The sequence below is a fragment of the Diachasma alloeum genome, unplaced genomic scaffold (assembly GCF_001412515.2).
Source record: "Diachasma alloeum isolate Michigan unplaced genomic scaffold, Dall2.0 Dall_scaffold_78908, whole genome shotgun sequence".
NCBI lineage: Eukaryota > Metazoa > Arthropoda > Insecta > Hymenoptera > Braconidae > Diachasma > Diachasma alloeum.
The window spans coordinates 4,708,071-4,763,692 of NW_021683643.1; the positions used below are offsets into that span (position 1 = coordinate 4,708,071).

General features: G+C 35.6%; 5 protein-coding genes and 1 pseudogene across 5 annotated transcripts; 4 read left to right on the top strand and 2 right to left on the bottom strand.

Moving 5' to 3' along the window:
• Positions 1-4,390: 4,390 nt before the first annotated feature.
• On the top strand, positions 4,391-6,407 carry LOC114841671 (annotated as a pseudogene).
• A 1,076-nt stretch (positions 6,408-7,483) lies between these two features.
• Positions 7,484-22,323, top strand: LOC107047920 (membrane metallo-endopeptidase-like 1; the record flags this gene model as incomplete). The annotated part of the gene is given in 16 exon segments (XM_015270842.1): positions 7,484-7,543; positions 7,646-7,905; positions 8,062-8,145; positions 13,251-13,438; positions 13,492-13,650; positions 13,761-13,865; positions 16,056-16,191; positions 16,991-17,084; positions 17,373-17,463; positions 17,533-17,709; positions 17,794-17,891; positions 19,239-19,297; positions 19,405-19,456; positions 19,590-19,657; positions 20,739-21,025; positions 21,812-22,323. Coding segments are annotated over 16 exon segments (2,082 nt in total). The 3' UTR covers positions 22,013-22,323.
• Positions 22,324-28,928: 6,605 nt separating this feature from the next.
• Positions 28,929-36,054, top strand: LOC107047896 (ufm1-specific protease 2). Its single transcript, XM_015270801.1, has 5 exons — positions 28,929-29,153; positions 31,210-32,134; positions 33,618-33,888; positions 34,868-35,121; positions 35,450-36,054. The coding sequence occupies exons 1-5, from the start codon at positions 29,115-29,117 to the stop codon at positions 35,659-35,661; spliced, it is 1,701 nt and encodes a 566-aa protein (XP_015126287.1). The 5' UTR covers positions 28,929-29,114; the 3' UTR covers positions 35,662-36,054.
• LOC107047899 (mitochondrial import inner membrane translocase subunit Tim8) lies at positions 36,004-38,246 on the bottom strand. The gene is made up of 3 exons (XM_015270804.2): positions 38,141-38,246; positions 37,887-38,032; positions 36,004-36,364 (listed from the first exon to the last, which is right to left on the bottom strand). The coding sequence occupies exons 2-3, from the start codon at positions 38,013-38,015 to the stop codon at positions 36,191-36,193; spliced, it is 303 nt and encodes a 100-aa protein (XP_015126290.1). The 5' UTR covers positions 38,016-38,032; positions 38,141-38,246; the 3' UTR covers positions 36,004-36,190.
• On the top strand, positions 38,203-41,722 carry LOC107047897 (exosome complex component RRP45). The gene is made up of 5 exons (XM_015270802.2): positions 38,203-38,414; positions 39,238-39,773; positions 40,175-40,402; positions 41,101-41,486; positions 41,571-41,722. Exons 1-5 carry the CDS (start codon positions 38,349-38,351, stop codon positions 41,627-41,629), a joined length of 1,275 nt encoding a protein of 424 aa, XP_015126288.1. The 5' UTR covers positions 38,203-38,348; the 3' UTR covers positions 41,630-41,722.
• On the bottom strand, positions 41,506-48,594 carry LOC107047898 (histone deacetylase complex subunit SAP30 homolog). Its single transcript, XM_015270803.2, has 3 exons — positions 47,747-48,594; positions 43,355-43,582; positions 41,506-42,070 (listed from the first exon to the last, which is right to left on the bottom strand). The coding sequence occupies exons 1-3, from the start codon at positions 47,915-47,917 to the stop codon at positions 41,942-41,944; spliced, it is 528 nt and encodes a 175-aa protein (XP_015126289.1). The 5' UTR covers positions 47,918-48,594; the 3' UTR covers positions 41,506-41,941.
• Between the last annotated feature and the right edge of the window lie 7,028 nt (positions 48,595-55,622).

Below are 55,622 nucleotides of genomic sequence, written 5' to 3' on the forward strand. Positions count from 1 at the left end.
ACGGGCGTCCATCGACCGAACTTCATCGGAGAATGTTTTCCTAACACTTCTCCGATAATTCTCGGTGTCTAGACTTCCGTTCGACAGTTTCCGAAAGATTAAAAATCGCAATTGCAATCCCTTGGACACTCCGCGTCCGTGAATCTCTGCCTACGGCCGTCATGACAAAAAATATTGTTCGTCATACGACCAAAAAAAAATTTTTTTTGGGCGTATGACGAACAATTATTTTTTGCCATGACGGCCTTACGGCCGAAATGACAAAATATACTATTTCATCACACTGTCCGTAAAACCTCGTTTAAATTCTCTTATTAAGGCCCGCATGGAGGGATTTTTTTCTCGAGTGGCGATTTTACGCCCCCCCACTTTGCGGTCAAAGCAAGAAGCTTTATCCGAACCATAGCTATGTCGGTAACTGCGGGAATGGCAAGAAACCAGGGTGACATATAAAAGTGGGGCTTGGAAAGGGCCCCGCAATTTTTGTTTCTTATTCTCTTCGTGTTTATTTTTTCCGGTAGATGTTCTCATGTTTCCCATGAAGTTTTCGAGAAATATTTCCGATTTTCGAGAGAATTCTTCGGTTTTTGAGCAAATTCTGGAAAATTCTCCAGTTTTTGAAAAAATTATATGGATATTTAGAGTTTTCAAACCAAATTCGAGGAAATTCTACGGTGTCCGAGCACGTTCGAGAAAATTTTTAGGTTTTCGAGAAAATTCTAGTAAAATTCTTTGGTTTTTGAAAAAATTAGAGGGGTGTGAGGTAATATGGACATTCGGGGTAAAATGGACACTCAAAAAGTTGCGATTTTTTTTTTCAAAATTCAAATTTTTGAAAATCGTTTCATTGGGCATTATAGATACCTGATAAATCTGTATGGGCGGGACTAAAATGAACACTCAAAACATTTTCAAAACAGNATTTTTTTTTTCAAAATTCAAATTTTTGAAAATCGTTTCATTGGGCATTATAGNTTCGAGAAAATTCTAGTAAAATTCTTTGGTTTTTGAAAAAATTAGAGGGGTGTGAGGTAATATGGACATTCGGGGTAAAATGGACACTCAAAAAGTTGCGATTTTTTTTTTCAAAATTCAAATTTTTGAAAATCGTTTCATTGGGCATTATAGATACCTGATAAATCTGTATGGGCGGGACTAAAATGAACACTCAAAACATTTTCAAAACAGAAGAAAATTTTTAAAAGACATTTTCCAACAGAATCGTGTCGGTATCTTTTTATAAAGAAAAATTAGAGTTGGGAAAGATATTAACAAACAAACTTCGACTCTATTAAATTTTACATTGAAGTTTGAAATATAAAGTAGCTTTGAATTTCCTGTTTTACTCTTGAAATAACTTTGAAATTATTAATTCTTTTTCAATTATCAATTGCATGCCCTAAACATCTGACCTTTTGTCCATTTGTGAAACTGTAAGATGACTATAATGAATCAATGAAGTTACGGAAGAGGTCATCATCGGAAAAACAGAGAAATCGATTTTTTATGTCCGCGGACAACGTTACAATTGCTTTTTTCTATTACCACTGCGAAAACATCCATAACTTCGATGTCTGCTATTGTATTTTGATAAAATTATAATCGTGTCATGTTGATTATTTCGATTGCAGCGAGTGAATCACGTATGAAAAAATCGTATAGGAACTTTCTATACGGATTGTGTATAAGAATTCTATAGGATTACCGTATATGATATTCGGATATTTCTATACGAATATTTTCTATACGAATTATTTCTATACATAAATATTTACATAAACTTTTGTTTTCATACAAACGATGTCTAAACGCTCCAGAGAATAACGTAGAGAAATGTCGCAACTCCTAACGAAATGTTTCTATACATGAAGAAGTGGGTCGTATAGGATCAAACCTATAGAAATCGTATAGAAATAATTTGTATAAAAAATATCCGTATAGAAATATCCGAATATCATATACGAAAATCCTATAGAAATTCTATACGCAATCCGTATAGAAAATTTCTATACGATTTTTTCATACGTGATGAAGTGCCGAAGAGATCATCATTGCATGAATCCGTAGAAAACGTTAAAATCGTCAATTTTCTCTCTAATACTACGAAAATACCTACACATTCGATGCCTGTTATTACATTTCGATAAAATTATCATGTCATTTTGGTTATGAGGAATGAATAAAGTGCCGGAAGAGATCATCAGAGGTCATCAGAGGCCGGAAGAAATCGATTTTTCTATGTCCCCGGAAAACTTCAAAATCGTCGATTTTTTTTTTAAAACTGCAAAAATACCCAAAAATTCAATTTTTTCCACTGCAGTTTGATAAAATGGATGTAAAAAATATCAAAGAATGTAAATCGGAGATGGTAACTTTTATGCGATTATATAGAATTAGAGAATAGCCTTGGGGAAGTTTATAGCTTCCGCAAGCCTCATCGCAGTGTCTCCACGTGCCTCACGAACTTCCATTAAATTTTATCAAGTTAGAAGCAAGAAAAAAAATTTATTCTTTAAAAAAACTGTCAGAAGAAAATCGTCAACTCTTGGGTATTTTCATGTTTCTGTACTGAGTTTCACATGCAAAGGAATTTTTTAAAATAAAACGACTGGAAAATGGCTCTTTGAAAACCACCTCTTGAACACCCAGAAAAACTATTCATTTGAATCAAATAAAGTTTATGTAACACTCCGATTCCATTGAAATGTTCAATAGAAAATATTCTATAGAAAAAATCAATAGAATTCCATTTTTCTGTACTATTTGTTGCATTGAGATTTTTTTTGTAGAATGTCCTCGGCTCGAATTTCCTAAGTTGTTTTCATTTGGTTTCCTTTTCTTTCCTTTTCACGAGATCGAAGACGCGCTCCGCGCGTCTGACAATTAATAGATGTTATGTGCTTCATTACGTTATTATTTGAGTGGATTACAATCAACAAGTCCTTTCACGTATACGAATTTTTATAGTATTACTCAGGAGAAATTCGTCGGCAGCGATGAAAACTTCTATTGAAAATCCATGATTTTTTTCTTGTTGCGAATGAATGGAAATTTCCATCGAGAATTAATAGGAAATACAGCGAAAGCTGCGAAAACTTGCATTAGGAAGCGAAGATTTCTGGGATTTGCCATAGAAATCTATCGAAACTTCCACTAAAAAACCTTGAAAAAATCGTTGAAATCCATGAAAACTTCAATTGAGAATCAATACATACTCCGTTGGGAACCACGAACACTAACATTATCACCAAAATCAGTATCATTATCATCACCATGTATGCTATTTCCCTTTCAAACATTTGGGAATAAACGCGTAACATCTCCTTTTTATAGAAGAATGATGAAGAAAATCATACAAAAAAACATAGAAAAATCGAGCCCAAAAAATATACAGAAAGTATCTCAATAGAGCAAATAGTATAGAAAAATTAAATTCTATTGACTTTTTCTACAGAATATTTACTATTTACCATTTCAATAGAATCAGCCAAAAACTGATGAAAATTTTAACAGAAATCCAATAGAATCTAATAGAATTGTCTAGCCAATTCGCTCGGTTTTTCTATTAAATTTTTTGATGCGTGAATTCTCAATGATGTGGCTTTGAACACCATTCAGGGAGAAATTATTTGTGAAATAAATAAAAATTTGTGAAATAAATTGATATTGGGTAGATATTTCGGGATTCTGATTATTGAACGCTTAAGAGCAGTAGCTGAATGCGGAGATGAAGGGTTTGAATGTCTTATGCTTCGAAAAATATTCCACGTTCACGTTTCTCGGTTTTATTGGATGAGTCTTTGAATATAATAAAGGGATTTTTATTCTCTATTGAGAACATTCTACATTCTACATTGTTGGAAAATTACTCTTGAAATTTCAAGTAAAAAATCGTAAAATTGTTAACAACAAACAATTTACATGGAATTTCCATTGATCCTGTTATTGATAAATCAGTCAATGTTCTTGAATATTCAATGAAATTTGATTTCTCAGGTTCATACGACAATAAAAATGACTAAAAATCAAGAAAATTCAGGCAATTTTCCTTCTGAATTTTCAATCTGTTTCTTAATTTTTGCGATAGGTATGAAAATCCAAATTGTCATTGAAAATTCAATGATCATTCATAATGAAAAACTTAATTTTATTGAATTTTCAAGATGAATCAGAAATTCCCTGAGGAATTTAGTCTTTTTTAGCGAATTCGTTACGTTTTTCTGTGAGATATTCTCGTGTTTGTGTTCTTTCTTCTCTTTAGAAAGAATAGAATGAATTCGATTACATCCATGTATCACGATTTTGTATCGCTCGAAATATTAAGAGACGCTGAGCAAAAGTCACCCATGTGTACATGAAGTAAGTTAATTATTCCGAAATTATGAAAAAGATGACATTTCCGCTGGTGTTCCTAGGTGAATACACTCCAAGTAATGAACCCGAGCAGAGTAACCCCCTGGCTTGTAAAATTGGGGACACGTCGAAGACGAACTTGAACTTCTTATTAGTTTTTGGCCGATTCTGTTGGAACATTCTATAAAAAAACGTCAATAGAATTTGATTTTTCTGTAGAACTGATTCTACTGAAATATTTTCCATAGAATTTCTTCGGCTTCAATTTTTCCAGTTTGTTTGTTTGATTTTCTTGATGAGAAGAAAGGAAAAATAGAATGAAAAAAAAAGGAGAAAATTTGAGCCGAGGAAATTTTGTAGAAAAGATCCGAAGAGAATAAGTTACATAGAAAAATCGAAATCTAGATGATTTTTTGCATTGAACATTTTAATAGAATTGGCCAAAAACTTATCACTAATAGACTGTTCAATAGAAATCCAATCAAATTTTCTAACAAATTCGTTGGGTTTTTCTATTGAATTTTTTCGTGCGTGAAATTACCCTCACGTTCATTGAATTTTCCTGGATCAACGGAGAAAAAATTCACTATTCGTCTGGCACTTTCTCCCCCAGATACTGTGAAAAAGTACTCAAAATCGAGTTCAGTTCATAATTACTTGATTTGTTCGGTAATTTTTTTCCCACTTTCTTCTCCGTGTAATAGAATTTCTAATAGAAGTCCAATAGAATTTTATAGCAGATCCGGCTGTTTCTATAAAATTTTCGCGGGCGGGAATCATCTCTCATAGGGCGGCATGTCACTCTTATCTAGCCTCTCTTGGTATTAATAAAGATTTATTTGATCCTCTAGCCAGAAAAAATATTTCTTTTCTCCTTTTTTTGTGTCATCCGATAAAATACACACGATTTCTGAATTTCCATTGCATAAACTGAAGGCCTGCAGTACCTCCACGAAATGGAAATAGTCCACCGCGACATAAAATGTGAAAATGTTTTCCTGACAGCCAATAATAACGTGAAATTAACGGATTTTGGTTTCGCACGTTATATAATCGACTCAAGAGGTAAAAAAGTCTTGAGCGATACATTCTGCGGTTCCCTGATATACGCTGCGCCGGAAATTCTGCGAGGAGCTCCATACAATCCAAAAGCGGCAGATATGTGGTCCCTCGTGGAAGTTCCGGAAGAAAGTGGCTGACAGTTTCAGTGAGCAAGTGAAAAAGTTGGTGACAAATCTTTTGGAGCCAGAAGTTACGAAGCGTCGGACTGCGGATCAGATTATTCACGACAGCTGGATTGCCATGGATCCGAGATTAGTCGTCATCACACCTGCGGAACAAGCAGCTCTCAATAATCCTTGCTAATGCATGCTAATGTTTATTTAAAAAACAGAATATTGTATTATATTTTGAATTAATACTTTGAACATTTCATAGTTGCATAGAGACGATCAGTATCCACAAAAAAAGAGTCGATAGGTGAAGGCTCGAAGGTTGAAGAAGTCACCGTGCTCAGGGATTATAGAAAAACAGTGATATTCGCACATTTACGGGAAAGTCAATCAGTGACTTTGTGTTCGATTTATTTGATTTGGATTTTTTTACTTCGCAGACTCTGAGTGCTTCCGCTATCGATAATAGAAGTCTTCCGCGAACTTCCGACATGAATCACCTGGGGAGTATTATCGGATAGTTGTAATGATTGATAGTATAAGGTTTTGGAAAGAGAAAATATGAAAAAATAAGAGGGAATTATGAAAGAATGTCATGAAGATTGGGATTTTATGAAGCGATATTCTGGGGCTCTGGACAATGCTATTGAGGATCGAAAGAAGAATAAAGAGAAGTTCAGAAGACAATCGGTGGATTATAAACTCTCGTATTTATTCATTCGGAATGCACATTATATTACATTGTGAATTAATACTTTCAATCGCTCATAGTTGTATAGAAATGGTAGGTGAAGGCTTGAAGGTTGAAGACGTCACCACGCTCAGAGATTCTGAAAAAAAAAAGTAATATTTACATGCACGGAGAGAAATGTTCAGTAAAAATTACGGAACTCACAATTCGCTCACCGATTACGGAATTGACTCAGAAAATTTAAGTGATGGTATCGTAATTTTTCACAGGAGATTCAGGTAAAAATTACGGAACGCTTTGGAAAAATTTCGTCAGAATTCCGTAAAATTTCCTAGAACCACATTTCGCTCCGGGATTACGGAAAAGATACGTAATTTTTATTGAATATTTCTCTCCGTGTATTCATTAAGGAGTCAATTCTAATACTATTTTTAATTCCTTCGGGATGACTATTTATTTTGCTTCGCAGACTCACTGTTAGAAAATTACTCTTGAAATTTCAAGTAAAAAAGCTTGAAATTTTTAACAATGACAAAGTTCCATGAAATTTCTGTAGAATTCTTCATTGACGAATAAGTTAATTCCTTGAATATCCAAGTAATTCTCAATTTTCAGGTCCATACAGTACTAAAAAACCATGAAAATTTTGAAAATTCAGGCAATAACTTCTCTGAATTTTCAAACTATTGAAAATTCAAGCTTTCATTGGAAAATCAATGATTCTTTAACATGAAAAACCCAATTTTCTTGAATTTTTAAGATGAATGAGAAATGTAGTGAAGGTTTTCATTTCAAATTTAATTCAAACTTACAACATTGAAAATTCAGATGACATTGTGACTGAAATTTCAAAAAATTTCTAACAGTGCTTGGAGTTCTTCCGAGTTCATAGTTCATCTGTTTGCGGGAGATTCAGCGGATAGTTGAAATGATTTCACGAGATGTATGGTCAGAACATCGGTTTTTCTACTAGTTTTGGAAATAGGAATTATGAAGAATTAGAAGGAACATTATGAAAAAATTATGTGGTGTTTGAAAATGAAAAATCATGAAGAATTCTTTAATTTCCCTTTCAAGATTTTCACGGTCAGACTATATGGACCTATAAAATTGTAACAGCCTCGGTCTAACATTTCAGCGATGATCATAATCCACTTCGAAGTAAAATTTTATTGTTTCATTTTATTATTGCAACATTTACGGGACATTACCAGTGCATTCTACTGAATAAATAGTGTTTTTTTTCACAAATACTCCAGTTACAGCAACTATTGCTTGACGATTGCTTTTATTTAACCCAAAAAATGTCGGCTTTCCCGGAATTATGGTAAGTCTAATTTTTTTTCTCATTATATATGATCCACGGAATTCATATCCGTACTGATTGAAGAATTTCGAATTTTGGGAACTTCTGGTTAATTGCTTTCAGGATAATATTCGCAGTCTTAGCTGTAGCTTTGCCATTGCCTGGGGAATCTGAGCTCATGAAACCACATGTCTGTCTCACAGAGGAATGTCAAGAGATAGCGCAGATGTATGCCGAAACAATGAATGAAACCGTCGACCCATGTGAAAACTTCTACAAGTACAGTTGTGGTGGTTGGGCCAGCAAAAACCTAATTCCAGACTATGTAGCTTTCTGGGATCGTTCCATTTCCACACATCGCGCGCACGAGAAACTTCTGAAAAGTACTAAGACTCTTCTATTCTACTTTATCTTCTTTGCTCACTGAATGTGTGAATGAATGAATGAGAAAAAAAAATTAGCGGAATTAGCGAAGACTTTTAGAATCGAATTCCATCGAATTCTCTACGTTTTTCTATGAACCTTTTTTTTGCGTGCAGGTATGCTGGAGAGCCCGCCGGAAGTCACCGATATTCTTCCGATTCAGCAAGCGAAGACGTTCTATCAGTCATGTATGGACATCGGTCAGTATTCGAAAATTGTGAACTCTACTTACACTTAAGGATTTCCTACTATTTATTTAAGTTTAAGGATATCCAACTACTTTGATTATTTTTTCTCCAGTGAAATGTTTTTCTACTTTTGTAGTCGAACATCAGAGCTTTCATTTGTGCCCCATTTGACTCTAAGTTTTCGGACATTTTACAATTTTATTATTTAGACTGTGCAGGTCTGAATTTGAATCTCGACATTGAACCGTAAACAATCAATTAAGGATAATCGGGCGAGCCCGGAGGGTTAGAAAAAAAGCAACCACTTTTCTCTTTTATTTTTTACGTATTCTTTAAATGATGGAAAAGGCGTGTGCAAAGTTTCAGACTGCTGGGGAACATGGTTAATTTATTATGAATTTTTGGAAAAGTGGTCATTTAACCTGTGATCTTATGGAAATTACAAAAAAAACTGCAAAACTCAAGGAAAACAAGCAGGGGTTCTAGATTTTTTGGCCGAAGCCATCTGACCGTTACTTTATGTGTTATAACTCTTTTTCTTTTTTTCATTTCTACCAATCCAATTGGTAGTAAGCTTCCGAATGGATCTGTAATAATACTATTAAAGAAAGAAAAAAATAGAAACACCAAACCCGCTCAGATTAGATATCAACAATGTCAGTGGAAATAACTGCCTCCTGATGAAAAAACAGACAAACGGAAATATCTCGAAAACTTTGTATGAACGGGTATATATGTTTTGATTGATTCGGATAGAAGGCATCGAAACAAATATTTTGAGAACAAAAAATTGAAATCGGCTGCATAGTTTTTAAGCTATTGCACATAAAAGGTTTCCAGAGAAAGTCGAATATCTCGGAAGCTACCCATGCGATTGAGCTTATTTTCAATAGGAAGGATTGTTATCATGAGAGGAAGATTTTGTCCAAATTTTAAGTTGATATCTCAATTTTTGCACAAGCTAGAGTGATTACAAGGATTTTTATGAAAAAACAGAAAAACGGAAATATCTCGAAAACTTTGTAGGAACGACTGTATATGTTTTGATTGATTCTAATAGAAGGCATCGAAGCAAATATTTTGAAAAAAAAATTGAAATTGGTTGCGTAGTTTTTAAGATATTGCACATGAAAGGTTTTCAGACAAAGTCAAATATCTCGGAAACTACTCATGCGATTGAGCTCATTTTCAATAGGACGGATTATTATCACGAGAGGAAGATTCTGTCCAAATTTCAAGTTAATATCTCAATTTTTGTACAAGCTAGAGTAATTACCAGGATTTTTATGAAAAAACAGAAAAACGGAAATATCTCGAAAACTTGGTATGAACGGGTATATATGTTTTGATTGATTCGGATAGAAGGCATCGAAAGGAATATTTTGACAAAAAAAATTGAAATCGGTTGACTAGCTTCGAAGATATTAGCGAAAAACGATTTAAAAACGAATAGCTTTTTCTCAAAAACTATTTGATTTATCGGGCTGAACTTTTGCATAGAGTTAGTCCTCGTTAAGGTCTATAATTTGACAAAATTTCAGATCTTTTCCAAATTTTCAATTTTCCAAAAATCGACCACCGCAAAGGTGGCAATGGACATTGACACCGACAGACATGGTCGCCAAACTTCGTATTTTTATGTTTCAGACCATTCTACATCATTTCCAATCAAAATTGAAAAATGTGAAAACAGCACCATTACAATACTTCCATTCGGAAGCAAAAAACAAGGCGAATATTTTGAAAAAAAAAAAGTGAAATCGGTCCACTAGTTTTCGAGATATTACACATAATCGACTTTCATAAAAAATAGAATATCTCCGGAACTGCTGGACCGATTCAGCCCAGTTTCAATCCCAACCGTTCTTATCATAAGACGGAGATCCGGTCCAAATTTCAAGTTGATATCTCCATTTTTGCGAAGGCTAGAGAGCGTACAACGATTTTTTGAAAAATACAGATAAGTAGAAATATCTCGAAAATTTTGCAGGTACGGCCATATAGGTTCTGATACTTCTGATTTTTCTCATACAATTCAATTAGCAAATTTAATGATTGAAAATGGTTGGATGTATAGAGTGTGATCTGTACCAAACTGTAAAAGATGCTTGGATATCCTTAACGTATATCCCTATAAAACGTGTTTTTCTTAAAATTGTCCCCATGTTTTTCATAGATAATGTTTCAAATAGTCCGCAGTTATTGAAGAAATGCTAACTAGCTGTACTACACAGTTTAGGAGATGATAAATAATAATGCGGACTCCTAGCGTGCGAGGCCTAGGTCAAACGGTGGTTATGTGTCCCACCGAACTCGATTTTTCCGTTTTATGAGAAAAAAATTCCTACCATGTTCTTGAAAAACTAATCCGTGATAGATCGATAAATTCGGAATACGCTGAATTTTTTGTAAAATTTTGTACTACATAGTTTCTGCAATATTTAACTGTAAAAAATGTAAATTTCGTGCAATTCCTTATTTGATTCAAAAAATTAATTAACAAATAATTTCTTACTTGATTCAAACAGTTATTGTTGCCTGCATCAACAACACATGAGCATAGAAAAACTCAATAGCTTATGAGAATGCAACAAATTAAATTATTTACAAGTTTTTTCGGAATTCCATAGGGACTAACTTTTGGGTCCGATTGTCTTGGGATATATCTTAAGGGGAACAGGAACCCCTATGTCTGTATGAGCTTTTTGAATTGTGTTTTTTCATACAATTATTAATTATACACACAATACTATTATTAATTATATATGAAACGACTGTATCCACTCGACCATTGCTTTATTGAGTCAATGAAGTAGTTTCATAAATAAAAAATACTAATTGCCGGAGAACACACAATTCTATAAGTTCCTATAAACACAGGGATTCCACCTTAAGTGGTTTCGCCTTAAGGGAAAGGTTCTTTTTAACCCTAGACTGGTCACCATGCGAGGGAATTGCCGCAACACGTCGTTTTATTCACCTTGCCATCGACTGTTTGACCGGAAAAATTTGAGAAAAATTGAATTCGTCAATTGAAGTATCTGGAAAATTCTAGTATTTTTTTTTCAATACTGTATCCTTAATTCTGGGAGAAATAAAAATTTCCAACAGGTGAACAATTTTTTCCCGTGTTAAATGAAATTGCCTGTTGGGCGACGTTGCTGGGAACTCGCTAAACGCGCCTGGGAAGTGTAGAGTGGATTCGGCAACGCTGGAGCCTAAATAACACGGCGGCACTCTCCCGCGAAGGTGACTAAAGTCGCATTTTCCCGTCAGGTGACCAGACTAGGGTTAAGGGCAGACTACTATGAGTTTTAAAAGTCGTGGGTTATTGGAGTGAGACTTAATACGTTGAAGATCGATTATATAGATCTGAAAACGAATAATTAGTGCAAAAAACAATTTTTTTATTGTTCGTTTACCCGACAACGCTTAAAATGCCAAAAACAGTCCAGGGCCTCCAATTTTTGAGCTACGAAGGATTTTGTTTTTTCAAAACTTTCGGAAAAATATGTGAAATAACAATTACGACCTAATTTTTTTTAAATTCGCCTCTTACAGGGCTAAATTTGCTTTTTTTGTTTTTTTTACACAAATAGTGAATTTTTTATATAAAAAAAAAACGAAATCAGCTGTGTAGGAGTCGAATTCCAAAAAACCGGCTTGTAATTGTTGTTCCACTCATTTTTTCGAAAATTTTGAAAAAAATTCTTTTATAGCTCAAAAATTGGAGGCCCCGGATTATTTTTAGCATTTTAAGCGTTTTCGAGAAAACGAACAATAAAAAAAAATTTTTTTTTTGCACTAACTATTTCTTTTCAGATCTATATAATGGATCTTCAACGTATGAAAAGTCTCACTCCAATAACCCACGACTTTTAAAACTCATAGTAGTCTCCCCTTAAGGGGTAATACAGAAGTCTTCCATTTCCTCGAAATTTTCAAACAAATTTCATGCTCAAAGTTATTAATATTTTCAACATTCAAAGCGCATAGACCTTCATCATCGCCTCCTGGAGATTAATGTGTTTTTATTTGTAAAAATATCGATAACTTTTAACAGAAAATTTGTTCAAAAACTTCGAAAATTAACGGCATGCTGCTACCCCTTAAACCTAGATTGGTCACCATGCGAAGGGATTGCCGCAACGTGTCGTTTTTTTCGTCTTGTCACCGGCTGGTTGACCGGAAGAATCCGAAAAAATTTGAATTCGTCAATTAAAGTATCTGGAAAATTTTAGTATTGTTTTTTTAATATTACATCCCAAATTCTGGAAGAAAAAAAATTATTTCCAACAGTTGAACAATTTTTTCCTATGTTAAATGAAATTGCCCGTTGCGCGACGTTGCTGGAAACTCGTTAAACGCGCTCGGGCAGTGTAGAATGAATTCGGCAACGCTGGAGCCTAAATAACACGGCGGCAAATCCCCGCGGAGGTGACCAGAGTCGCAAGTTTCCGTCAGGTGACCAAACTAGGGTTAAAGTAGCTCTACCCCTACGGCTGGAGTCATTGAGTCTATTTCACAAAAAATACATTCTAAAAATCAGTATTTCTAGCTCTAAATTATTAAAATAAATCATAGAGGTCATGAGCATAAGCATTATCTTATCTCAATTTTTTTTAAATAAAGTGCACATAAGCAGTTTTTCAATTGACTAGCTTGCAAATAACTGTGACAACGCCGTACGATCATACGGGAAGTTGGAGACGAGCGGAGCGGGCGCCATCACATGGTCATTGTTGTCATGTCTATTCCTGTTGCCAGTATTATTAATAATAAAAAAAACTAAACGATAAATCGTTATCCAACAGGTCCCAATATTTTTTATTATTTTTTTCTCGTTTTTAGGAAAAAAATTAGATTTTAATCTTTGTTTTAACCGGAGTTGTGATAAATTCAGCGTTTTTCACATAAGACCCTGTGTTAAATAATGGATTTTCAACATTTCCTTTTAGAAAAACTTGAACGACAATTAAATGAAAAAAATTACGATTCCGAATCACACCGAGTTGTTAGGCGATTTGTTGTAGTTTTAAAAAATCTTTGAATTGAAATATAACCCCAAAAGGGTAGAGCTACTTTAAAAGAATATACTTTCGCTTCGTTCATTGTAGCTGCTCGTAATGCAAGTATAGTCAATACTATCGCATCATTTCTTGAGAGCAATGGTGGCTGGCCAATGGCCATGAATTTTCATGACTGGAAGGAAGATGACCGTTCATGGCAAGAAGTCGATGCCAATTTCGAAAATTTGACAACTTATTACGCATTCTACAATTTTATTGGCGCAAAAGGGCCCTGGGTGAGTTCATGAAAAGAATCCTAGATTGATTAACGTAATCATCAAACTTCTAGCTGCGCATGCTTCCCCCCATGGACAATGAGATTCTCAATAATTCCAAAATTTTATATCTTGTCGACTTAATCATTCGTCATAATCACGCCAATGTTTCTGCGGCGCAACTAAAGAGTGATATCGACGATCTATTTATTTTTGACCAGAAATTGGGAGAGGTAATGAATTTAAATTGTTATCACGTCTCTTTCAATTTTCCCTAGGCCTTCAGGTAACTGAAGGTGACAAATTTATCTCGGGCCTTTTTAATGGATAAGATCATTTTTAGGCAAGAGAGAATGGAAGCCAGTGGAAGTTGCAGTTGCAGAATCTTACAACATTTATTCTCGAATGGGAAAAGAAAATTCAATCAGAACCTGATCCAAAAACTGTGGTAGAATATTAAATCCTACTAAAACTTTTCTAAAAATGAATGAAGGAGGGAATCCGCATGATTTTCCCTTCTTTTTTTCATTTGACGTTTGGGACCTCAAATAGTTGATTTTTCATCCAAAAACTTTTTATATGAATCCTCATGACATGATCTTCCTAGTGCATAATTATTTGTCAGATGACGCAATTTTTTTTTTATTTCTGCCGTTTTGCTAGCAATATGTTATAATGAATTCGTGCGCAAAGATATTCGGAAGGACTGCTCCATGCAAGTTCCCTGTGTCATATATCCCGTGAGGGCATGACAAGATCACAAATCATTTGAATTCGCATGTGCAGTTTCTTTTCGAGGGACACACCGCAGCGCGTTGTTTTTCTTAAATTACAATTGCCTGCCTAACCGGAAAAATTGAAAATAATTCGACTTTTTCAATTAAAGTATCTAATAAATTATAACAGCTTTTAGGAAAACAATTCCCGAAATTCAGATGGGAAACAAAATATTTCCAATAGATGAATTATTTTTTCTCACGTTAAGGATATCTCAGTACAGTAGAGGCTTCGTATGAGTTACCTTAAAGACAGTAGGAGAGTGGAAACCCGGGAACCCCTGTGCCCCCACTATGCGCGCCCATAGAGAGGAGAAGAATAGGGATCGACGGGTTTCAAATAAGATACCTCGCTCGTTGTGCCCGAATTAAATGAAATTTTCATTTTTACTGAATGAAAATCGATAACTTATCAATTTATATGTGTTTAATGTTTTAAATTTGTATCGCTCGCGTTCCCCTTTCTCTCTAAACATAACCCCGCGTGATAGAAGGGCAGCTGATGTTGGTGGACTCGAGAAGAATCGCAGACGAAAAATTACGATTTTTCGATGGGAAAAATGTAAAAAAAATCGATGTATATTTCCATCACTTGAAAAAAGTGGTGTGACCCCCCTTAAGGTCATTGGACCCTCCTCACTTTGTTCGTCCCTCCCATTTGATTCTTAACCCTTCTGTAGTCGCACGCCTTCGCCGCACGTCGTTGGTCGCGTTGTAAGCGCTGCGCGGTCCGCACATTCTCCAGCGCACTGTTGCCAGAACCATACGACACTATAAACATATCACTGGCCAGCGACTCCCCCCTCCGCATACGTTGCTTGGGACTATCACAAGGGTCGGCAACACCGCTAGCCGCTAACCGCACTTGACAAAAAAATTAATTGAGAAAAAATTGTCAGTGCAAGGCAATCCTACCGTGTTTAATTTCATCAGGATACATCATTTGAGGAACTCGTAAATACGCAAAGCGTAATTCATCACATTTTTAGAGATATCGTGAAAATAACTTAAACGGCGGCGTTCCGACCACAGCGCGACCACTGAAGGGTTAACACCGTTTGATCCTTATAACTACTCTCTCCCCGTTGAAAAATGACCGGGGCCATAAGTATCTTATAAGAAGCCCACGGAATATAAACATGTGGGTATATTTTTAAAAGATAAAACAGCTGAATAATTCTAAACACTTTAATCGAAATAGTTTATGTACAATTGTTTATTTTAAAAAAACACTTTAAGAAAAACGGTTAAATCGTCTAATGCCTCTGACGAGGACTTCGTCTACTTCTACGTCTTCGACTTCGATGTTCGTCTAATAGTTCCCGACAATGAACTGCACTCCCCGTTGCACCCTCATCCCTTAAATGTACACCTTTGTTCCTCCTAGCGTTCCCCCACTACCACGCAATTTCTGGGCCTCACTCGCCATTTCCATATTTGGAAGTTTTCCCGAAACGTGGCAGCGTAGGTCAGCTAGGGGGTCGTGCGTCATCGATGAGGATGCTACAGCGTTATCGTAATAAAACAATAAAACTCTACGTCTAGACTTAATCCTACGTCTCGTCTTAATCCTAACTTAATAAAATACCCTAATAAAATATTTTCCTTAACGCCTGAAATACTTTACAATGTAACTACCATCGCGTAGTTCCTCAACGTATAAAAGTGCCGGGAGTAGGGGTAGGCCTCGACCACTCGGAACGCGAGGTATCTTATAGAGAGGTATCTAATACGAAGCCTCTACTGCACTTCTCTCCACTGGGTAGAGAGAGAAAGTCACAGTTCGAATGCAACTGTAGTAAAACACGGATTCTTTCACTAATTCAGTAATTTCGAAGCTCTGAGATTATTACTCGATACAGGTAAACTGGAAAGAAATGATTCAACGTTGGGCCTTTACCACCCGTGAAATACCCGGTGGTATAACGCTGGAAATCGATAGAAAATATTACTTTTCGTTGCCAGAAATATGGAGGAACACCACTAAACGAACAATTGGTAATCAATTATTCAATCTTCTCCCATCAATATCTGATAATATCCCACGGAGAGAAATATTCAATAAAATTACGTATCTTTTCCGTAATTCCGCTGCGAAATGTGGTTGTAGGAAATTTTACGGAACTGTCACTGAATTTTTCCGGAGCGTTCCGTAATTTTTATTTGAATCTCCTGTGAAAAATTACGACATCGTCCCTTACATTTTCTGAGTCGATTCCGTAATCGGTGAGTGAATTGTGAGTTGCGTAATTTTTTTCGAACATTTCTCTCCGTGTCAACGATACTCGTTGTAAAGAGTGGTAGATCCAGATATGAAGCATATCTACACTGATAGAAAAAATGGAACGATTCAGTTGCACCAAACGAGCCTTCTTAACTGTTCCCGTGATTCGTTAATAGTTAACGAATCGTGGTAATAGTTAAAAAGTCTCGTTTGTTCGACTAAACCGTTCTATCAGTGTATAGGATCGTCCCACTGTCATTATCGGAATCTTTCGTAGGATTTCTTGAGCCCTCAACCGGAAAATTTTGAGAAATTCGGATTTCTCGGAAAATTCTATGAGGCAAAACATTCTGCAAGCATTTTGTAAGATGACCAGGATTTTTATAGAATACTTTCCTACGGAAAATTTTTCTCGAAAGTTTTTCAATGTGAAACCTTAATTCCTGTAAATAAGGCGAATTTTGCAAATTAAGTCGATGATATTATTCTATAAGCAGTTTTCATACCTGATGTAAATGTAATAATAATCTTCTCATATTTTCTATAACAATATAATAGCGAAATTTGTTGCAGTAAATTACATCCACTGGCAATTTGTGAATCGCATTTTTGGTGAGGCCCCCAAAGAAACAGGTGATGAAGATTCCGAGTTGGATAAATTGCTCCGGTTAGTCAGACCAATTACAATTGAGTATAATTTTCAATTACCATAATGAGTTTGAAAATTCAAGCTATCATTCAAGGATCAATAATCGTTTCACATGAGAAACTCAATTCTGTTGAATTTTCAAGGTGAATAAAAGAACTATTAATAATTTGATATTAAATTGCATTCAATTTCACAACGTTAAAATTTCAAATGCAACTGTTGCTAGAATTTCCAAAAATTTTCAACAGTGTAGGGTGTGATATTGTGGGGCCTCATAGGTGATACTTATAACTTCATAAATTCTAGTTGGCTGGATTGTATGAACGCAACGACAATGTACGAGGCGCATGCACATTGGTTTGTCGAACATTACTTCACGGAGACCAACCAAAAAGCAGTAAATATTATTCCGAGAAGATATCAATTTTCATTATCACCAGAAGTTCAATAATCCTGGTGCTTTCAGGTACAAGAAGTCGTGAAGTATATTAAAGAAGGGTTCATATATCAAATTGAAAAATCCAATTTGATGGACAATTCTTCTAAATCGGCCCTAAAGAGGAAACTCGAAAAAATGGAAATTCTCATTGGCCGTCCAGATTGGATTCAAAATAGAACAGAAATTGAAAGCTACTATGAAAATGTATGTAAGAAATCTATGAAACAAGAAATCTATGACAACTTTAATAAAAAAGTATGTGGAATTTAACTTCATTAATATATGTAGCTCAATATTGGTGATGACTATGTGACTAATCGTTTGAATTTTCGGAGATTTGAGAAGAAGTACGGCTCCTTGGCCGCTGAACGCTCCGAATCGTCTAGGTAATGAAATCTTATGCGTTAGTGATATCTGGACGCACAAAAAATCATAGAAAAATTTAACATATTCCCTAGAGAATTTTCCAGGACTGGATTTTAGCCAATCACAGCGCAGTATTCGAGGGCACGATACTCTTTTGTTATCAAATTTTTTCGGAAATTGCACACTAGTTTCTGGAAATTCCATCTGATAATTGCATAGTAGCTTTTCATTTATTTCTAACCAATTGGGTGTTTTGCTGGAAGAAGCCCTCGAATACTGTGCTCCGCTTGGCCAAAATTCAGTCCCGAAAAATTCTCCGCCGAATACCCCTCGACCTTCAAAATTAATCGCAATATTTCCCTCGAACTTCCCTGCAAAGAAACAAAAGTGTCAATTTTGCAGAAAAATAAATTAAAATGAAATGAAAATAAATTTTAGCCTGCAAAACTTGACACATTCATTTGTTTCCAATGAAGCTATCGGGAAATATTCCGATAATTTTGAAGGTCTCGGGGTATTATAACTGAAAATTCTGCTACATTTTTATTGGAGATCTGTTGGAAATTCTATTCATTTTTCGTTGATTCTATTGAGAAATGAAATCCAGCTGTCCTGCGAGCTTTCGCCAATGGAAAAATTTTTACAGTAAAAATGAATAGGTTTCGATCGTCCATTTCTATAAAAAAGTTGCAGTGCTTTTCAATAGAAGATCAATTGAAATCCAATACACTGAGAAAAAAAATATTTTTGCCGAATATCCATTTACTTGGGAGAAGTATTTATTTTAAAATCATTAAAGCATTCTGGGGGTTGGAAACAACCTAAATTATTCAATTGGAAAATGTTCGCGGGCACCCCCTCAACCCCCCAAAAAAGATTGGACTAATTCGAAGTAAGGCAAAGGGGTGATCGGGGGTGGAAACCCAAATTTTTAGATTTTTCTAGTAAAAAAAAAAAATATGTTCATTGCAGAGGTTGGAACCTGCCTAAATTTTTCAATTGGAAAATGTTTACGGAAGATGTTTACGAAAGCCGAAAAATAACATGTTAGTTACGACCTTGAGTGAATTCCCTCAATAATTATGAAAATAAAAAAAATTCTGAAAAATGAATAATCATTGCAGGATTTCTAGAGCAACATGATTGTCATAATTGAAACCTAATCAGGCTCGCCTGGGAATGACTAGATTGGAGAAACACGATTTAAATAAAAGAAAAGCTTCTCTCAAGTAAATGAATATTTGGCAAAAATAATTTTTTTCTCTGTGTAGATTTCTCTAGCGAATCAGCTAGCTGTTTTCTACGAAATGTTTTCGTATGTGTGAGAAAATGAACTTTCATTCTTATTGGAATCCTATCCTTTTTAGATGGTTCATGCACATACTGCAGCCGACAGCTGCGTACCACCGTGATTGGAATGTTGCCAGTAAGTGCAGATACGATATAATATTTCCATGCCAATTAATATGTCGATTGATGAGGCGAAATTTGTTTGATCCATAATCGTGGCTTCTCAAATATACTGCATTCTAGATATCCCAGCAGGATTTTTTCACCTACCTTTTTTCAACTCAGAGGCACCTGAGTGAGTAGACAATACGTTAATTAGAGAACAAAAAAAAAAGATTTTTCCATGCCCTGTTTCATTTCTGGCATAACATTGTTTTTTTAAATGACAACACCACTCAAATCGAATAACTAATAATATTTTTCTACAGTTTCGTAAATTACGGAGCGTTAGGAAACACTATCAGCCATGAGATAGGTCATGGCTTTGATAACCAGGGTAGGTTCGAATAAATGATAATACGCTTTTTGATCCGTGGACAAAATTTCCGCTACAAACTTCCCCAAAAAACCGAAAACAATTTTCTCAGCGCCAATTGGATTGTTGACATGTGATCTGCCGACAAGTTAGTCTCATTGCATTATATCCGTCCGTAAATTATTCGATATTCCACGTATTTACGGATGGTAAATTGTAACTAGCGAGGTTTCCCGATGTCCCTCTCTCTTTTCGATTCGAATCAAACTCACTATTTGACGACGTATCCCCATTTTTATTATCACCAGTAGCCGCATTACTTTAACCGAAATTTACTCTCCTCAGCGTTGAGACCTGTGATTTATACACTCAGTACCATTGTTTGTGAGCTCATGATGCCCAATTTGAACCCTTGAATGCTTGGAATTTTAAATTAGTATCATTCGTGATTATGTGTTAAATGGAATCTCAGTAAATGGTTGTACTGTATATTTATCAATTAATGGAAGTAGCATGGTTCCATCAATCAAGGGCAATTTGCTTGCTAAAGAGGCGGAAGCATTATAATTTCATGTAAAATGCGAGTTATCAAATTGAAAATTGCGAACTAAACGTTATCGATCTATTCAGTAGCGAAGTGGTCAAACGGTACAAGTCAATCTTGAATATTGACCAGTTTTCAATGAATATCTCAGAATCTAAGGTAGATAGCAAAATTTTTATTATAACCTTTTTTGTAGAGCCGATTGAGAGCTACAACAAATGTAATTATGAAAATTTCGTTATTTGCCTTAGATTGGGAAATATTCTTCAAAAATCCGCCTGGGAGATGCGTCGACTTAAACCGTTTTTCCACTTCGCTATGGAATTCTGATTTACGTTTTTTTTGCACTTAAGATTGCTTCAAAAGGGAATGAAAATTGAATGAAACAACCGGATAATTTAACGGCAGATATTTTGCACCTCAGGAATAATGGGTGTGGAGGAAATTGTCGTTGTTTTTGTTGCAAAAATTTTTTTCACGAATGAAATGTTACGGAACTTTTGCATAAATTAAGTCAAATCAGCATAGACATTGACTTATTCATGGTTTCATGGTCAGGAATAAGAGATAGAACATCAACTAGAAACCCTGTACGAGATTACTTTATGCTTTTTAACTACAAGATTCAACTAGAATGCATTGAGGATCAATTCAGAAACTATTTCAAATCGGATTCGATGGTTGCTCAAACAATGAGTGAAAATGTCGCGGATTTAATTGCAACTCAACTAATGTTGGCTTCTTACGACCGTGCGAAACAGGCTGGGAAGGCGAATGTGACAGTGAAGCTCCCAGGGTTCGAAAAGTTTACTGATGACCAAATGCTCTTCATCGCTTTTGCTCAGGTAAAAATACGCTACCGATTCAGAGTGAATCATCAATTGGTTTTCACGCAGGGGAGGGTAAAGCGGATCGCGCGGCAAAACGGACTCCTGAGACAGAAAATTAATAATATTTGTTTTAATTGGTGTTTTTGTTTATTGGATTTATGGGTAGGATTGAATAAATAACTGTGAATTTAATTTGACTGTGACTCTTTATTCAGTCATACGTAGAAAATACATCTCGATCTTTACTCTAACTCCGGCTGTCGGAGACTAACTTCAGAAAAATAAGGACCAGTACATTGGACCACTTGGAACGCATTTTCTCTTTGTCCTTTGTTCTATGTTTTGTTCGTAGTATTCGTAGTCGCCCGCCATGTGGTCGCCACGTAATATAAACCCAGTTTTAAGAACCTCAGTCTGAAGAATTTGATGTGGTGACACTGAAATGTGTCAAGCTGTGTAGAGATTGATTTTTGAATACTATTTCGTTCCATGAAATTAAATATTGCTTTTGTTTTTTTGTTTTGCTTCTATTCGGAAGCAAAAACAAAACCATTTGTGGTTTGAGGTGATCAGCAAATTTGATCAAATTGCGCTTCAACGACACTTATTGTCTATAAAAACCCTGTGATTAGGATCCAAGAAACTCACTTTTAATTCAACACATTCAGTGTTCCTCATTTGAAAAAAAGAAAAAAAAATTACCAATTTTCAGTCAGTGGTCCGGGCTGCCTTAGGGATCCGTTTTGCCCTACTCTCCCCTATACCTGGGCTTTTTTCATTCTCAAGAGCTTATTTTTTCAGACACACTGTCAAGTTACACCTGACAACTATAAAGATGAATCTGACGTACACAGTCCACCGGAACTTCGGGTAAATGTTGGTGTTAGTAATGTTCCAAGATTTGGCGCAGCTTTCAGTTGTACAGTGGGAAGTCCCATGAATGCGGCGAAAAAATGTACCATTTGGGAAAAAAGAAGTTCCTCTTTGAATGACGACAGATGACTTATTATTTTTCGCGACATTGCTTTTTGGATGAGCTTTAGAAGAAAAATGTGTTAGAATATAAGTTTCAATTTTGAGAATTGATTTGAGGAAATTATGCGTACAAAAACGAATCGACGTAGAGAGTGCTGGAGAGTTAATATAAACATAAACAATGACTCCATAGGGAGCAAGAACTGAGAGTTCTTTGTCGTTAGGTGACGATATACCTTTGGTCTTTTTGACTAGTTTTTAGTCTGCTGGAGCAGTCCGTAGAGTACAGACATTTCTTCCTCGTGCGATATTAATGAATAAAGAAAAGGAAAAGTTAATTCACTGCATTTTAATTATTATTTCATAACCTATTTCCATTAAAATGTAGTAGATTATTTATAGTTCTCCGGCAATTTTGAGAACTTATGAATTGTGTACAAATGATGTCTTTCACTTTATCAAAAATATTGGTAATATATGGTAGCATAGTAGGCTCATATTTTTCAGATTTACCGATAGGTAAATATTAAAGTTTGTATCTTAATCTTGAAGTAATTCAATTCTTTATTTTCTTGATACAAAAGTTTTTCTTTGTTTTACATCTACACATGCCTCCCTCCTTCTTCACCATATAGAACCGAGTCTCCTCTCTCCTCCTCAGAATAACAACAATGATTTTAAAAAGGTCAAATAATCATAACAAAATTGCGTTGCGCCTCAACCTCAAGTAAACAATAACGAACAGGTAAGCAGATCTTGCCAGAAGCCAACGCGGACATCTACACCGTTTTGAAACATTTTTAAGAACATTCGCAAATAATTTAAGAAAATTTTCACAAATGACAACATATCACCTTTCGTTGGTCCGCATCCACTCGCATTCCCGATGTTCCTCACAGTCTCTCCCATCCCTGTTGGAGCCATTTTAATCCAACGGCGCGAACGATGAGTACTGGAGTTAATACACCACAACACCAGGTGACCCCTATAGACGAATCAGCTACCAGTATAAGCAATCCTTCGAGAGCTGTGCCAGGCAGCTCGCTGGTCTCGATCTCGCAGCCACACAATTCAAAGGTACCCAATCTCAGTTTGCACGCCTCAGAAGGAATAACCCGTAACCAATTTTCTAATCGCTTGAAAACCCACAACCAGCAGACAATCAAATTCTACGCCAGCGGCAGCAAGAACAGGGAGAATCATCAGATACGGATTTTGAAGCGAGTGGGCCTTCGAGTGATGAAATTACAGACGCTCGGCGAAATCAGGGACAAGTGCTAACGGATATCTAGTCGAATAAAAGGACTGTCCACAATCCGGTCAATAATGATCTGGGAAGCCATCCCACACTCCAGTTCCCAGCCTCACGTAACCCAGATCGACAACATCTTCATGTACCCGATTTATCTACTCCACGCGATAACGTCAGAAACGAGCTCCCACAAGATGCACGTGTCCCCCAAAGGCAGGTAGCTGAAGATATAGTAAACCGTCATGAAATAAGGATACCAAATCTCCCTCAAAATATTTCTGAAGGTCATCACGCTCTACCAGATCACGCTCAAGGATGTTGCGTTTACTGTGCTCAAACTTTAGAGGTTCTGAACCGCCAAGTCACAGAGATTCTTCAGCATTTGCCTCGTGACCAGCAAGGTCGCAGAGTGACGAATGAATTGAATTTACTACCTGTTCTTCCATTCAATGAAAGGGGGGCACTTGTGGAATTTAGCCAGTCTCTTCAACAAAATCAAGCAATTCGTGAACAATTCGGAGCTCTCATCACAAAGCTCGGTGGAGCGAATTATAAGCAAGCTGTTAGCATCGCCGTGGAGTAGCTAATGACGGATGAGCTCTGTGAACATTTTTCATGGACAGGGGTTCGCGGAACGGAGAGAGCCGCTGACTTACGAGTCATTTTCATTATCACTGGTATGCTGAAATGTGTAATGTTGATAATTAATCCGTGGCGTATATATAGTATGAATATGGTTCTTTGATGCATTAAATTCATACACCTATTTCAGAGACCATAGTTAATGCAACTGCGACAAGGACGAGTTGCTGAATGGCTCCGTCGCTATGGTGACAGAATTCGGGCAGCAAGAAGAGGAGGAGCCATTCGACGTAGGTGACGAGCGAGAAGACCTGGCGAACAGCATGAAAATTAGAAAGGGGGGGAGGGGTACGAGAAAAAGTATTTCTTTTTCTCCAATTTGACGACAATGTATTTATGTATTGTTTCGCCTCGTCAGAAAAATTAAAGAGGATGTCATTCATGTCTGAAAATGAGAAATAAGGAAGAAATGACAAATGAAAACAATAATACCGCCCAATACAGATTATGAAATCGTAAGTTGACTTAATGTGCATATATCATTTTAAAAAATTAATAAATTACGGGTTCATCTTGCAGATTAGTTTAAATTAGGACTAATAACGGGAGAGTAATTGATTCTGTCGAGTAATTATTTTTTTGTTATTTGTAAGTGTCTCAATGAACGACGCTAGTAAGAATTAGAATGAATATTACGCATTATGCAAAACTATTACTATTATCAAATGCATACGATAATTAAATTTATTAATAATACTCAAAAAAGAAAATGGAAAAATTGCTCAAAGTGGAAAAACAGAATGATTACAAAAATAATCTCGTGGTCTTTAAATACACGTTCATCTGATAGAAAATTATCGTTCATGATTTCGTAAACTTATTCTATTTGTTAGACAAAATCGTGGAATTCTATCTTCTTATTTCGGATATTTAGTATTAGAATAATAAGAAACGTGAACTCAAATAACTGAGAAGAAACAGCGGAGTTTATGAGATTCTCTTAGTCTTGAATTGTTCATAGAAATAGAGAGAGATGTTCAATTAAAAGAGCTAAATGCTAAAAAAAGCTAAGAAGAGAGAATTTTGAATAAAATTTGATTCGCATTCTCATTGATCTCTAATAGAAATTCCTAGCAAAAGGACTAAGTTTTTTCTATTTCATTCACTTTTTCAATTCATGGAAGGAAAAATTTCATTTTTTTAAATAAAATATGTATTTTTGACAATTTGTAAAATGAAAAATCATTTAATAAAATATTTTTTTGATACATAATTAACGAAGATGAACAATATATTTATAATCACCCTTGTCCCTGTCATACTACAAGATATCCCTACAACGTAACTAACGGACAACTATAAAAATTTCTGATGTCGCAACTTTTAGACACCAAATAGATTTCGGGATAGTTGGCAACAACTAGATGTCTAAAAATTTTTGTTGAATAGAGGCCCTGAAGACATCTTCATGGTCTTCCAATTTACAAATCCTATGGCGAACTGATAACAGACGGATATCTTTAAGCCGTCTACAATTAGTCGAAAGTTAGACAAATTTTTGTTATCCTTTAGAGTGTCGTAGAGACAGTTTACATGAAAAAGTACCCTAAAGCGCACATTGAATATCTTCCAGGTATACGCGGCGGTGGGTGACCCCCACGACCGCCACTTTGCTAGTGACATATCAATAGAAGCGCCAAAATTCAAATATACTCATGGTCCATACGGTGCGCAACGAAACGCTGTCAAAATATCTATATGTCAACGGTGGACATCTTTGAAAACAAGCATATTTCGTCATATTAAAGTTTCAGAAAGCTCCTTTTTCATAATTAAACATTTCTATCACTATGGTTGGTACAAATTGATAATAGTCTCATAACCGTTCATATCCCATTGAATATGGGACATTCAGTTGTACGCTTCAATAATTTGTTTACTGAAATGGTGTTCTACAAATTTGTCTTCTCACAAAATTTGAAATTGTAAAAGAATAAAAAATTACACATAAGCGAATAAAACAATTTTCCTTCAGTGAGAATGTACATTAAAATCAATTTTCGAATAATACGTATGTGATTCCGAGTATTCCACCAAAAAGTGAGATTATATTTCCTTTTATTCGTGAATCGACTGCATGGTATCAAATTATATCCTGCAACTCTCTTTGTCATGCTTCAGCCAAATGCAACTGTTCCTACCTGGATGGTTTTTTGGAAGTATGATACGTGGAAGTATTATACTCACTAAAAATAATTGCTTATAATTCTATTCATTTCCAAGATAATCAGCAGTCAATTTTCGAAAAAGGAGAATTTACTTTCAATTTCATCGGAATAGATACCAACCTCAAATCAGTGAGACATTAATAGTTGTGCTATCGCAGTCAAGTGAAAATGTTCTTGCTGCTAATTTAATTAATTTACGATACTCTACAGGTCGACAAAAAGAGTTATACATGGTATAAGCAATACAACACCTGAACTCTTCATGATTTTATAATTCTATCGTATCATTATGATAATTGTTCCATCCATCTGAGTTTATACCTTGGACATACTGTGCAAGTATAAATTTCGAATCGAAGAAACCTCATTTAGTCCGACAAATGTCGGTCTTTAAAAATGTCGGTATATTACCGTCAATATGATATTGCAGGAAGGTACCTTAGGAGTTTTCATTTCAGTGTATCGCAGAGATGGCATCACTTGTTCTGATTCTCTTGGTACCCCACGGGAAAGGCGGCGTCCCGGTCGAATTGTCGGTAAATGTGAGTCGGGTGCGTGAGTAACTCGGCAGTAGCAGTCCCGCTGTCACAGGGACAGGTTTGAAGGGGTTTTTTTGTCCTCCTTNACATAGTCGTGAACTTTCGAGCTTCGGCAACTAAGAACTGTGATGAAGGCTATGAATTAAGGACTCTAAGGGCCGGTTTCAAAGAGGATAGACCTGAGTAGAGGCCCGGATCGGGGGGTTTGACTGACGCCAAAAATGTTAGTTGGTACCCCACGGGAAAGGCGGCGTCCCGGTCGAACTGTCGGTAAATGAGTAACTCGGCAGTAGCAGTCCCGCTGTGACAGGGACAGATTCGGAGGGGGATTTTTGTCCTCCTTGTACTCAATGTTTACTTTATGTTTTTCAGTTGATTTATTCGCCGACTAATTAATATTAAGGGATGAAACAAAGACTGTTCAGTGGAGAATTAAATTCCCCATCCATCACGCCCCGTTTCATCCCTTAATCTCTGCAATAAAAAAATTAATATTGCGACGAATGTCACGGCGCTATAAGAAACCTAATGTTTTCTCGGCGCAGTGACTCCTGACAACTCGCCCGCTAATTAAAAAATCGTCTCGTTTCTCCTAATTAATATTAAAGAATGGAACCAATGCTGTTCGATGGAGAATTAAATTCCGCATCCTTCACCCCCCGTTTCATTCCTTAATCTCGGAAGTCGCGGCGCTATGAAAAACCTAATGGTTTCTCGGCGCAGAGCGCTTCCCCATTAATTCGCCCGCTAATTAAAAAATCGTCTCGTTTCTCCTAATTAATATTAAAGAATGGAACCAATGCTGTTCGATGGAGAATTAAATTCCGCATCCTTCACCCCCCGTTTCATTCCTTAATCTCGGAAGTCGCGGCGCTATGAAAAACCTAATGGTTTCTCGGCGCAGAGCGCTTCCCCATTAATTCGCCCGCTAATTAAAAAATCGTCTCGTTTCTCCTAATTAATATTAAAGAATGGAACCAATGCTGTTCGATGGAGAATTAAATTCCGCATCCTTCACCCCCCGTTTCATTCCTTAATCTCGGAAGTCGCGGCGCTATGAAAAACCTAATGGTTTCTCGGCGCAGAGCGCTTCCCCATTAATTCGCCCGCTAATTAAAAAATCGTCTCGTTTCTCCTAATTAATATTAAAGAATGGAACCAATGCTGTTCGATGGAGAATTAAATTCCGCATCCTTCACCCCCCGTTTCATTCCTTAATCTCGGAAGTCGCGGCGCTATGAAAAACCTAATGGTTTCTCGGCGCAGAGCGCTTCCCCATTAATTCGCCCGCTAATTAAAAAATCGTCTCGTTTCTCCTAATTAATATTAAAGAATGGAACCAATGCTGTTCGATGGAGAATTAAATTCCGCATCCTTCACCCCCCGTTTCATTCCTTAATCTCGGAAGTCGCGGCGCTATGAAAAACCTAATGGTTTCTCGGCGCAGAGCGCTTCCCCATTAATTCGCCCGCTAATTAAAAAATCGTCTCGTTTCTCCTAATTAATATTAAAGAATGGAACCAATGCTGTTCGATGGAGAATTAAATTCCGCATCCTTCACCCCCCGTTTCATTCCTTAATCTCGGAAGTCGCGGCGCTATGAAAAACCTAATGGTTTCTCGGCGCAGAGCGCTTCCCCATTAATTCGCCCGCTAATTAAAAAATCGTCTCGTTTCTCCTAATTAATATTAAAGAATGGAACCAATGCTGTTCGATGGAGAATTAAATTCCGCATCCTTCACCCCCCGTTTCATTCCTTAATGTTAATTAGGAGCAGAGATACGATTTTTGAATTAGCGGGCGAGATGTCGGGAGTCACTGTGCCGAGAAACCATTGTGTGTTTCATAGCGCCGCGACTTCCGAGATTAAGGAATGAAACGGGGGTTGAAGGATGCGGAATTTAATTCTCCATCGAACAGCATTGGTTTCATTCCNAGTAATACAGTCCTTATAATGAACAATAGAAGCAATTTTCCTTATAATAATGATATAATACATCACTCATTGGGAATTTCCTAGCTCATCACATTTGTGCGTTTTGATGTGCATATCAACGAGCGATATGCAAGTAATAGTTAAAAATTTTATAACTAGAGTCATTACAAATAAATCACTCAGCACTGATATCTCAGATACGATATAATAGTCTGGTGTAATGATAAATGTTATAACATTAACCAGCTGTGGAGAAGATTACAATCAAATACTTGCACCCTTTACATTTTTTATTTTTGTTTTTTTTAGATGCTAGGGAATTTTTAGTTTCGTCAAGTTTGCGGCATTTGATGATGGTAAAGTGGCGGTCGTGGGGGTCACCCAGACTCATAGATGTCCACAACTTTTAAAGATACCACGGCGTCATCTTATAGAATACCTGTTTCTTATTGGGCATCTCGACGATCTCGACCGCTGACTCAATCATAACCTCAAATCCAGTGCTTTCCCATTTTCAAAATACACTCAAACCATATGGAAATTTTAATTATTTTTTAATGAAAGATATAGTCCATATTCTCGAGGAACAATAATGACACCAAAACTGAGGATTTCTTCCAATGTCTTGAAAGTAAGTTCTATTTTTTCTTTCATCATCCCGAGATGTACATTAGTTGACTCCAGTGACACTTTAGCTGTCAAATCATTCAATCTAATCCAATCATTGGATAAATTGCCCCAGGATCTCTTCTATCATCCCAGTACCTTAGAAACCAATTGAAAATTAAATTAGAAATTCGTCAACACTCAAAAATGATTTTTGTACCCGAAAGTTGAGCTTTTTGTTACACTATTTCATGTCTAAATAAATAATAATTTACAATTCTCTCTCATTGATCCTTCGAGAATAATCAATATTCAAAAGATTCATTTGTCTCGAAATGAAAATGGGAAAATGATCGTGCCGCTTATGCCCCCAATAAGCATTCCCGATCATCTTCATTAAGAGGTAATGGTGCCCCTTGTATATGTTGAATTTTATAATCGCCCTCGTATCCATAGTTATTAATTTTGGGGAACCAAAAAACTTCAGGCACTGCACAACATAGTAATGGAGTGATTGAAGTTTTTTGGTTTCCGAAAATTGGTAACTAAGGACACGAGGACGATGCTAAAATTCAACGGAAGCAAGGAGTACCGTTACCCTTTAAGAAAACTCTCCTTTCTTAAACGAATACCTCTCAATACCAAAACAAGTGGGGAATTGCTCTTGTATTGTATATAGTGCAGTTTTTCTTGCCAATAAATTAGCAATCTGCTTCCGAATAGTTATTTTGCACATCATTTCCTTCTACCATGTATAATTCATTGTTTATTCCATTTTATTACATTGAATAAGATTTCCTTTTACTTAATTTTGTCAAATTTTCAACTTAGTTGGATGTTATTAACATCATTATTCTTACTGTCCGTTTTTTCCTAAACAACCGATCATTTTTTACAGTTGTATCTCTCCCCTCAGCCCTTCTATAAAATGTTAATGGAAAAATTTTATTTACACATACTTGAATGAATTTGAAACATCACATTTGCAAAAACTAGCAGAAAGCTCACTCTCAAGAAAATTCATGAAAAATTCAAAATTTTCAACAATCATAAAAATCAACCAATATAGCTATCGTAATCATCTTTTAACTTCGACTTAATGGCATTAAAACAAACATTTTAAGCTATGATTGAATTCATTTGAAGTATGATATTCAAAGATATCCTCGGAATTCTGATTTTGAAAAGACACAATTTTTGAAAATTTTCGAATAAATCAAAATAACGATTATTGCTATCGCCTTCATCTTCGAACTCAGTCAAAGGTACATCCAAACAATTTTTTTAAGCCATCATTCAATCAATTTATAACATTTTTTAAAATTATTGTGGGACAACAGATTTTCGAAAAAATTCAAAAATTAATAAAACTAGTTGATAAATTGAATTCTAATTAATGGCGATCGATAGGGCTCAACAATGCCTAAATTGAAAAAGAAAAAAATTCACTTCCAAACTTTCATTAGCGAATAATTGAACTTTGTCTTTGACGAACGCAAAATGCCGTTTTGCGGACAGTGTGATGAAAATGGCTTTTTCGGACTTTTCAGCCTACAAATTGTTGACTGATTGACTACTTGTTTGTTGAAAATACAAATCGCGAAAACTTGAATTTGGACAATTAGAATACTTCTACTCGGAACCAAAGATATTTCAGTAGCGAAGTGGCAAATCGGTTTACGTCAAAACGTCAATTTTTTTTGAACGCATTGTGATCAAAATGTTAAAACCTCCTTGTCGAAAAAAATCAAATTAAACCGTTTCACCGCTCTGCTACTGATTTGTTGTTTTCTTCATTGTGAAAAAATCGGAAGCGAAGCGGTAAAACGGTTCAAGTCGACTTAGCTCCTAGCTCAGTTTTCGAGGAATATATTCGAATCTAAGGGAAATAGCAAAATTTCGTAATAACCTTTTTCGTAGCTCCTAATGTGCTCTACAAAAAGTGTCTAATCAAAATTTTACTATTTGCCTTAGATTTCGAGATATTTATCCAAAACATGTTAATAGTCAAAATCCATTTAAACCGCTTTACCGCTTCGCTACAGAATGACTCCAAGCTCTAAAATTGTATTCTCCCCCAGAGACTCCAAGAACTCACCTCCAAGAACACAGGGAGGCTCTTCGGCGTGATGTCAGAGAACTCCCTGACAGTCTTGAGCTTCGCCCTGAATCCCTTGGAGGACGACGACTGCTCGATCCCCCCAGCAGCTCTGCAACTGAACATGCCAGTGGAGATAGACCTTTGCGGTGTTCTCTTCATAGGAGACGCCTCAGAGAGAATTCCAGAGGCCTTCAAGGACATCGACATCACCGACAACCCCCTGTTACTACGATATACTCTGGGTGCCCAGCAGGTTCAGCCCTTTGTCTATGTCCACCAGACGTTAAAGCCAGCGGGTGAGCCCGAGGTGATCGAGGAGTCTGAGATCTGGGAGAGATTTTTCTACCTTCGCCTGAGGACGAGCATCCCCATGGCCACCCAGAGGTCAGAGATCACCGATGCATTCCAATCCACGAGGAAGAATTTAGCCTCTGGATCTGTTGGATTCCACTTCCCAGAGGCCGACGTCTACCTCCTGGGGAGTGACAGCGAGTCCAAGATGATTAGCATCAAAGAGTTGCTGAAGACTCCTAGGGGGAATCTCCCTGGAACTGTTGAGGCCATTGATGCATCGATGCTGACGAGAATGACCAGTGAAAAGTCCGAGGGCTCCCTGAAATACGCACCTGTCCTCCAGCACATCAAACGACCCTTTCAAAGCCTCCAGTTCGACATCAATGTCGATACTCTTTCCATTGTCGAGGGGAGTGTGAGTGCCACGAGACTGTACTCGATCCTCGTGGAGTCCGTCTGCAGGAATCTGAGGCTCATTGAGAGGTCCTTCACTCTTGAGCTGGATCAGCAGGAGGAGTTGAAGGTTCCAGAGGTCTTGCACTTCAAACCGAGGAATTGCATGCATCTGGTGACGGTGGCTTATCCCAAGGGGAGCGATGATGAAGACACAAGTGAATATTCATTATTTTTTTGTTCCATAGGGGTAGACGAGAGGGGATTGAAGTCTTTTATGGAGACGTTGATTTCTGGGGAATAGGGTGAACTGACCAGTGATCGAATTCATTTAGGGCCAGTTTTTGGTTCAAGTTAACCACGGTTTACTCGTGGTTAAAGTTCAAGGGAGACTACTATGTGTTTTAAAATCGCGGGCTGTTGGGGTGAGATTTCACATGCATTGAGGATCGACACCTTGAGAACAGACAAGTGTAAGTTCTATGAGTTTTCTATGTAGGTGCGCTTGTCTGTTATTAAGGTGTCGATATGTCTAAAAACGAAGAATTAGTGCAAAAAAATTGATCGTTTATTGTTCGTTTGACCCGCAGATGCTTAAAATGTTAAAAATAGTCCAGGGCCTCCAATTTTTGAACTACAGAGGTTTCTTTTTTTTCAAAATTTTTGAAAAAATGTGTACAATAACAATCGTGAACTAGTTTTTTGAAATTCGACTCCTACACCACTCAATTTCGTTATTTTAAAGAATAGATTTTAAATATTTTAAGGATAATTTTTTTATCTATTTTACATGAATGCCGCAAATCTTTATATTAAATAAAACGAAATTAGGTGTGTAGGAGTCGCCTTTGAAAAAACTCATTCGTAATTGTTATTGTACACATTTTTTCTAAGATTTTGAAAAAAAAATACCTCTGTAGTTCAAAAATTAGAGGCCCTGGACTATTTTTCATATTTTAAGCATCTGCGGGGCAAATGAACAATAAAAAATTAATTTTTTTGCACTAATTATTGCTTTTTAAACATAATCGATCTTCAAGGCATGAAAAATCCAGGGATGATCATCAATCTTGCGATTCTTCAATATTAAAAGAATTTCCGACTCACATTGATGAAGATTTAAATATACTAATCAAAAAATTAAAAATAGTAAAACAAATGATAATCCAAATTTCAAGTTGATGATGAATTAAATATTCAAAAATGTGGAACTATAAATTTTCCATTAAGTAGATAATACTAAATTCCGTATAAGGGATTTCCGATTATTCAAATAATCATCAATCTTTCTAACTCAAGTACTGATTAACGTATGATTCAAAATTTGACTATTTAAATTGATGATTACTTTAATAATTAAAATTTAAAAGTGATTTGACTAATTACTTAAAATTAATTTTTTAATTGATTACTTAACAATGTAACAGTGATTATAATTTATGGATATGGCTATCCCTGGAGAACTTTCACTCCAATAACCCGCGATTTTTAAAATTCATAGTAGTCTCCCCTTACAGCTATCCAAAAATGCTCCCAAAAAAGGTCCTCAGAAACATTTTACTTTGACCTTTAGTTTCTGAAATGAAACTCATCTGTTCTAAAGATTTTTCATCTCCTCTTCATCACCCAGTAACAAAATTATTTCTCTTGTCTATTTTGTTTTAAGGATTTCGTACAATTGAGATATGTTTCTTGTTTCAGAGGACTATAGGAAAAATCTCCATAAAGTTTTGTCGTTTGATCTCTCGAGGCCTCTGTTCTGTAGAGGTAATACCGTCAGATTTTCGAGTGATTTTACGAGTAATGAACCGATTCTCAATCCTCATGAGGCTGTTCCACCCCTTGGGAATGATTTCTCGACTAGTTTAGTGAAGGGACTGTATGCCTATCATCATTACATGCAGGACAACTTCGATGACAGTGGGTGGGGATGTGCGTACAGATCGTTGCAAACGATTTTCTCGTGGTTCAGGTGATTAAGAATTATAATTTAAATATTGGATTATTTAAATATTTTTTATAAATTATTTACGACGACAAGTTGCAGTGTTCAAAAATTGCAATTTTGCAATTATGTAATACATCGTTCTCAGTAGACTTTCCAATATTTTGCCTATTTTTAAAATATTTCCTGACGGTTCAAAATGGGGAATTAAATTGAAAATTTTCAACTTTAAGGCCCGCGTGTATTATCTATGGGCCGTGATCTTGGTTATTCTTTTATTGCGATAATCTTAAATGTTCTTCAATTTTCATTCAGTTTTACATGGCGCTAGAGTCTCCGAAAATTATGATTGTACAATCAAAAAAACCTTGACAAAAACTGAACATTTTTAAAGAACATTGGGAAGTAAACCCAATAAGAAGGAAATTTCAAATTAATAATTTACTGTATCTAATGGCTGTTAGATCATTAGTTGCCATGATGAATTATCCATTTACAATTTCCTCTCTATCGGACTTATTTCTTAATCTTTATTAAAAAGTTGGACGGAAAAAAAAGACCAGAAAAAAATAGCCCACACATTCAAAACATGTTAAAACCCATCCAACTTATAAATTTCCCTTGGTCTACTTTTTCCGGGATTCATTAAAAACGCTCTTTGTAAATGTTCAGTTTTTCTCTTCTTCAAGGACGCCTGTGTGATGTAAAATTCAATAGAAATTGTGATCTATTTTAGATTATGAAGAAAAAACAATCGAAATAACTTCGAAAGATAATCAAAATAACAAAACAATTGCAGATTGAAAACAATTGCCAATGGTCAGTAGTCTAGGGTCAAATGGGGCTTGAATCGAATCCCTGATGTTTAAATACAAATGTTAAATAGCGAAAAAAAATTGCAGATATACTTGGATAGTCTTAAGAATGAAACGACCAAATTTCAATCCCACACCCAGCACTTCTACACCCCTTCGAAATGTTCAATTGAATTGTGGATATTTTTTAGGCTCCAGGGATACACTGGACAACCAATCCCCTCTCACAAAGTCATCCAGAAGTGCCTGGTGGACATCGGGGATAAAGCTAACAATTTTATCGGATCGAAACAGTGGATCGGCTCCACTGAAGTGGGATTCGTTCTCGAGTCTCATCTGGGTATTTCAGTCCGAGTACTGTGCGCTGCCACTGGGGAACAAATGAGGGATCAAGTCATGAGTCTCAAGGAGCACTTCGAATATCAAGGAACACCAGTTATGATTGGTAATTGATCAACAATTCTCTTCTCCTAATACTCTATTCACTAATTCAGTAGCGAAGTGGTAAAACGGTATAAGTCAATTTTGACTATTGACCGGTTTTCAATAAATATCTCGGAATCTAAGGGAAATAACAAAATTGTTGTTATAACCTTTTTTGTAGAGCCGATTGAGAGCTACAACAAATGTAATCACGAAAATTTTGCTATCTTCGTTAGATTCGGAAATATTCCTCAAAAACTCAATTGGGGGATAAGTCGACTTGAACCGGTTTACCACTTCGCTACTGATTCATTTTCCCTCATTGAATTTGTCTTGTTCTATCCCTTCAGGAGGTGGTGTACTAGCTCACACAATTCTCGGAGTCGCTCACAATGAAGAAACAGATGAAATGAAGTTCTTAATCCTAGATCCTCATTACACAGGATCAGAGGATATTAAAACAATTGTCAGTAAAGGCTGGTGTGGCTGGAAGGGACTGAATTTCTGGAAGAAAGATGCATTCTACAACATGTGTCTGCCCCAAAGGCCATCCAGATACTGAAACATTCTAATTTTTATTCATCGGAAATTGGGAAAAAAAATCTGATATGAGTGGTAAAACGTAACAAGTCGATTCATCAAAACTCGTTCAATTTAGGGATATTTTGATAATTGTGATTTTAGGGGAAAATCGTGAGAGATTTTTATAGGGAATTCTTTCCACTGAGAAGAAGATCTGATCTTCTTCCCTAGAATTAGTGAACTCGATGATAATTGCATGATTAATTTCGACTAATTACATTTTATCAGTTCAGCACAGAATTATCCACAGTCCGGAGGTGATTTTTTTGTCTTCAACGGTGCACATAATTGTTCAGTGGAGATAAAGTTTTATCCATGGATATTTACTGTAGATAATACATTATTTAATAAACGTTTTCATGTTACACTTTTATAATTCTTTTTTATTATTCTGCCAATTAATTAATAATGAATTCAACATCCAAATGAAATCGATTTATCCTTCTCTTTGGAACTAACGGTAAATAAAAAAAATATTTACTATAATTTTATATTGTTCGTTTTGTTCATCACATTCCACCAGCAGATTTTTGTAATATCTGGGCGAATCTGTTTGTGATTAGCAGAGAGACATCGATGAATCTGTCGACGCAATTGTTCAAGCAGGTCTCAGTCTTTGCGTCTAGTTTGGCTCCGGGTTTGTCGACACATTTGTCCCAGCAGAAATCATTGAATTCATTGATCTGAAATGAATTCATGATGTGAAGCTTTTCAAATTCATTCAACTCTGAGGTGAATGCATGTGAATTAGGGCCGGATACTTCATTCTATAAAAAGTCTGATGACAAAATTGCTGGTCAACTATGCACCGGTTGCTTAGCAATTTTGTTAGCAGACCTTTTGCTGAATAAATTTTACTATTTTGGATAAAACGGATCCGAGTCCCAGTCTAATTTTTTGAAAAAGCCCGGTTGCACCAGCTCTGGGTAACGAAAATGTTTGATAAGAAAAAAAGTAAATTTGGATGTTCGATGGATTATTTTACCCGGGAGAGTATCTCAAATTTATCCCAGGAACAAAAAATGAAATTTAATCCCAAGGTTACATCAGTGTCAATTCAAAGGGGCTACAGGATAAATAAAAAATTATTCTTCGGGTCAAATATTGAAAAATTATGACCCCTACGATATAATTGACTCCAAGGATAAATTTTACCCTGGGGTTTATTTGCATAACAGGGCTTGGTGCAACCGGGCCGAAGTTTCGTAAAAATAATCACTTTGGGTAAGGAACGAAAAAAATTTTCAATCGACGAGGGGCCAGGGGCTACCATCCACAATTTTCTAGGTTTATGGCGATTTTAAAGCATTTCCGACAATATGAACTAATTCACGTATGAAAAAATCATATAGAAATTTTCTATACGGATTACATACAGATTTTCTATAGGATTTTCGTATATGATATTCGAATATTTCTATACGGATATTTTTTATACAAATTATTTCTATACGATTTCTATAGGTTTGATCCTATACGACCCACTGCCACATGTATAGAAACATTTCGTACGGAGTTGCGACATTTCTCTATGTTTTTCTCTGGAGTGTTTAGACATCTTTCGTAGGAAAACAAAAGTTTATGTCAAAATTTATGTATAGAAATAATACGTATAGAAAATATTCGTATAGAAATATCCGAATATCATATACGGAAATCCTATAGAATTTTAATACGCAATCCGTATAAAAAATTTCTATACGATTTTTTCATACGTGTTGGCACCATGTTCAATCGAAAGAACGGAAAAGTTCCGTCGGGAATGCATATTGAAAACCCGAAAAAAATTGACCTCTGCTGAGACGCACAATTTTGTCAAAAACACAAAATTTAAAAATTAACGTTGTGGGTGTAATCAAATTTGAAAAAAATTGGAAAAAAAATTTGAAGGCCTTTCGAATGATAAGAAAGCCATATAAGAAGCCTCAAGAAAATAAAATTTTCGAAAGTACAAAACCAGACCAATAATTGGCGAAAACACCCAAGTAAGTCACCAGTAAAAATTTCATGTTTCACTCGAATTGAAGTGCATTAGATGATTTCATTATTATTGTTCCATCAATTTTCGTTTGTTCGCTCATGATCTGCAGAATTGACTCTTTTAATTGAAAGGATATTGTATGAACTCATATTGCACGAAAGTAACTGAATGATGTAATTATGTTCAATAGTGTTTGAATAAAATTCTGAACCTCAAGAATGTACCTGAGCTGTGAGTTGTGCTTTCTGCTTCTCAATCGCCAGGAAATTCTCCAGCTCCGGGTCCACCGAGCCTGGTTTTTGAATCTTTGGGGCCTCGTCAAAGCTTGAGGACGAGCTGAAAAGGTCTGACATCCTTCACAATTTTTTTTCTGAAAGTAAAATTAATCAATTGAATTGTTTCTAGCAAGATTCCAATTTTGACGACACCATAAAAGCTTTTTATAAGTCTTCGAAGTGACTAATAAACCACTCAATACCTTTTTTAACAGCCGAAATGCTCGTGAGACTGATGGACTTCTCAGCACTATCTGATCTTTTTCTGTTTTCAGTCACGTGTGGACATAACCTCACATCCGGCAAGCTGTCTGTGTTGATGTTAATCACCCCAGAGCCCCCAGAGTGTGTGCTCAACCTCCACTCCCTCAATTTTAATAATTAAAACATCTTGAGGATAATTTATCAAAAATGAGGGAAATTCCATTATCAAAGTGTGAGAGGGAATTCATTAATAGTTCAGTGGAGCAGGGAATTGTGAGTAAACAATCATATTTTCAAGTTCCCAATCGACTTAAAATAAAATGGTTATCAATCGACCATGCATCCCTTAATTATTGATTTTGAATTAATTATTTATTCAATTTATGTTCGCATTGATTCCTGGCAAGATCTGCTATGCTGGTCTTTCGTATTTTGAAGCTAAAAGCAAATTTGTCATCATTTACCATGAATTTTTATTGTTAGGGGAGACTGGGATAAAATGGACACTTTTGTATTTTTTTTTTAAATTATAACAATTTATTGAATTGCTGATAAAATGGAATGATTTTCTTTTCTATGGGAAGTACAATTCATCCCCTTCGTGATGAGCCTAGACTCAACTGAATTAATAAATCTGTTTCTGAGTTATGAATATGTCAAAAAGTCATAAGTTTTCATTTTACCCCATCTTTTTTTTAGAAGACAGAGAGACCGGTGTAGGCATAAAACAATAACTGTACGCTGAGAAGACAAAAGTTGTTTGAGAAGTATATCTTTACTTCTATCAAGAAACTCTTGGCTCGAAAATTTTCAAGAGTATAATATTTCCCATTCAGCAAAACACCTTACACTGAGAAAAAAAATTATTGTTGCCAAATATCCATTTGTATATATCTATATGAGCGCCAAATCTATACGATTTTTTCATACGTATGGCACCGTTGGGGCAATGTGATTCAATGAATCACTGAATTCAATATAAAATACATCGTCATAGAAATTTCATTCGCTAGCAAAGTGCTAATTGATTAGCAAAAATAAATTGACTATGTTATGACGAAAGCAATTTCCCACTTGTTCATTGAATTTATTCCAGAGATTGGATGGCAGACAATTACTAGAAGGTAGAAAGGTAAAACTGCACTTTGGAGGGACCTGGGGCAGGTGTCTAGCAGCTCTAGGCCAGACCCAAGTAATAGCAAACGTATCGTGTGACGTTCAGCCCCCAAAAGTCTCGAGACCCAACGAGGGAATGGTCCACATAAACGTGGAGTTAACACCCCTAGCAGCCCCCTATTTCGAAGCTGGGAGACAGTCAGAGGCTGGGGTTCTCCTCACGAGACAGTTGGAGAAGTGCTTCAAGGACTCCAGGTGCATTGACCTCGAGTCCCTCTGCATCGTGGCTGACAAGAAGGTGTGGAACCTCAGGGTGGACATAAACGTGATAAATCACGATGGCAACCTTGTGGATTGCGCTAGCATTGCTGCTCTAGCTGCTCTACTCCACTTTCACAGGCCAGATGTTACTTCCACTGGGGATGAAATCATTATCCACTCGTTCGCTGAGAAAGATCCTCTGCCTGTGACTTTGTTCCATCAACCAGTCTGTGTCTCATTTACGACATTCGAGAAGTGGGTTTTTTCGTATTTTATGGGTTTTTACTTCCGAATGGAAGCATTGTAATGGTGCAAATTTAAGGCCCAGGTGTACTATTTTTCGAATGTTATCTGGATTTTTTTTATCTTTCGTAATCCAAAATAGTCCTTTGAGTGGTACATCATGTAGAAATTTCCAAAAATGATGATAGAATGATAAAAAAAGATTTCCGCATTTGAAAAATGATTTTTAAGTATTTTTAGAGATTTTCATTCTGTAATTATGAAATTACCCCATTGATAGATCATTTTGTACTTGTGGGGTCATCGTATGATCTATAACTCTTGAAATCACTCGTTCTCAACAAAAATTCATAATTGCTCAATTACCTAATAACTATATTAAATTTTCATTTTTGACTTTCCATTCATCACAGTGGAACAACTGTTATGGATCCTTCGTACACAGAAGAAAGACTGGGAGTAACTCAATTGACCCTCGGTTTGAACGCCTACAGAGAACTCTGTTGTCTGCATTTCGATCACACAACTATCAGTAAAGTATCCACTGACGTTTTGTCCCTCGTGATGAAGGATGCTATCAATTACGCCACTAATTTGGTGAGACAAATCAAGGAGACCGTCAGGATAGACGTGGAAGCGAGGTAAAAGTCACTCCATGATTGAAATTGCCTCCTCAAAACATTTCATTAAGGGGTAACAGAATGCCGTTAATTTTCCAAATTTTTTAACAATTTTCCTGTTAAAAGCTATCGATATTTTTACAAATCAAAGAACATTAATCTCCAGGAAGCGACGATAAAGATCAATTTGCTTCGGGTTCGAAAAATATTGATAGCTTTGAGCAGGAAATTTGTTTATTTTTCTCACTCGGATTTCCGCCAATCAGAGCGCAGTATTTGAGGCTGTCAACCAGTTTTATTTCGGAAATATCTAAAAAAAATTCTGACGGAAATTCACTAGTAGCTTTCCAAATATTTCAACGCATTTCACGGTTAATATTCTGTGTGACAGATAAACAAAAAAGTGGGTTTTAAATGTATCCGGATGCTGTTCACTGCACTCTGCTTGGCCGAAATCCGAGTGGAAAAATAATCCGTCAAATACTACTCGTGCATGGAAATTAATCGGATATTTTCCTCAAGCTTCCCTGCCTAGGAACGAGTGTGTCAAATTTTGGAGAAAAATCCTGCGAAATTTGACACAATCGTTCCTACGCAACGAAGCTATCGGAAAATATCCGATAATTTTGAAGCCCTAGTGGTATTACTACTGAAAATTTCGAGGAAACGGCGACGTTCTGTTACCTCTTAAAGATTTTTCAAATTGAAAACATTTTCAGGTATAAAAAAGAAGCAGCAAAGGCCTTCAGGTTTAAAAACATCATCGCAACAGACAAGATCACCTCGATGATGACTGAGAGGATACAAATAAGACTCTCCAAGTGGCACTCATCAAATAAACATAAAGAGGAAGTTGAAGATCCTTCGGACATCGAGATGAAAGACGACGAAGAAAGTGAAGACGAGGAAGAAACTGAAGACACTGAAATCGTCAGAGTGGGTGAGGGATCAGCAGAATTAATAACAAACAGCAATCCAACAGTTGGAGAGGGTGGTAAAAACACGTGGGACTCCTCAGACGAAGAAGAAATGGAGGATGACGATTCCGATGAAATTGAACTCATAAAAATCCAGAAACAGGAGAAAAAAGTGCTGGATAACATAGGTAATCAATCATCGATCAGTAATTTTCATAAAAATGTTTATTCAATTATTCTGAAATAAATTTTCTCATGTTTCATTCATCTAGAACTGAGTGACAGTGAAGAGGAGACCACGTGCACAGTCTCAACGAGTGACTTACTCTGATGGAAAAATATCAAAAAACGAATAAAGAAAGAATATCCAATAAATACAGAAAATTTGTATAAGTCTTGAAATAATGTATGATATAATTTTCAATTGATTTTTATAATTAATTCTTATAAAATATACCGCCCTCTATCAACAATTTAAAAAATTCTCTCAAGTAAATTCGCAATGTTTTGTATAATCATTCGAACATGATTCAATCATTATCTCTCTGAGGAAGAAGAAAAATAAACGTTAAAATAATAATAAAAATCTAGTTAATTATGTCATTGATGGGGATGAATTTAATTGTAACACTGGGAGTATTGGTTACGTTGCGTCATTGCTGAGGCCATTTTTTTGGTCGAGTTTGTTGGCATTTGTCTTGACAGTGTAAAAGAAAATACTCAGGGCCTCTTTCTCGGCTACGGGAATTGTTTTGAAGTGTTTCATTAATGTCTGCAACATTGAATAAAGTACAACAAATTATCAACAGTGTTCATGAAGAATTGAATATCAAACTAAATAGTCATTGGTCAATGTCATGGTCATTTCAACATTCAGGCAAATCAATTGATCATTTTAAATTAAGCGGGAGGCCACACCGCTTTTTTCACGAACAGGAAGTAGTTGATGGGAAATTTCGTCAAATTTTTTTCAATTTCTTCCGTGTATGAAAAAAGTTTAGGCATGAAACACCACGAAATTTTCAAATTCCATAAGGTTGATTTTGTGGAAGATCATATCTAATACACAAAACAAAATCGTTAAAAAGTATTGAAAATTGTAGCTCTAATAGTATTTTTACGAGTCGAAAAAATCGAAAAATTCAAATTTTCGTTAAGAAATTGACAAAAAAGTAGTTCGATGGATGTTATTCTCACAGAAAGTTGAACCCATATCAAATTACAATAAATCCGGAAAATTATATTCAGAATTGTCCGACTCCATAAGCTGGTCCTTCTGTGGAAAATAAAATAGACCGAGAAGTAGAGGGTGGAGGGGACAGATTTTGAATCAGTTATTCACGTTTTTTTATTTCATTGGTAGTCATTCACGTTATAATTGAGTTTTGTGATGAAAATATCCATTTGAATTGTTTTTTGCTTTTCCTATCGAAAAACCTCATTTTTGAGTCCTTTTCGACTCGTAAAACTACTAATCCTGCTAACCTTTCAATCTTCAATATTTTTCAATGAATTTTTCCTTCCGCAAAATTCATCATATGGAATTTCAAATCATTCAATTCCTCCTGGTAAACAAAAATAAAATATTATTGAAAAATGAAAATTGCACTGATTATTTCACCTTTCAATAACATTGCTCGTGTATAATCATGTGATCAATTATTTTCTCTATTAGTCAATATTTAATGAATACAAAAAATATGGTCCAGTCGTCCAGAAATTAGTGGTTTCGGCTGCATTCATCTGTGTTTTAATTCAATTATTCTTTTTTTTTGTCATTTTCACATCAAATAATTGTTTTTCTGCTAATTAAAACATTCTTGAAGGTATGAAAGCTATCATATCCCTATTTAGGTAATTCTTTTATTTGATCGTGATTCTACCACGAAACTCGAATTTCCCTTCACAGTCCAGCAATTGGCCTGTTCGTCCTATTTTGTTTAAATTTTCTTTAGTGAAGAAGAAATTCTCAAAAAATCACCGAAATTTGCCATCAAATACTTGGGTTACTTGAAAAAATGGTGTGACCTTCCTTCAATGGAATTGTCATGCTCACATCAGCTAGTTGTGCTTTGTTGAGTCCAGGTCTCGTCGAGACCTTGAAATGCTTCTTGTATCTCCTCAAAGTTCCAACTTGAAGCTGAAATAGATCCACTTCAGGGAGATCATTGTCCGTCTCACCAGAGTCTTCCTCGGAGTCTTTCCGCCTTCTCTGCTGCTGTTGTTTCGACCGAGCACACTGAATCACTTGTTTATGGTAATCACAGATATAGGTATGACGTACCTGAAAGATAAATTCATTGATTGTTTATTCATTCGTTAATTTGCTTATTTTTCAACAGCTGAATAGTTAATGAGAGTCAACTGAATTGGTGATAGACTACATGTGGGTCAGTAAAATAATTCTCATACAATTTTTAGAACGGGACTACTAAAAATAATGGGATAGTAATAATAAAAAAGTAAATTAGTTTAGCGGCATTTAAGTTCGGAATTTTTAACCGTCAAATTTGGAAATTAGCGAAACGGTACAACGATTCAAGTACACCAAAAAGGAATGTCTGATTTTCACACAACTTTCGCAGACATTTTTCAGACCCTAAAAAGTATCTAATAAAAATAAAATGAATATGTCTCTGAATTTCAGACCAACAGGTGCCCAAACATCTTAAATCATGTTTGAAATTCAGATAAATTTGCATTTCATTCAGACTTTTTTTTAGGGTCCGAAAAACGTCTTCAAAAAGTGTGTGAAATTCAGACATTTGTTTTAGCTGTAAGTCGCCTTAGCTCTTAAAGATATCCAGGTACTTTGGCTATTTTTTCTCCAGTGAATTGCTTTTCTACATTTGTAGTCGAACTTCAGAGCTCTCATTTAAACGCCATTTGACCCTAAGTTTCAGGACATTTGACAATGATTTTATTATTTAAACTTTGCAGGTCTGAATTGGAATCTCGATATTGAACCGGAAAAAAATATTTTAAAAATCAGAAAACAAATTTGGAATGTTTACTTCTGGAGGGAGACTGACGAAATAATTTAAAAATTACAATTCTTGAAAATGACAAGTATTTTCTATAGATAATGTATAAACAAATAATTTGTCATCATAAAAATCATTTACGCCACTCATGCCTGAAACCGGCTGGATTACACACTCGACGCTTCGCGTCTCGTGTCTAATTCAGCCGGTTTCAGGCTTCGTGACATAAAATTTTGTTCAGTACTTGTTGGGAAATTTCGTCCTTAACGTGTGCGGTTACATCACTCGCCTTCGGCTCATGCTGTAAACCCCACACACGTTAAAGACGATATTGCCCCACATGTGCTGAAATATACTATTGTTTGGAATCATAACAAATTTATTCATATTCAAATTTTTACCAGAAATCGATTTCATGTCTGAAAAAATAAGGTTTCTAAAACTTTAAACACTTTCAATGATTTATTTATAAACAACAAATGTTTAAAAAAATAATAATCCTGTGGAAAATTTCATTTGAATGACGCTGAATATTCATGATGTTTTCAAATTTTTCGAATTTAAATTTTCTCGAACTTTCTATAAAACTCCAGAATTTTCTCAAACTTCGTAGAAATCTGGAAAGTATTGTAGAGAACTGAAGAATATTCTAGAATTTTCCAGAAAGCTCTAGAATTTTCTATAAGTTTCTACGGTGCATACTAAACTATGCATCGCAGCGCAATAACTTATAGCCTAAAGCCGAGTGGAAACCCTAAATTATGTAATAATAGTAAAAATACCATTGAAATCCATTCAGTCGTTTTTTGCGTGAATCGCGGCCAAAGAATGGGCAACAGATTTATGATGTTTAAGAAAAAGAAGAAGGCACCGTCTTGTACGAATGCTGCCTCTTGAGCCAAATATTTCGCTGTCGTTGAAAGCAGAGCAATTATTCATGTTTGAGACTTTCAAATTCGAGCCAACCAATCATTTTTTTGGTAATTTTTAACTAACGATTTTGTTAGCCCAAACAAGATTTGTTTGCCAATTTGTTCGTTTTTCTCTGAGTGTACAATAGCTCCCTTTGGGACTCCCTTTGGGCCGGGAAGTTAATAATAAAATCATCGCAATATCTTAAACGGAAGCTCTTATATTTAGGTGCAAATGTTTGAAAGGATTTTCAACATCAATCATTTCACGAATAAAATATTCCAGAACCACACAGAGAGAAATGTTCAAAAGTACGGAACTCACAATTCACTCACCGATTACAGAATCGATTCATAAAATTTAAGTGACAGTATCGTAATTTTTCGCAGGAGATTCAGGTAAAAATTACGGAACGCTCTGGCAAAATTCCGTGACAGTTCCGTAAAATTTTCTACAACCACATTTCGCTCCGGAATTACGGAAAAGATACGTAATTTTTATTGAATATTTCTCTCCGTGCACTCAAAATAAAGAATGAAAATGAGACCTCCAAAATTCAAATAACAAAATCGTCCCAAAATGTTCGGCAATCTGGGTTTAAGGATGTTTAGCCAGTGTCGGTAATTCAGTAATTTTTTCGGCTGACAGCAGAACATATAAAACCAACTTTTCTAACGTTGAAAAAAAATTAATCGCAATAGTCTCGGCAGAAATGAATAAACTAATTTTTCCTTATACACGAGCTCTTATGAAATTTACGTTCAAATTGATAATTCACCTACTAGAAGGTTCTAAAAATAGAAATAAAAATAGAAGGTAATGTGTAAATTCATACTGAATCCAATGGCCAGAGAAAAATCTGGGGTACCCGGGCAGAAAGAGGAAATATTTGAATGATTCTATCCCACATAAGCGCATGTTAGTGCATGCATTTGGTGCATGTTGTCTATTTTATTTCTAAATAATGAACATGGCCCGGTGGATTGAAATTTGCATCAAAGTGAAGGGAATATCTTCATCTCTCAGTTTAAAAAAAATCTAATTTTTTTTCAGTACTTGCGATTTTGGATAAATATCCTTAATTGAGCTTCAAGGGGAGACTACTATGAGTTTTAAAAGTCGAAGGCTACACTGAGAAAAAAAAATACTTTTACCAAGCAGATTTACTAACTACAAGAAAATTTACACATGTCGTATGCAAATATTTATATACATTTACTTGTGGCAAGTAAATATACTTGGCAAAAGCATTTATTTTCTCGGTGTATTGGAATAAGATTTCTCAAACATTGAAGATCGATTATAAATACTTAAAAACAAATAATTAGCACAAAAAAATTGTTTATTGTTAGATTGCCCCCAAGACGCTTAAAATGTTAAAAATAGTCCAGGGCGCTTTATTTTTAAGCTACAGAGTTTTTTTTCGAAATTTTTGAAAAAATGTGTGCAATAACAATTACGAATTAGTTTTTTGATATTCAACCCCTACACAACTAATTTCGTTATTTTTTTGAATAAAAATTGCACGATTCATGTAAAATAGCCCGAAAAATGTTTCTGATAGGATCGAGAATATATTTTAAATATTTCAAGGATAATTTTTCTGCCTATTTTACATGAATGGCGCGAATTTCTATGTTAAACAAATCGAAATTAGATGTGTAGGTGTCGAATTAAAAAAAAAACCTGTAGCTCAAGAATTGGAGGCCCTGGACTATTTTTAACACGTTAAGCGTCTGCGGGGCAAACGATCTATAAACAATTAATTCTTTTGCTTTAATTATTCGTTTTTAGACATATATAATAGATCTTCAATGCATGAGAAATTTCACTTCAATAGCGCGTGACTTTCAAAACTCATAGAAGTCTCCCCTTAATAAAAGGCTTTGATGTTTAACTACAAATTTCGAGACCAATTCAGTAGCGAAGTGGTAAAACGGTACAAGTCAATTTTGACTATTGACCAGTTTTCAATAAATATCTCGGAATGTAAGGGAGATAGCAAAATTTTTATTATAACCTTTTTTGTAGAGCCGATTGAGAGTTGTAACAAATGTAATTACCAAAATTTCGCTATCTCCCTTAGATTCGGAAATATTCCTCAAAAACTCAACGGGGAGATGAGTCAACTTAAACCGTTTTACCACTTCGCCACTGAATTGAAACAAGAAAAAGTCCAAAGTACTTATCAATCTCCGAGTCAATTTCAGTTCATGATCGGTTTTTGCAAAATATCTCTAAATTCACCAGTAATTCCAAATTTTTCGCAAGAATCCTTTTCGTAGCCTTTATTTTTCCCACCAAAAAAGTTTCAGCGAGAAAAACTACTGACTGGAACACTCTCCTCGATCCACATTCATGAAATAGGAAAAAACTAAATGAAATTATTACGTCACAATAACTTCAGGAAACGAGTTAAATCAAAATGAAATAATGTTGGTCATAACAGCATAATTAATTAATCACTTCCATCAACAGTCCAATTCATTCTTCAACTTCACCAACTGATCAAATTAGTTTGACATTACTGAATGAAAACAATGATTACATACCCCAGGATCAGTATTTAACTTAAGACGCCTCTGAGTCACTGTCTTTGATATTCTTTTACTGTACGATGCATTTCCAGCTGCCCTTGTACACCTCTCGCCGTCATCAACTAAACAGCATATCTGATCAGCTGCACCACGAGAATCCTCCTCACCCGTGCTAAACCCATTCATCGTAACTCTATTGCACTTGCAATCGTCCAAAAAAATTGTTCAACACTAAATCCACCTGATCACATGCCCCCTTTCCACATCCGCAAATTTTTTTTCTCAGAAAAAATTGTTCGAAAAGTGTTTTTGGGATGAGATTGGGCTCAAATATCATCCAAGCATTTCCGAGATTCCCTCGCAGTATCACATGTCTTTTTGTGAGTAATCATGATAGTTTTTCCATTCACAAAACTCTAAAGTTAATTTTCCAAATTTTTAAAATGTTGTTTTTTCACCTTCCGCTCCGAAATGACGAAGAATTAGTGATAAATCTACCGGTGCACCTCCTCCAATGTTTTCACACGATTTTTCATATATTTTGGGACGCGAGAGAGTGAAAAAATAACGGGAGTACACCCACTTTCCCCTGAATTCTCGATTTTTGACAGGAAAAATTGTTAAAACTCGAAAATTGACACTTTTGAGTGGAAATTTTTCTCACATTTTCAATCAACAGAACTGACGAGCCGCACGGCTTTATGACGAAACCCCAACTGACTCCTCATTCCTTCTCGAGTTGAAATAAAAGAAAATATATAGATATGATACAATACACTGGGTATCCGATGCCCTGACACGGTTATATACGTTTATTGTTGCTCGGTGAAAATTCCGGCATGGATAAACTTCCGTATGTTATGTCGGCGTTTCCAGGATCGACAACACTGAAAAATTAAAATATATTTTCACTCACTGAACGGGTTTCTGCGGTTCTCATTGGCTGGACGGAGTCGTTGGAATAGACCAATGAGGCAGGCTTCTGTTACTGTGCGAAGTTTAAAAATTTGTGGGTCTGTTATCTTAGTTCGCGAAGAGAAATTCATGCAAGTACTTTTGATAGTTAGAGATGCAAAATGACCGTCATTTTTTAGATCGCGTCATATGACCAAAAAATGACGGTCATGTGACGCACAAATTTTCCAACTACACATTGTCACAAATCATTTGTAACCAAATTGTTTTCAAACCATCTATATAGTTGCATAATGACGGTCATAACTAATTTCCAATTTGTGACGGTCATGAATAAAACAAAATAGTTTCATCTATATGGATGGAAAAAAATTGTGATTTCCATTTCAAAATGCGGATTAGGCCAATACAAAAGGAATTCAACTGAAAATTGATCGAGAAAAAAATAAAGTTTCATCTATATAGATGAAAAATGACTGTCATTTTTTCTTGACAAGTTGCGAAGGTCACAAAAGGGAAAGGGGGAATTGTGGCAGCCGTCATGAACGCCTCGCCATGTGACCGTCAATGACGGTCACATGACCGTCATGTGACAGATCATGTGACGCATTTGTATCTCTATTGATAGTTCAAATCGATCATTCTATAGATCCAGAGAGTGTGAATCGTAAAATTTTTCACGGGGATTTTTACAGATTGAAACAGATGGCAGTAGGGCGTCACCCACTATTCATCAGACGCACTTTTTGGACGAACAAAGAGGTGTCCGTCTAAAATTCCTTTGGCAGAAATATTTTGGAAAAAATTCCTTCAGAACAAATTATTTTGGAAAAAATTGCTTGACGAATAATTACTTTGGAAAAAAAATTGAGAAAAAAAATCTATGGAAATATTTATCCACAGAAATTAAACAATTGAATCTTCGGCACTAGTTGGCTCAGGTGGTGTGGGATTATTGATAGCTCGTCTGTTTCTTGCAGTTTTCGCCAATGACACCTGTACATCAGTAGATTAAGTGGAGGGAAATGGCGTTTATATGCAGGGATATAAATTTTTACAAGAATTTTTACAGGAGGATATATTGCATGAAAAAATTATTTCCGGAGGAATTTTTTCCCAAGGGATTTTTTCCAAAGAATTTTTTCCCAAAGAATTTTGTGCGGGAACCGAACAAAGAGAAGGTCAGGTGCATGCGATCCTTGTCAGATCCATTGAAGAGTGGGTGGCCACCTGGCGCCATTAGTTCGTGAATAGGCCGAAGAACCCCTAATTAAATTGCGCGAGAAAATCTGGAAAGAGTTGATGGGTTTTTAGCGTTATGCAAATTACAATTTTGCAGAACAATTTTTTTTCAATGAAAAAAGTCAATTGAGATTCCCTTAAATCCTCATTTATTAACTCGTTGAATTGTCAAAAATCTGACTTGTAATGAGTAATTTTTGTTAAGGAATAAATTTGACCGAATAATACGATTCGAACCAGGCTTTTTTTTGACGGCTAGAAAAATATTTTCACTTGTAATACCACAAGAGCGTCAAAATTATCGGGTATTTTCCGATAGGTTCGTTGCAACCAAACTTGACGACTTCGTTTGTGTGCAGGGAACCTTGAGAAAAATGCCCGATTAATTTTGAAGCTCGTGTGGTATTCGGGGGATTATTTTTCCAATCCAAATGTCGGGCAATATAATTGGATCATGAGCCAAAACTCACAATTGAGAAACGAAAATATAATATATAATTAACACAACGCCACAATTAAATTCAATCTGTCAGTTTGACGAGGGGTTAATTCGACTGCATGATGTTTTGTTTTTTATATAGCAACTACCAGAGAAAATTATCAAAAAATTATCAGTTGAAAACCCTGTCGCTTGTACCACGTGATGTCGAATGGGCCAATTATATTGCCCGATATTTGGGTTGGAAAAATAATCAGAAGTAAAAAGAAATTGTCGAATCCTCTCCCATCGAATTTATTTCATTAACACACCTGAATAGTAATGCAATAGAAAAATATGATAATGTATGTTTATTTTCTTCAGTCATACGTGAATAAAATGAAATGCACGTAAATCAAAGATCGTGGAAAAATTTCCCTCCGGGAACTCCGCTGCATTTGCAATATTCCTTTGATTCGACAATTTTCTTTTTATCCGTCTTACCGAATCTCCGAAACCTGCGTAGTCAGCTGATTGGTTCCTCCGAGTGACAATTATTACGATTAATATGATTAATACGATTAATACCATTCGAATAAAACGGGCTTCATTTCGAAGGCTGGAAAAATATTTTCAGAATAAAAAAAATCGTCGAATCCTCTCCCATTGAATTCAGTTCGTTAACACACCTAAAAATGAATAGTAATGCAATAGAAAAATATAGTAATGTATGTTTATTTTCTTCAGTCATACGTGAAGAAAATGAAATGCAGGTAAATCAAAGATCTTGGGAAAAATTTTCTCCGGGAACTCCGCTGCATTTCCACACGTCTGAAAAAATCGTATAGAAATTTTCTACACGGATTGTACATAGAATTTCTATAGGATTTTCGTATATGATATTCGGATATTTCCATACCGATGTTTTGCATATAAATTATTTCTATACAATTTCTATAGGTTTGATCCTATACGACCCATTGCCACATGTATAGAAACATTTCGTATGGAGTTGCGACATTTCTCTACGTTTTTCTCTGGAGCGTTTAAACATCTTTCGTATGAAAACAAAAATTTATGTAAAAATTTATGCATAGAAATAATTCGTATAGAAAATATCCGAATATCATATACGGAAATCCTATAGAATTTCTATACGCAATCTGTATAGAAAATTTCTATACGATTTTTTCATACGTGCAATATTGCTTTGATTCTATACAATTTCTTACTATCCGTCTTACCGAATGTCCGAAACCTGCGTAGTCACCTGACTGATTCCTCCAGGCGACAATTATTATGATTAATATGATTAATACGATTAATACCATTATTATTACATTATATTAATCCGATAAAATTTTTCATCTCCGATTTTTATTTTTTGCTATTTTTTATGTATTCTATCAAAATGTAAGGGTAGACACTGAATTCATGGGTATTCTTTCATTATTTGAAAAAATATATCAATTTTAAAAGTTTCCGGAGACATTGAAAAATCGAAATGTTTATTTTCTTGCTGATCACGTATCTCTGTTTTCTTTCACTTTCTTCCATTGAAATTAGATCATAGAAAGAGAACATATTGATATTTTTTCGTCATCTAAAAAAAATTAGTTTTGAAATTTTTGAGAAAAATTGAACATCGCTTTTTTTTACTTTCTTGTTGATTATCTCTCCCTGATTTTTTCTCATTTCCTCTCAATGAAATCTGATCATGAAAACGAAATTTTTCATTTTCATGATCTGATTTCCTTGAGAGGAATTATTATATTATACTGATATTATTCAACATAAATATCTCTTCTTTTGAAAATGAGGAAAAATTGTTCCCACAATTGGTATACTACAATGGGAATAGAATCCAATAAATTTAATTCAGTAGTGAAGTGGTAAAACGGTATAAATCAATTTTGACTATTGACCAGTCTTCAATAAGTATCTTGGAAACTAAGGGAAATAGTAAAATTTTTATTATAACCTTTTTTGTAAAGCCGATTGAGAGCTACAACAAATGTAATTACGAAAATTTCGCTATCTCTCTTAGATTCGGAAATATTCCTCAATAACTCAATTGGGAGATAAGTCAACTTGAACCGGTTTACCACTTCGCCACTGAATTTAATCTAACCGCAAAGAAAAATTGGAAAGAAAATAAAATAAATTAATATAATATAATATAATTCAGCAATGGGTTTCGTTCGCTAGTTCGAATAAAACGGGCTTCATTTCGAAGGTTGGAAAAATATTCTCAGAATAAAAAAAAAGTCGAATTTTACTCCGTCGTTCGCTATTTATTGGCAATTAAAAACGGTTTATTGACCACCCTCACTCATCAAATTCAGTAGCGAAGTGGTAAAACGGTTTAAGTCGACTCATCTCCCAGTTGAGTTATTGAGGAATATTGCCGAATCTAAGGGAGATAGCGAAATTTTCGTAATTACATTTGTTGTAACTCTCAATCGGCTCTACAAAAAGGTTATAATAAAAATTTTGCTATCTCCCTTAGATTCCGAGATATTCATTGAAAACTGTTCAATAGTCACAATTGACTTATACCGTTTTACCACTTTGCTACTGAATTCATTCCATTAACATAGGATAAACAGGTCAATTTCTGGACGATATTAACTTGTATTGAATATCCCATAAATGAAATGAAAATTGTATAGATTATTTCACCTTTCAATAATATTACTCGCGTATAATCATGTAATTTCGGCTGCATTCCATTATTTCTCAATTTAATTATTTTTTGGTTTGTCATTTTCACTTTAAATCATTTTTTTCTGCTAATTAAAATTATCTTGAAAGTATGGAAGCCATCATATCCCCATTTAGGTGATTCTTTTATTTTAGATCCTACCATGAAACTCGAATTCCCTTAATCGTCCAGCAATTGGCCTGTTCACCCTACCTAAAAATGAATAATAATGCAATAGAAAAAATAATAATAGACCTTTTTATTCTAGGAGTCACTAGATCTTCGTAGACTTTTTTCCCATGTTAATTCCCCTAGAAGATCATTATTTCTGAGGGCTCAAATCCATATCATCTTAAACGTCAATATTTATCTGAATTTTTCATTTCTCTGGAAATTTTCCAGTTCGATGAACGGAATAAATATTTCTCCTAGATTACCAGAATGAAAAAGTCTATTTTGCGAAAAATTCAAAAGTCGTCGAACAATAAATGTGACCGAATAATACGATTCGAATGAAACAGACTTAAATTTGAAGACTGAAAAAATATTGTCAAAATTTAAAAAAAAGTCGTCGAATTCTCTCCCATCGAATTCATTCCATTAAAATACCTAGAAACGAAAAATAATACAATAGAAAAAAATTTATGTTTGTTTTCTTCAGTCAAACGCGAATAGAATAAACCGCAAGAAAATCAGAGATTTGGGAAAAATTTCCCGCCGAGAACTCCGCTGCATTTCCATATAGGGGCGGGTGGGGTAAAATGGACACTAGACTTTTTTTAAAATTATTCATAACTCAGAAACAAATTTATCAATTGAGCTCAGTTTAGGCTCGTTACGAAGGGAAAACAATTGGTCTTTGTATTGAAAAAAAAATTATTAAATTTTATCAATATTTCAACCTCTCATTAACACTTTAAAAAAACTCAAAAGTGTCCGTTTTACCCCAACCTCCCCTGCCTTTGTTCTACAATTTTCTTTTTATCCGTGTGGTATCACTCACGGTACTCAACCCGCGTAGCCACCTGATTGGTTCCCCCGGGCGACAATTTCCGAACAATGACAACACTCCGTGCAGTGTCGCCCCCATCCCTCTCATTTCACACTAACCTTGTACCAGTTTTCCATAAAAGTCTCTTCCACCACCGCCCCCCACCTCCCCCTCCAAAAAACTCCCTTTCAAATCCCCCAATTGTCATCACCCCCTAAAAAATAATAAAATAATCTAAAAACGATCGACAGTTGCTCAAACAAATAATCTCCCGCGCATTTGTTGTCAACGGACTATAGCACTGTCGTTCGCGTGGTGGGGGCACTGCAGTCGTCAATCCCCTAGCATTCAATATACCCCCAGAAAGTACATGAAAAAGAAACTGTACGTTGAAAATGGTAAAAGGTTGTCTCTGATTGGTTTACTTTTTGCGGCTTATCTGAAATAAACCAATGGGCACACAACATTTCTCTGTGGTATACGACGTATGCCGCATAAGTGGCGTGGGGCCCTGCGTTATTCGAAGCCCGAGAGAATCCTTTTAGCTGTAGAGCCAACTGTCCAGGTAAGGGAAAAAACGTATTAAAAAATCGAAATATTTCACTCCAACATAATCGAAAATTAATCCTGCATAAATAATTGATAAATGACACAACGACGTTAACAAATTATCACTTTCAATAACTCGATAAATTCACTTTATTTCGGGTTACTCAATAACGTGTTTCGTGAGTGCTACAATGAAAATAAGAGGTGAATTATTATTTCGTACATGAAATTTTTTCATTATTCACTGTGTGACGGGACTAATCGCGATGTAAATAAATCAACGGGTGATTATTGCTGTAAAAACGGGTGAAACGAGCTCTTGTCGTTGAATCAACGACCAGCGTATTTATTTTTCATCGTGCTGAGAGTGAGCAAAAAAAACGGCAGGCAAATGGCCACCAGTATCACAATAATATCCCATTAGAAACAGTTGAAACGCGGAAAATCGGTTGCTCCTCGGCAAATAGTGAGTGGGAATAAAATCAGTGATTTTTTATTGCATTCGTTCATTCGTCTGACGGCTAAATTCGACGTCGGAATTTTTTTTACCGTGGCAAAATGTCGTTTGAGGCGTCCATTCGGAGACGTCCATTACGTGCCTTATACCCAAGCATACACCAAAGGCGGTTTGCCCATTCGGTATACAGCCTTATGCGCTATGCATTGAGGGGGCCTATTGCCCAGGCCAACGGGGGGTTATATCAGCACAACAATTCTATCATAAATGTTGTTAACATTTATTTAATCAACAATAGCAACTGCCTACGGGTCAAATCATCACGTCATCATTTGTTAAATATGGAGGATGAGGAAATTTTAACATTCGATCGTTCTATTTTCCCTTTTTTAATGCTATTCGTGTACTTTATTTTGGTTTCCCGCCCGTTCCAAATTCATATGTCAAATGTTGCTGATACATTTGCGTGGGAATTTTTTGGAATTATTTCTCGTTGCCGGGGGAAAACATTGATATTTTTTGAGATTTTTTTTTCTCTTTGTTCCGGAGTGGGGGAGGGGGCGGTCGGGTGAGGAGGAATAAAAGACACGGTTGCGGGGTGCAGCGCGGGTGGCG

Bases quoted from the DNA above. Each gene is read 5' to 3' on its own strand.
- LOC107047899 (XM_015270804.2), bottom strand. From the start codon at position 38,015: ATGTCAGACCTTTTCAGCTCGTCCTCAAGCTTTGACGAGGCCCCAAAG. The intron at 36,365-37,886 runs GTACATTCTTGA...AATTCATTTCAG, and splicing joins AAGCACAACTCACAGCTCAG to ATCAATGAATTCAATGATTT.
- LOC107047898 (XM_015270803.2), bottom strand. From the start codon at position 47,917: ATGAATGGGTTTAGCACGGGTGAGGAGGATTCTCGTGGTGCAGCTGAT. The intron at 43,583-47,746 runs GTATGTAATCAT...TTTATCTTTCAG, and splicing joins AGTTAAATACTGATCCTGGG to GTACGTCATACCTATATCTG. The intron at 42,071-43,354 runs GTGAGCATGACA...TCAATGTTGCAG, and splicing joins ACAAAGCACAACTAGCTGAT to ACATTAATGAAACACTTCAA.
- LOC107047897 (XM_015270802.2), top strand. From the start codon at position 38,349: ATGAGGGAAATTCCATTATCAAAGTGTGAGAGGGAATTCATTAATAGT. The intron at 38,415-39,237 runs GTGAGTAAACAA...AATTTATTCCAG, and splicing joins GTTCAGTGGAGCAGGGAATT to AGATTGGATGGCAGACAATT. The intron at 41,487-41,570 runs GTAATCAATCAT...TCATTCATCTAG, and splicing joins AAAAGTGCTGGATAACATAG to AACTGAGTGACAGTGAAGAG.
- LOC107047896 (XM_015270801.1), top strand. From the start codon at position 29,115: ATGACACCAAAACTGAGGATTTCTTCCAATGTCTTGAAA. The intron at 32,135-33,617 runs GTGAATATTCAT...TTCTTGTTTCAG, and splicing joins GAGCGATGATGAAGACACAA to AGGACTATAGGAAAAATCTC. The intron at 35,122-35,449 runs GTAATTGATCAA...CTATCCCTTCAG, and splicing joins AGGAACACCAGTTATGATTG to GAGGTGGTGTACTAGCTCAC.